A 72,089-nucleotide genomic window follows, 5' to 3' on the forward strand; every position below is an offset into this window, starting at 1 on the left:
ACAAACTTGAATTTATAACAAAAGTATCGTCACGAAGTGTAAACTTAATATTCTCTAAAGACAAAATTTTATTTTGTATATGTTAAAACTTCTTTTGAATAAAACTCGCAGTCTCTTTGCAAAACAAAACATTAGATGACGGGTTGTATCTGGACTATTTGGATTGCAATTTTTCCATATTATCTTTTTTCCACTTCGAATCTCGAACAGTACAAACACTATACTATACACAGTGAAATCATCCACACCTCTCTTCATAGTTGTTTCATTCTGAAACTCAGATTGATCACTCTGACCATCACCTCCCACTTTGCAAATAACATATATGTTATCACGTTCCTCCTGTGCTAAAACTTTAATAGAATTATCTTCATCCTCCAAAAGATATTCAAACACTCTAGAAACTGAATGTTTGATCATATTGAAGACATTATCATATTGACTACATTTTCCTTCAGTTTCTTAACATTCCACCTGCTCTAGATATGTCAATTTTTTGTATTCTTTTAACTTGGTTAAACCTGGAGAAACAAGATGATGGTTTTGTGTAACAATTTTCTCAAATTCAGCCCATATTCTGTCTGTTAGTCTCAAACTGCAAAAAGTATGCAATGATAAATTTGGATCATATAAAGTAGACCTGGGTGCAGTAGAGGGATTAGATGCAAAACTTTTTACAGCATATTGAAGTTCTTCTAGTTCTTTTCCCTAAAGATTATCAGTTCTTTTACGTTTCATCCTACATGTGAGTTCTAAAAAAGATTTTCTAGGTTTTAGTGCACAGGGTACAGTAAATATACCTGCTTCAGGTGTTCCCATTGTTACAGTGTTTTTCTTAAAACAAGTATAAAATGCATGTACATATATATATATATATATATATATATATATATATATATATATATATATATATATATATATATATATATATATATATATATATATATATATATATATATATATATATATATATATATATATATATAAATATATATAAATTAGTAAAAAACACTTATCTAACTTTTTTCATCAATTTAAGTTTCACCATTGCTGGATCATCAGGAAGAGTTACTAAATCTCAAAAAAAATTCAATTTATAGAAAAAAATATTTTTCAGGAAGTTATAAATTATTATTAAAAAATGTTTAATTACTATATTTTTTTGGTTAACGGGAAGTTCAGAAAGTAATTACTAAATAAATTTCTTTGGAATGGGGATAGTTTAATTTGATTATTTGTTTTTATAATTTTTTAAGAGGTATTTATTTTCGTGCCTACATTTAGAAATTAATTCAGATTTTTAATTTAATAAATTTTCCTGATTTAAATGAGTAATTATTTCAAATTTTTCTTGCAAACAAAGCATGGATTTTTCGGAAATGTTATTAAAGGCAGGGGCAGATTTAAGAACAGACCATTGTAAATTAAAATTTTTATTTTTTTCTTTTAAATCCAAAAATATATTTTGACAGCATAGTCTCTTTTGAATATTCTTTGTGTTTAAACGATTGTTTGTGGTTGGCATAACGTTTTTTCCATTCCCCCATCGGTTAAGCCAATATATTGTTTATCAGGGTTATTTTGTGAGGAAACAATGCACTTGAAAATTGCATTTTTCGAAAGGCATTTTCCATTTAGAGGGCAATCTATTTTTTGTTTACAATTGCAATGTTTTTTTCTTTTATATGTTCATTTTTATTAATTAACGCGTAGTTGTGGCCTTTTATAATTCTTCCTAAATTTTTTGTACAACTATAACTTACTTTCTGTTAAAAATCTTATGTAATTTATTAGAGAGAGGAAATGTTTGTCTACTAATTTTAGAAAAATTTTAACTATATTTGATGAAACATTTTTGCTGTACCCTGGTTGAACCAAATTATGTTTCTATTTCTATTACGCTTTTTTGCAATTTTCTTTTCAAATTTTAGCTCGAAATTTTGAAAGCCACTTTTTTTAAGGGCATCTTCATAAACGCGTTGAGAAGAGTTAAAAATATTTTAATTAGAAGAGTTTTGGTTTAGACTATTGTTAATTGAAATTGGAATTTGTTTTAGAATTTGAGGAGGATGATTCGAGTTCACAGTTATATACAATAATTCGTCATTAGGCTTTTTGTAGGGCTTATAGGAACTTCCTGAGAGGTTAAATGTAACCATAAGCGAGATCTCGTCTCGTTCTCGTTTCTTGTGAGAAATGGGACTTCTCGTGAGAAACGAGAAATAGAAAATTCTCGCGAGAAGTAGAACGAGACTTAAATATTATATTATTTTCCAAATTAAAAATTATTATAATTTACAAAATGCTTAATAATTTGTTTTTTTAGTTAATTAATATTTTGACACCGTGATTTTAATTAGATTTTTAATTAGATCTTTTAATTAGATTTTTTTTTAAATCTAATTAAAAAATTTTAATTAGATTTTAAATATTTTTAATTAGATTTTAAATACAAAAACTTTTTGTATAAAATGGTGCACTTTCGACTTAATTATATTAGTTTACCAGTGGAATTCAACTTGACACATTGTTCATATTGAAAAGAAATATTCTTGCCTCATTTCTACGATCAAAAATGTCACCAAGAAAAAACAAAATCTGGAGATATTTTCAAAAAACAAGTGACGGTGCTGAATGCAAGGCGTGCAAAAAGTCTTTGAAAACAAAAGATGGAAACACAAGCGGACTTCATCGTCACCTCGAAAAAAAACAGTGCAAAAGTAATTCAGCAATGCTGGATTACTTTTGCACTGATCTGGCATCCCTTTCAGCAGTCGAAGTTAGAGGTTTTAAGAAATTGTTTGACATTGCAAACCCTAAACTGAGCCTTCATCACAGAACAACATATTCAAGAAAGCTTGCAATTCGGTCAAGAGAAGTTCAAACTGGAATGAATAGCATAATAACGGAGATTACGCCAAATCTAAAAAGTGCTGCATTTACTTCTGACCTTTGGACTTCTAGAGCTCAGGACAGCTACATCTCTTGGACTTTTCATGCTATTGACGAAATCGGAGACTACATCACTGGACACCCCATGTCCAACAGTTCCCAGGCAGACACACAGGTATCTTAATTGAAGGAAAGCTGGATTCTTTCTTAGAAGAACTAAATTTGCCTGCTGATTTGCCAATGTACTGCGTGAACGACCAGGCAAGAAACATGAAACTTGCAGTCAAATTGCCAAAGTACCTTGAACAATACTTGTGCAACAATCATATTTTGCAATGTGCAGTTCGATACTCATTTGGAATGACTGCTGAAATAGATGATGCGTTGCAAACATGCAAAGATTTGGCTTCTTTAATTCACCAGTCAACAGTTGCAGCTGAGTTGCTTGAATCAGAATCAGACGCTCAAGGAATCAATTTTAGACAGTTACGCCAATCTGTTGACACAAGATGGAATAGTGAACTGGATTGCATGGCTTCTGTCCTACATCTAAAGAGGACAGAAGCCATGCAATCCAGTTCATCTACATCTGCAATTATCAGCTTATGTGCAAATGAAGATATTTTTTCTTCAAAGACCATCAGTGCATCACAGTGGAAATCAATCGAGGGAGCAGTAGAAATTTTGGCACCACTTAAAGAAGCGACAGAAACGTGGTCGGCTGAGTCTATTCCAACAATTAACACTGTCGCCGATTCTCTTCATTTAATCTATGACAAAATTGATCAATTTATTGAGACGGATGGAAAAAATGGCTACGGTGTCTTGTATGCAAAAAACTTGAAAAGCTGCATTGAGATAAGATTTCCTCTTTGTCACACTGGAAACTTATTGAGTGCTGCAGCAAACTACTTAAATCCTGCTTTAAAGGGACTTCACTTGAAGCTCTTCAAAAAATTTCAAACAACAAAAGAATGGTTAGCCTCACAGGTTAAGGATAATGTTGAGTGCCAACTTGTTGCCAGAGTCCTTTCAGGAGATTTGTCCCCTAATTTAAAACTGAAGCGCAAGTTAAACGTCAGACTTGAAACACAAGAGCCAACATCTGAACTGAATCCTATTTTGAACGAAATGTGCCAGTATGAATATCTCCCTGATGCCAAAAAAGACTTTCCGATTCTTGATTGGTGGAAATTGCATTCAAATACAACTCTCTTCATTAGCTAGACAAATTTTAGCTATTCCAGCAAGTTCAACTAAATCAGAGAGAGTTTTTAGCTCTGGTGGAAATGTCGTCCGATCATCCAGACACAACTTACACCCAGAAAAAGTAGAACAAATCATCTTAATCAGAGAAAACATTGTCTTGTTGGAAAAGTTTGGCAAAAAAATTCTGAATTAATATTTGAAAAAGTTATTTACATTTGACAAATGTCATTTGTTTCTATTTGTCAAAACCATGTTTACATTTTTTTTTTTACTTGGATTTTGATAAATTTTTTTTCAAAAATTGTTAAGTTTCTCGTCTCGTTCTCGGTCTCACGAGAAGTACTAACTTCTCGTCTCGGTTTGATAAAACCTAGTCTCGCTCATGGTTAGTTAAATGTGACATCAAGAAAATTCACTATTTTTAAATTTATGTTTATTTTAATTTGGAAGCCAATGTTTTTAAAAACTTTAATAATATCTTTTCTAATTTTATCGAGTTGTGGCCCTAATTTTTTATGCATTATTATTAAACCGTCGTCGCGATAAAGACCTAATTGATTAATTTGGATTATTTTAGCTAGGGTGTTTAAAATATATGAACTTACAAATTCGCAAATTTCTGCTCCGTCGTAACTTCCCATTGTTACATCAAAGCATTCGTGCGTGGTTTTTTTCTTCCACGTTTCCTTATTAAAATAGAGTAAAGTTTTTCTGCAGTGCTTTATTATACGGATAGTGTCCTCAGTAATTTCTAAATGGGATTTTCCAAATTCTATTGCTTTATCTAAAATTTCTGCTGTAATTGAGGGGTAAAAATCAATAATATCAAATTGTATAAATGTGCATTCATTTTTATTGTTAAAATTAGAAAACCAATCTATAGCATCAGTGGTATTTTTCCACTGATGTAAACCTAATTTTTTCCGAATAGAGTTATTAATTTTGTCTAGTTTCATTATACTAACGTGCCCTAGTTCACTTTTTGAAGGAACTAGCAGCCTTCAAAGGATTTTATTTTGAAAATTTGGTTTGTGATCTTTTAGTGAAACAAACGCTTGCGCTGGTGCAACTGATTCAATTCTCGCCTCTAAATTAATTTTTTGGCAATGTTTTGAGCTTCTTTAGCATAATTATTAGAAATATTAGAAATATTTATATAATATATAAATATATATATTTTATATAAATATATAAATATATATATTTTATATAAATATATAAATATATATATATTTTATATAAATATATGTATATATATTTTATATAAATATATATATATTTTATATAAATATATATATATATACTTTATATAAATATATATATACATTTTATATAAATATATATATATTATATATATATATATATATATATATATATATATATATATATATATATATATATATATATATATATATATATATATATATATATATATATATATATATATATATATATATATATATATATATATATATATATATATATATATATATATATATATATATAATTATATTTAGATGAATAAAAACAACTGATTAGCGGGACTTAAAGTTTCATGCCCGAAGGCAATCATCAGCCGTTAATACAAACAAAAAACGTAAACAAACCGTTACAAAAACGTAAAAAATTACTGTAGAATGACATCTGACGTTATAAACAAATCTACGTAAAAAACAAATCAAAAAATAAAAAACAAAAAGCCGTTATAGTTTACTAGTCCCCTGTGTCAAATAAAGATAATAGGAATTTTTTTGAATGTCGACACTGAGATACGATTTCGTTTTTTTTATTCAGTAGGTTTTTTCCATTATGCGATAAAATTACATATTTTTCGTAGAGACAAAGGTGGCATATTTTTGTTGCTAGATTGTAAGGTTTACAACGTTTGACAATTTTCCATTCTATAATGGGCTTTATGTTTTGGTCTTTTAAGCTCCATATTTCCTTAGATAGTTCTGTGTCATTTCTATATTTAACTGATGCAAATGATTTGAGATGGTTTGCGTATCTTAGTTTAAAAGGTGTATTACTAATGCCAAAATATACTTTTTTATTACGATCATGATGACTGGAACTTACGGTTGCTTGATAGACAATATTACTAGATAAACATTGATTGTTCAAAGGACAAAATGCTTTATCTACGCAGTTACATTGGTTGGTTTTTAATTGATTTTTGTTGTGTAAAATTTTGAAATTATGCGAATTTATGATAGATTTTAGGTTAGGCATGCAACTGTAGCTAATCTTAATAGAATTTCGGTTGAATATTTTATGTAGCTTGTGGCCGGCTGGAAAATGTAAGTCAATAAGGGCTAGAAAACGGTTTCCTATTTTTGTTTTGACGTTTAAGCTGAACGGAGGGTTATACCAAATAATATTACGTTTACGTTGCTTTTTTTGTTGATTTTGACTTGAGATTAATTGTGGTTGGTAGGTAAGGTTCGATTTGTATCCCGATTTTTTTAAAGCCTCCTCATACGGTGGAATAGCCTTTTTGAAGAATTTTTCATTAATTGACATGGAAGATAATCTTTGTTCAATATTGCGAGGGATTGCTTTTATTATGCTTGGAGGGTGGTTGGAATTGGAGTGGATGTACCTTATTTGATTATCAGGTTTAAAATATGGTTGAAACGTATCGTTACTTAGATTTAACGTAACATCGAGGTAGTTAACAATTTTTAAATTAGATTGAATGGTGATTTGAAGATCGTTTCTTTTAAAAATGAGTGTTATATGCTTTTTGATTTTTTCCATTTGCTGACCGTTTTTGTTCTTGAATACAGCAAGACCGTCGTCACGATATAGGCCGAAATCTTCTTTCTTATAATGTAGTGAAATTTGATACAGTATGAAAATACCTATTAATTCGCAAACTTCAGCACCATCAAATGCCCCCATTGTTACATCGAACAACCCACCTCTTTTTTTAATCCATGCTTCATCGTTGTTGAAGATAAGAGATTTTCTTGCATGCTTTATTAATGCTTTGTCTTCGCTTTTGATGACGATATGATGGTCAGCAAAATTCATAGCATTGTTGAGGGTGCTTTCCTTTATGGAAGGGTAAAAATCGTTAACATCAAAAACTAGGAATTTGTATAAGTGCTTATTGGTGATTTTTTTAAACCAGTCTAAAACATTTTGCGTACTTTGCCATTGATTCAAAAAAAGTTTATTTTTAAGTTCACAATTAATTTTTGTTAAAATTACCTTAGAAATTCGTCCTACCTCATTTTTTGAAGGGTTCAAAAGGCGCACAGATGGATTGTTTACGAAGTTTTCCTTGTGATCTTTCAAAGTGAAAAAACAGTTAGAGGATCCGTTTATTTCTATTTTTTTATATACCTCGTGGTTGGTTAAAATTTGTTTTCCTTCTTTGTTTATATGGTCTTTTAATTTTGGATTTGCTTTTTTGTAGGTAGTGGTAATGGCATTTGTTAACAGATTATTGTAATCTTCTTTAGACAGTTTATACATATTTGATGTTTTGTCAGCATGTGTTATGGTTTTGTGAGATTTACGTATAGTTTTGATATCTTCTTTCATACCATTTTGAAAAGTGTTGCGTATGTCTTGAAACTTTATTGATTTAATAAGATTGATTAAGTCTTTTTCAAAGAATGACATTTCTTTTATTTGCGGTGGACATATAGGAGATCTAATTCCGTAGTTTGTATAATTGATATTGTCTTTAGTTCTTGGATCGTTATTAATAAAAAAGAACGCTTTCCATCTCATTTTCTTTAAGAATAATTCCGTTTTGTTTAATAATTTTAATTTAAAGTCTCTTTCTGACGGTATTGAAATGTTTTTTATTGAGTAATCAAAGTTTATTTTATCCATCGCGTTGACGACTTGAGTAAAGTGCTCAACTTTACGGAGCAAATATTTGTATAGATATCGATATATATTCGAGGTTAAGTATTTTGATGTAATAATACGAAGTCTCTTGTACGTGTTACAGTGCTCAATATTACTGAATAATAGAGCTATATATAATTTTTGATGTTAACGATTTTTTTAACTAGTTTTTAACTAGTTTTTGATGTTAACGATTTTTACCCTTCCATAAAGGAAAGCACCCTCAACAATGCTATGAATTTTGCTGACCATCATATCGTCATCAAAAGCGAAGACAAAGCATTAATAAAGCATGCAAGAAAATCTCTTATCTTCAACAACGATGAAGCATGGATTAAAAAAAGAGGTGGGTTGTTCGATGTAACAATGGGGGCATTTGATGGTGCTGAAGTTTGCGAATTAATAGGTATTTTCATACTGTATCAAATTTCACTACATTATAAGAAAGAAGATTTCGGCCTATATCGTGACGACGGTCTTGCTGTATTCAAGAACAAAAACGGTCAGCAAATGGAAAAAATCAAAAAGCATATAACACTCATTTTTAAAAGAAACGATCTTCAAATCACCATTCAATCTAATTTAAAAATTGTTAACTACCTCGATGTTACGTTAAATCTAAGTAACGATACGTTTCAACCATATTTTAAACCTGATAATCAAATAAGGTACATCCACTCCAATTCCAACCACCCTCCAAGCATAATAAAAGCAATCCCTCGCAATATTGAACAAAGATTATCTTCCATGTCAATTAATGAAAAATTCTTCAAAAAGGCTATTCCACCGTATGAGGAGGCTTTAAAAAAATCGGGATACAAATCGAACCTTACCTACCAACCACAATTAATCTCAAGTCAAAATCAACAAAAAAAGCAACGTAAACGTAATATTATTTGGTATAACCCTCCGTTCAGCTTAAACGTCAAAACAAAAATAGGAAACCGTTTTCTAGCCCTTATTGACTTACATTTTCCAGCCGGCCACAAGCTACATAAAATATTCAACCGAAATTCTATTAAGATTAGCTACAGTTGCATGCCTAACCTAAAATCTATCATAAATTCGCATAATTTCAAAATTTTACACAACAAAAATCAATTAAAAACCAACCAATGTAACTGCGTAGATAAAGCATTTTGTCCTTTGAACAATCAATGTTTATCTAGTAATATTGTCTATCAAGCAACCGTAAGTTCCAGTCATCATGATCGTAATAAAAAAGTATATTTTGGCATTAGTAATACACCTTTTAAACTAAGATACGCAAACCATCTCAAATCATTTGCATCAGTTAAATATAGAAATGACACAGAACTATCTAAGGAAATATGGAGCTTAAAAGACCAAAACATAAAGCCCATTATAGAATGGAAAATTGTCAAACGTTGTAAACCTTACAATCTAGCAACAAAAATATGCCACCTTTGTCTCTACGAAAAATATGTAATTTTATCGCATAATGGAAAAAACCTACTGAATAAAAAAAACGAAATCGTATCTCAGTGTCGACATTCAAAAAAATTCCTATTATCTTTATTTGACACAGGGGACTAGTAAACTATAACGGCTTTTTGTTTTTTATTTTTTGATTTGTTTTTTACGTAGATTTGTTTATAACGTCAGATGTCATTCTACAGTAATTTTTTACGTTTTTGTAACGGTTTGTTTACGTTTTTTGTTTGTATTAACGGCTGATGATTGCCTTCGGGCATGAAACTTTAAGTCCCGCTAATCAGTTGTTTTTATTCATCTAAATATAATTATATATAGCTCTATTATTCAGTAATATTGAGCACTGTAACACGTACAAGAGACTTCGTATTATTACATCAAAATACTTAACCTCGAATATATATCGATATCTATACAAATATTTGCTCCGTAAAGTTGAGCACTTTACTCAAGTCGTCAACGCGATGGATAAAATAAACTTTGATTACTCAATAAAAAACATTTCAATACCGTCAGAAAGAGACTTTAAATTAAAATTATTAAACAAAACGGAATTATTCTTAAAGAAAATGAGATGGAAAGCGTTCTTTTTTATTAATAACGATCCAAGAACTAAAGACAATATCAATTATACAAACTACGGAATTAGATCTCCTATATGTCCACCGCAAATAAAAGAAATGTCATTCTTTGAAAAAGACTTAATCAATCTTATTAAATCAATAAAGTTTCAAGACATACGCAACACTTTTCAAAATGGTATGAAAGAAGATATCAAAACTATACGTAAATCTCACAAAACCATAACACATGCTGACAAAACATCAAATATGTATAAACTGTCTAAAGAAGATTACAATAATCTGTTAACAAATGCCATTACCACTACCTACAAAAAAGCAAATCCAAAATTAAAAGACCATATAAACAAAGAAGGAAAACAAATTTTAACCAACCACGAGGTATATAAAAAAATAGAAATAAACGGATCCTCTAACTGTTTTTTCACTTTGAAAGATCACAAGGAAAACTTCGTAAACAATCCATCTGTGCGCCTTTTGAACCCTTCAAAAAATGAGGTAGGACGAATTTCTAAGGTAATTTTAACAAAAATTAATTGTGAACTTAAAAATAAACTTTTTTTGAATCAATGGCAAAGTACGCAAAATGTTTTAGACTGGTTTAAAAAAATCACCAATAAGCACTTATACAAATTCCTAGTTTTTGATGTTAACGATTTTTACCCTTCCATAAAGGAAAGCACCCTCAACAATGCTATGAATTTTGCTGACCATCATATCGTCATCAAAAGCGAAGACAAAGCATTAATAAAGCATGCAAGAAAATCTCTTATCTTCAACAACGATGAAGCATGGATTAAAAAAAGAGGTGGGTTGTTCGATGTAACAATGGGGGCATTTGATGGTGCTGAAGTTTGCGAATTAATAGGTATTTTCATACTGTATCAAATTTCACTACATTATAAGAAAGAAGATTTCGGCCTATATCGTGACGACGGTCTTACTGTATTCAAGAACAAAAACGGTCAGCAAATGGAAAAAATCAAAAAGCATATAACACTCATTTTTAAAAGAAACGATCTTCAAATCACCATTCAATCTAATTTAAAAATTGTTAACTACCTCGATGTTACGTTAAATCTAAGTAACGATACGTTTCAACCATATTTTAAACCTGATAATCAAATAAGGTACATCCACTCCAATTCCAACCACCCTCCAAGCATAATAAAAGCAATCCCTCGCAATATTGAACAAAGATTATCTTCCATGTCAATTAATGAAAAATTCTTCAAAAAGGCTATTCCACCGTATGAGGAGGCTTTAAAAAAATCGGGATACAAATCGAACCTTACCTACCAACCACAATTAATCTCAAGTCAAAATCAACAAAAAAAGCAACGTAAACGTAATATTATTTGGTATAACCCTCCGTTCAGCTTAAACGTCAAAACAAAAATAGGAAACCGTTTTCTAGCCCTTATTGACTTACATTTTCCAGCCGGCCACAAGCTACATAAAATATTCAACCGAAATTCTATTAAGATTAGCTACAGTTGCATGCCTAACCTAAAATCTATCATAAATTCGCATAATTTCAAAATTTTACACAACAAAAATCAATTAAAAACCAACCAATGTAACTGCGTAGATAAAGCATTTTGTCCTTTGAACAATCAATGTTTATCTAGTAATATTGTCTATCAAGCAACCGTAAGTTCCAGTCATCATGATCGTAATAAAAAAGTATATTTTGGCATTAGTAATACACCTTTTAAACTAAGATACGCAAACCATCTCAAATCATTTGCATCAGTTAAATATAGAAATGACACAGAACTATCTAAGGAAATATGGAGCTTAAAAGACCAAAACATAAAGCCCATTATAGAATGGAAAATTGTCAAACGTTGTAAACCTTACAATCTAGCAACAAAAATATGCCACCTTTGTCTCTACGAAAAATATGTAATTTTATCGCATAATGGAAAAAACCTACTGAATAAAAAAAACGAAATCGTATCTCAGTGTCGACATTCAAAAAAATTCCTATTATCTTTATTTGACACAGGGGACTAGTAAACTATAACGGCTTTTTGTTTTTTATTTTTTGATTTGTTTTTTACGTAGATTTGTTTATAACGTCAGATGTCATTCTACAGTAATTTTTTACGTTTTTGTAACGGTTTGTTTACGTTTTTTGTTTGTATTAACGGCTGATGATTGCCTTCGGGCATGAAACTTTAAGTCCCGCTAATCAGTTGTTTTTATTCATCTAAATATAATTATATATATATATATATATATATATATATATATATATATATATATATATATATATATATATATATATATATATATATATATATATATATATATATATATATGTATATATATATATATATATATATATATATATATATATATATATATATATATATATATATATATATATATATATATAAACTAATTTAAAACATCAGATAATACGAATTCTCTCAATACTAAATAATTTATTTGAAATTTTCGCCGGAATATAGGCACCGGCATCATCAGCATATAATTTAAGTCGATAGCTAAATCAAAAAATTAATTTTTATTTTTATAAAAATGCAAGAAACATAAGTTAATTCCGAAATCTTTACGTATCAATTGTCCTGTAAATTCAACGAAAGCAAGAAGTATTTTTTTTCGTTTTAGATTTGAGCTTTTAGTTTGTAGAAAAAATGATTCTGAAAGACGATACTTTAATCTTATTAATATTACTAAAAACCTCGAGAGAGATCTTAAAAATAAAATTGAAGACAAAGGCTTTAATCAGGTGATATTTATCACTGATTAAAGTCTTTGTCTTTTTAAAAAAGCTTTATTCTATTTAAAAAGCTCGTGAAAATATGTTTATAAAATCTAAAGAACGGCTAATTAAAAAGTTTAAAATACTTCAAAGTGAACTCAGTTACAACAAAAGTAATAATAAATCAACAGAATACACTAAAAACGTGATTTTAAATCTTTGTGATACCAAGATACCTGAAAATCAAATCGATCTTCTGAATCTTGGTCCACACTTTGTCCCTTCCTTGAGATCTATACCTTACATGGACATTATTACAACAACTGAATCGTCTGCCTTAAAACTCGAATATAATAAAGAAGTTGAAAAAGCGCAAGCCTTAAGGAAAAATGTACTGAGAGAACTTAAAATGGGCAAAAAAATTAATTATAGTCTAACGAGAGATCAAAGAAAAGCATTTAAAGAAATTAATCAAGACATGAAAATTGATATTTATCCATTTGATAAAGGAATAGGATTCGTGAGAATATAACATGATAAAGCAATTGAAAAAATTAGAGAATAAATTGGCCCAACAAAAATTTTTAGTATTGATCCCAAGTTATACAATTAAAATAAAGTCTTTCGAAACCTTTCGAAGCTTAACAAAAAGCAACATTTTTATAAAGATGAACATGAAAGCATATATCCGAGTGATCCTGTTCCACTACGTTTGTATGGGTTAATTAAAGCTCATAAACAAGACAAATCTTATCCGATGAGAGTCGTTGTATTAACTATTGGCACACCTTGTTATGGAATTTCGAATTACTTGGTTAGAAGAATTCAACCGGTCTTAAATAAAAATTCTATTAGGTTAAAAAATTCAAAAGACTTTATTAACAAAACTAAGTCAAGATTAATTGACAAAGATGAAATACAATTTCTTAACCATGGATACCAATAATATCTCCCAGACTTAGAAGAATATTCAGAAAAGCTGTTTATAGAACTGTTTTTAAGTCAAATGCTAACCTAAAAACGCTATTAACGTCTAGAAATAAATCAAAATTACCATGCAACAACCAACCTGGAACCTATCTAATTAAGTGCAAATGTTCCAAAGTGTATGTCGGTGAATCAAAACTTCAAATAAGAACAAGGGTTCAACAACACCAATAATTTTTGACTGAAGGCAAGTTAAACTAGTCTGCATTAGCTTTGCATAAAGTAAAGTGCGATGAGGATATTGAATGGGATAGGGCAGAAACAATTAAAGTTGAGGATAAAAAATTTGAAAGAAAAGTCCGTGAAGCCTTGGAAATACAAAAACATCAATGTTCTCCAATGTACGGTGGTATGAATTTGGTAAATGGACAATATGTTAAAACAAATTTTTACACTTTGGATTTTTTTCATATTTAAGTAAAAGAAGCCATTATAAAGGTGACGTCAAAACTAAAAAAAAAAAAAAAAATTTTGTTGTTGTTATTTAACGGTCACAATTTATTTTATATGCTTATGATGCCGGTGCCTATAATCCGGCGAAAATTTCAAATAAATTATTTAGTATTGAGAGAATTCTTATTATCTGATTTTTTAAATTAGTTTTTATATATACACTCTCGTACAAGATGTCAACATTTAAATCATATATATATATATATATATATATATATATATATATATATATATATATATATATATATATATATATATATATATATATATATTTATATATATATATATTTATATATATATATATATTTATATATATATATATATATAAAATATATATATATATATATATATATATATATATAAATATATATATATATATATATATATATATTTATATATATAAGCAACAAAATAAAAATATCATTAATGAAATGACACCTTTTATTTTTAAAAAGTGTCACTTTATTAATTTAGTACTATTTATATACGGGTGACACCAAACCTGATTTTGTAAAACTATAATAAAATTTTTAATTTTTCAATTTGATACTAAATAGATGGTAAAAATTAATGAATAATTAGATAAAAAAAAAGTAAAAAAAAAAACAAACTTTAATTTCATTCTATTTTGAGCATAACTTATACGCTCTTGAAGAATACTTTTAAAATACTTACTGGTATAATTAGTGAAACTGAAAAATAAGATTTTATTAAGACATTTTGTTTTAATTTATGTTATTATTTATTATTATTGTTATTATTATTGTTATTACTATTGCTGCTGTTTTGTTATTGTTACTTTTCTTCCTATTATTATTGTGATTCTTATGTTCGTTATTATAAACATTATTTCCATTAACATAACCATTACTATTTTATTCATTGTGATTAGGTGTTTACATAATGTTAATAATTTTACTTTTTGTAAACAACCTTGAAATGTGACATCAACTATTTCAGAAATACATTGACTGATTGATATTTAAGAATGACGTTTTGGACTTTGCACTAATTTTCACGGAGATCAGAGCAAAGAAACATGATGTAATAGTAACCATAAAAATCAGTGCAAAGTTCGAATATTTAAATTTTAAAAGGTTATGGTATTAGATTGCTAATACAAACGCAAAAAATAAAATACTTTTTTCAAGTTTAGTAGTCACAACTGTTACTATAAAGACAAAAAAGATCTTAATAGTAACAATTATTGTATGCGAACGTACAAAGAATTTTGTACGTGTCATTTTTTAACCTCATTTTATTATTTTCTCAATTTTTTTTTCCATTACTCATTAAAATTATTAACGAGGCATTACGCATTATCTTTCTTACGTATTATTTTTCTATTTTTGCTACACAATGAACTAGTTAAATTTGCACCACTTATTCTAATACATTATATACATTTACTGGGTTTAAGCAAATCTGCTAAAATAGGAGCAGTTCAAAAAAGTTTTACTGTAACTATAGCAACATCAGTGACGATTTGATTTTCTCGCCAAACACACGCGAATTATAAATTATTGGGTTAACGAATTTTGTTAATATATCTCCCTCATATTTTGCGTTTTGTACGGTTTTGGCAAACTGTTTTATGGGCTGATGGACTTATTAGCTTTCATGGAACACTTTGTAAAAAAAATTTGATTAACCATATTTCAAAACATGATCGTGTCCACAATATTTTTTGGTTTTGTCTTATCGGTTAGTTTTTTTTATCAAATTTGTTAATATAAGCTGTATAATTTTCCTAAATCTAAATGTCTTTTTCAATGTTGTTCGGTTTTGCCTAAACAAGTTTAAAGTTTTTAAATCCAATTTCAAATCGAATTAAGATTTTTAGACTGAAATTTAGTTATGCTGTGAATATTATTAAAAATTCAAAATCCCTATTAGTTGTAAATAGAAAAAAAAGTTTATATTTGTTAGCATGCTTGTTGTTATGATAAATTTGCTTTGTAAAAAATACTTAAATTAAATTTTTTACTTTGAAGATGTTTTGATCCTTTTTAAAATAGCGCTCTACTTAACTTTTTCTTTTAATTTGAATAAAAACAAGTTGCAAATTTTAACTATTTTATGTATACACCTTTTTTTTTGTCATATATTTTGTTTTATTTAGTGCCACATATATTTTGTTTTATTTTGTGCCACATAAATTTTGTGCCAAGTAGCTGGCTCAAAATAAAACAATTTAAAACACTAATAAATATGTTTTATAAATTAAAAATTAGTTATTTTAGGATAAATTTAAATTTATCAATTGTTTGCGAAAATAATTAAATTAACAATAAATTTCGCTAAAGTATAATTGGAGGGTTTCATTTTTGATGAGAAAATGTTTAAGCTAAAATAATAAGTTGCTCATGTCAGATGTGTACTTATTTTAAACAAATTATGACTTATATAGATTTTAAAATTTGTAAAAGGTTGTATAAAAATGAAGTCTTTTTAGTTAGAGGTGTCTAGATCATATCCCACTCATAAGTATGTGATAACTTGAGTAATTTGCCAAACAATAAGTTATCTATTCATAAGTGAGTATACATAGTAAGTGACCAGGGTTGAAATTTAATGAAGGCTGAGGCTGGGTTTGCTAAAAAATAGCAGGGACTTTGTGACTGTGACTGGATAAACAATGATGCATTCTAAAAAAATTTTTCTACTTTGAAATTCATTATATATATATATATATATATATATATATATATATATATATATATATATATATATATATATATATATATATATATATATATATATATATATATTGCTGCCTAATTGCTGACTTAAAATTGTTTAAGGTCTGTAAAAAATTGCCCTACCTTGTTTCTATGTTTTATAATAAATTATTTTATGATAACCCCTTTGTGTCAAATTTTTTTGCTGACCTGATGCCGACTTAAACAGTTTAAGGTCGGCAATTTATTGCAGACCTCATTTTTCTTAATTCCGAGGTTTGCATGTATATATGCATATACATGCTTATACAGGCCAGAAGGGCGTGTGATTTTAAGTCTTTATATGACCACATAAGTAATATTTTGTTTTAACAATTTAACCATGGTTTTTAACAAATGTGCTGAAAGAATTAGTTTTTAATTATGTTGAAAATAGATAATTTCAATACTAATGTTATTGTATTAGCAAAATGCTTTTAAATGAAGTAGCCAATGATTGTAATTAATTTAATTTATATAATCATTGAAAGTTGTATAAATATTTTTTTTAAATATTTAATTATATATTTATTTTATAAGTAAAATAAAAATTAATTAATATATATAAAAATTAATTATTGTATTTTTTTATAAGTAAAATAAAAAAATAATTAAATTTTATAAGTGACGACTTTAAACAGCGATGGTCTCTTTAATAAACTTTATATAGGAATCATTAAAGTTATTTAACTCGTAAAGTAGCAAGATCTTGTTGAGAAGAAAAAAAAACTTTTTTGAAAGCTGTTTAAGTTAAATAACTTTGTTTAAACAAATCAGTAAAGATGTTTTAAATAACATCTTTACTGATGTTTTTATATTATTAAAATGCATTTAAATGAAGTAAAAAATCACTGCTAATGGTTTTTATTATTTTAAAATATCAATGAATAATATATATATATATTTTTAAATAACACGATGTTTTTTATTCTTGACATGTTTCGTAAAATTTTATTTACATTTTCAAAAGATTATTTTTCAATAATAAAAAACTCTGAAATATATATTAAAAAATAGAAGTCTTTACAGAGAAATATTAACCGACAAAAAATTATACATAATAAACCAATATATTTATTACAAAATAACTTGGTAAATAACCAATTAAAATAACCAACTGTCAAAAAAAAATATATATATATATATAAATAAACTGACAGTAAAATTAAATAGATAAGTTTATAGTATAATGTAAAGCTTGTTTATTAAGTGAGGGACTTTCCCATTTAATGTGGAGGGCTTCTTTTATCTTTAATTTGTGTTTGTTTGGGGCATTATCCAAAATCTCAAAAGAATCACAGTTAGTCAAATTTTTGCAATTAAGAGATAAATTTAAGTGTTTAAATATATGAAATTGTTTATCACTTTTAAGGTGCTCATGCCAAGTGTCTGGCAACTAGAATAAATGAGCACCTTAAAAGTGATAAACAATCTCATATATTTAAACACTTGAATTTATCTCTTAATTGCAAAAATTTGGCTAACTGTGATTCTTTTGAGATTTACAACGTTCAACAAATATATATATATATATATATATATATATATATATATATATATATATATATATATATATATATATATATATATATATATATATATATATATAATATTTATATAATATATATATTTTATATAGATAATATTTATATAAGTATGTAATTTTTATTATAAATGTCTTCAAATAAAAAAAAGTTGTATCAACTTTTTAAATAAATATATAAGCAAGTTATAAGCAAGTTGTTACTTAATTTAAAAAGGTTTTCAAATAATATTATATTATAAAACCATTAGTAAAGATAAACGATTCAAATTTGTTTATTCCAAACATAATTTAGATAATTCTATTGTTATAGTTTTTTATTATGTATTTTAGTTAAGTTTTAGTTTTTTTTTTTTTTTTTTTTTTGCAATTATTTATTTGCTTCTTTTACGATAAGTTTTCTTTCAAGTTTCTTTATAGTTTAGTTTAGATAATTTTTTCAGCGCGTTTTTAAAATGTATACTGATTTTCAAAACATGTTATATATATATATATATATATATATATGTATGTATGTATGTATGTATATATATGGGTAAATATACATGTGTGGTCAGTATTGTGTGTGATCTTATGCCATTATATGACCGCATAAATAATATTTTATTTTGACGGTTTACCACATTTATTAACATTTAAAAAATGTGCTGAATTAAAAAGATTTTGAATTATATGTTAAAAATTAATGACATTTAAACTCTAATCTTTACTAATGTTTTTTTATTAGCGAAACATTTTAAAATAAAGTAGCAAGCTAATAATAATGGCTTATGGTTTAAGTATCGATAAAGTTGTATCTAATTTTTTAATTTTTTATTCTATATGAATAATTAAGTACATTAAATTGTATAATTTAATGTGCTTAACTACTGTTTAATGCACTTAGCTACAATTGTTAGTTATTCTCCTAGGTAGTTTACTTAACAATAATTGATGTCAAGTTTAATTTTTTAACTTGTTTTTGTTTTGATTTTATATCGCCAATATCAGGTATTATAAAGTTACTTTTTTTTTTCCTTGACAATATTCGATTTTATTTCACTAAAGTTAGCATATATTTTATTAAGTATATTTAAAACATTGTATGTTATATTTTATATAAAGACAGCTGTATACCTATGTAGTAGCTATGTTGCAAGCCACAGGCTATGTAATAGCTATATAGCAAGTTACATAGTAGCATGCTGTATAATAGCTATGTAGTGGATGGGTAGCCTGTGTGCTTTATACTACCTATGCATCGGCTTATTTAATAGTTATGTAGCAGGTCATATAGTAGCTATATATTGGGGTATGTAGTAGAATAAAAAATAATTAAAACGTTCACTAAATCTTGCAATTGTATTAGGCTATGTTCGGGTTGTGTAGTATCTACATGGGGCGAATTAAGTGATCACGAATTGTGATATCTGAAAATGCATTTGGTCTTAAAATTTTTAGTTTTTTTTTAAAATTGTAAGCACTGTTTTTATCACAAAATTTAATAGTTACTATTTAATAATAAATATTTGTGCATCGATTTTGAATTTATAATAAATAATATTATAAAACCATGTTATTATTGTTATTATTATTAACAATAAGCATGATTAAAATTGCAATATCTTAGTTTAGACAAATGGTCAGAAAAATTTGAATAAGACAGTGAAATATAATATTGAAAACGAAACAACCACAAACAATTCCAGTCTAATGGAATTTAATTATTTTTAGTTTGAAAAAATTGCAACTACTTATTTAAAATCATTATTTAACATTTTCTTATAAATCAAAAATAATCATTAATTAAATGTTTGTAATTCTCTCGCACAAATATTTATATAAAATTAAAAACAGAAGTGTTTAAAAATATACAAAAACTAATTTAAAAAACTAAATACTTATTTATTTAATTTAAATTGCTTGTATTACTTATTTTAAAATAAAGCTAAAAAACTTTAATAACATGAATTAATTTATATATCAGGGATGAGGAGTCCTTTTGGGACTTTATATCTCTACCTTTTCCAGCTTTTTATCTCTACCTTTTCCAGGTCTGTAGTGTCCAGAAGCTCTAAACATGTTTGTTAACTTATTATCTGCTATAATAAAAAAATTCATGAGATTTTATGACTTGAAACTTAGTGTTTTTAAGCCCTGAGTACTTGCCGCCATTATACCTAAGGACTCCGGGCTCAAAAAACAATTTTCCTCTAACCTAAAAGTCTTAATTTTTTCCTATTTTAATTTTTAGAGGTCCTGGATACCAAAAACTAGGATAAAGTAATCTTTTTGTAACTTTTAAATCCGGAGTTCTTTTTGGGACTTCGCATCCCTGATATATATTATTTATTAGTATTTTATGTAATTTTTGATTGTTATTATTCTTGCAGTTGTAGATTTATTTATTTGTTTGTTTTTTTCATAGATTTTTTTAATCATCTATAAAAATAAATAAATTAGTGTTTTTGTTTTGTCAAATTCTTTTTATTTTTTTTTCCTTTTAAGATCGCCTGATTTACTTAAATAAAGTTTTTTTTAGTTATGTCTTGCATTTTTCAGCGCATTTTTTAATTGTTCATTTTAAATTTGCGAAACATTTTAACAGCTGTGGTCAAATTGTCAAAACAAAATATTATTTGCAAAGTCATATAATGGCATGCATTTATACCTTCCTTACCAAGCCTGTATATATCTAAACTTCAAAAAAATTTTAAATAGGAAAAAAAAAGAATGGTTTAAAAAAAAATTTATTCAATTTTTGAGTTAATGCAACCCCTGACATTTATAATAATTTTATTATAAATTTCAAGATATTATTATGTGGAATAATTTTAACAAAATAGTCCCTTTTATGATAAATATATATTAGATTCAGATTTATATAAATTTTTTTTAAATTAATTTTAATAAGTCTTCAAGCTAAAAGTTTTGTATGGTTACTTGTAGGTTTCATCTGGTTTCATAATTCGACAAAATGGTTATTGTTCAATGTATGGCTCTATGCCTAAACCAAATGAACCCTACAATCATGTTTATAATGGGCCTGCAAAAAATGTAACAACAGAAATGTATAGTATTCTTAAAAATGTTTGCCCATATCTAGCTGTTGAAACCATAGAAAAAACTCAAACATGTTGTGGACTACAACAGTTAATAAATCTCCGTGATCAATTAGAAACAGCAGCTACTTTATTTTCAAGATGTCCATCTTGTATTAAGAATTTTTACAATATGTGGTGTGATTTTACATGCTCTCCAAACCAATCCATGTTTCTGGAATATAGTTATAATGAAAAAGAGCCAGCTATAACTCCTAACTCCGTATTTTATGTAACACAAGCATTTTCAAATGGACTTTATAATTCTTGCAAAGATGTAATATTTTCAGGTAACAATGGTCACGTTTTAGACTTTATGTGTGGTACAACAGCTGACAAATGTAGTCCAACTAAGTTTTTAAGTTTTATTGGCACTCCTCCTAATGCCCCTTTTAATATCGTTTTTAATATTGATGAACCTGCACAAAATATTACTAGTGACAATATGACAATGATACAGTGCAATGAAGCATTTTTTGATATTGGAACAGGAAAAAATAGTTCAGCATGTTCTTGCCAAGACTGTCAAAAAAGTTGTCCAGTTCCTCCAACACCACCTGCTCCAACTAAACCTACATTAATTCTTGGTTTTAAAGTATTTCCATTTATTGTTGGTGTATCTCTTTTTGCTTGGATCTTATTGTTTTCAGTTTATAATGTCGTTTTGGTTCTTAGAACCTCTAAAAAAGAACTAGAGGTTTCTGCAAGAGCAAATTCTTTATCTGAAGTTATGACCGATAATTTTTATGCTAAATCTCTTCATACCATGGATCATCAAAATCAAAGTAAATCTCATAAAAGTTGTTTAATTAATCTTGGTGTTCATGTAGAAAAGTTTTTACAATATTACTTTAAAGTTTGGGGAACGTGGTGTGCTAACTATCCCTGTACAGTTATATTAGTTAGTTTACTTGCACTATTAGTATGCTCTGCTGGTTTATTTATGTTCAAAGTTGTTACTAATCCTGTTGATTTGTGGTCAGCTGCAGATAGTGTTGCCAGAGTTGAAAAGGATTATTTTGATTCAAATTTCTCTCCATTTTATCGCACTGAACAAATAATCATCAGCAGTTTAAGATACAGAGATGTTGATAGTTATACTGTATACCAACAACAAGAACCTACTAATTTTAGTGGAGTTATGTACAAAGACATACTAAATGCAGTAAGTACTTATAAATATTTCATTTGCATTTTTACTTTAACTTTTTAGTATTTTTAAATTGTTCATTTTTACATTTGAAGTTTGACATAAGGTTTAGATTTTGTGTATAAAAATGGTTGCGTGATAAAAGCATGAAACTCAAATACAAACAGTTATTGTAAATAATAATTATACAAGTGCGTATGAATAAAAATAATACAAGTGCGTGTTAATAAATCATACAAGCGAGTCCAAACCAAGCATTTGTAGTCAGTCATAGTTAATTAAATTTTTAAGGTTCTTAATTTTCTAACATTGTGATTGGTTAGAGCATTTTCAACTCTTTTAATCAGTTCAATTTAGTATGGCATCAAAACTGGAAAATAACATTCTAAAATTGGTATTTTATACCCAGTGAAAACTCTAACAAGGAAACAAGGGTTGTGAGTTTTAAAGTATTTTCAAATTATTATTTAGAATAACAACTAAATTTTGGTTATGATTTGTATCATGACACAAACAATATAACTTGATAATATCTGCATAATGTTTTGAAGAATAATTAAGATGTTTATATTTGCTTGTTAATTAGTTAATAATTTAATAATGATAATGAACATGTATAATGCTTGTTTTAACACGCTACTCTTTGTAAAAAAGATGTGAAAAGTGGTAATCCAATTTAGAAGGTTACCTCATATTAAACAATGCAAGTTTAACTAAAAAGTTGATACTCAACAAAAATAAGTTTCAAATTCAACAGAAAAATATTGTTTATAAAGACAATATCTTGAATATTGTTATCATTAGTAGGTTCTAAATCGAATTGGTACTCACTGAAATTGTTGATCAACTATAAAAATAGACTATAGCACTTTTTGTTTGATTAGTCAGCAATAGCAAATTGAGATAAATAGTGGCACAATTTATATATTATTGAATTTATAAGTCAAGATAAGCAATATTGAGTAAGATGGTAGCTAGTAATTAATGGGAGATTATAGGAACCAAAATTTAATCTTACTTGTGTCAATACTAGTATCTGTTTGAGTACTTTTAACTTGTTCTGAATTAATGTTGTTTTAAATTTTTATGTTTTTTTAATCATTATGAACCTCAAGCTGTAAACTATGAACAAAATTTTTCTTTTTGTTGCAAGGTAATATTGCAAAAAAATAAATAGCATTACTATTACTTAGTCCTCTAACTATGTATTCTCAGATTACTGTTTGCATTAGGCTCGTTCTGGTCTAAATCTACAGTTACAATTAAGCACAAAACACACAATCAGCAAAATCAACCAACCCATAAGTGAACAATTTACAGAGTGGGGACCTCTTATTCAGCTCTGATTTCAAACACTTGGAAATACAGACAACAAAATAATGATATAATAATTTTTTGCCCAACTTTGATAATGCACCATAATACAAACACAAATTAATTATTAATATGGATCGTATCAGGGATGCGGACTTCCTAAAGTACTTGGGCTTTATATCTCTATTTTTTCCTGGTCTCTGAAACTCCAAACGTGTTGGTTGACTTATGATCTGGTATAAGAGAAAGATTCATGAGATTTAATGACTTGGAACTTACTGTTCTTTAGCCCAGAGTCCTGGAATCCTTGCTGCCAATATACCTAAGGACTCTTGGTTCAAAAATTGAATGTTCCTTTAACCTAAAAGTGTTAATTTTTTTCCCATAAGTAGTCCATAAGCTTTTTTATATTTTAAGAGCTCCTGGGTACCAAAAACGAGGAAGAAGTAATCTTTTTGTGACTTTTAAATCCAGAGTCCTTTTTAGGAATCTGTATCTCTAGATAGTATGTTATAGTTAGATAAATCTACACATAACATGTAGTCGATTTTTCCAAAGTTTGCTGAGCTCTCATGAAATGCTTATTTAAAAAAAGATATTTAATGCATAGAACATTCCTGACATCTGGCTGAATAAGTCCTGCACTAATTTTAATTGTTTAATTATGAATACTTAAGCTATTTTGATGGATGGAACATGTGCTAATTGCATACAAACTTTAAAATAATTTAGAAAATTGTATAATCTAATACAAATTATCGTTTTAAATACAAATACTGTAAATATATTGCAGCATTGTAGAAAAAATTTTCACCAACATGTCAATTATTTGAACGAATTGGAAATAAAATGTTTCAACACAATAATTGACATTATAGACTTAATCTGTTTATAGCAGAACTTTTACATGTTCTGCTTCAGGAGGTTTCTGCCTTGAAGTCATTCATTTAATCTCATTCAATCTCATTCAAACATAGATATTATTTATAAATGTCCTTAACTATCGGTCAATAAATGTAAATAGATGTTTATATAAATTTAGTTGTCTAATTTTTGTTAATACCTTTAAATTTTTGTTAATAATTTACTGAATTGTTTTTGATAGACTCTTTGGCTGCAATTAGACTTAATGAATTTGACTGGTGAAACAAAAAGTGGAGAGAAAGTTCGTTTAAATGACATTTGTTTGCAACCATTATTTCCTGATAACTCTGCATGTACAGTTTTCAGTGTCATGCAATATTTTCAATTAAATCAAGAAAATTTTGATGTGTGTTGGACTGACATGGACGAACCTTGCGGACCAGAAGCTATGGGAAGTAGAGAAGCAGATTGGCATGATCAGATCTTGGGTTGTACTAGGTAGTCATGTTGTTGTTGTTGGGTAAATCCATATGAAATCATCAAAAAAAAAACATTTTCGACACCCTTATGTCTCAGAATTTGTTCATTTTTACCTCACTTGCAGTCCATATTAAAAAAATAATAATTACAAAAATTTTAGTTAAAAATACACATGAGTTCCAGAGATATTGACAGTTGAAATAATGCTGACTCATCATTTTAGTGATTATCTGAAATGACTACAAAGCAACTTTGACATAGTATCTTCATAATGGCTTGGGGAAATTTCTTAAAATTTGGTACCCCAATTGATTTTTATTCAAGGAATCCCAAAATAGCACACTCAAGACTTGATTGTCTCAGGAGATGCCTCGTTTATCCAATCTTGTTCAAAATTATTGGCTTGTAAATTAATGGTTTTTGGAGGTGAAATAAAGAATGTGGCCCAAAATCCTGAGTAAAAAGTTTAGTTGTATATCATTATTTCATTTTAAGTCTACTGAAAAAAATTAAATTCATCAATTGTCTCTCTAATACTTGATCAAAATTTGCATTTAAAAATAGTATCTTTTAAAAAAAATTTAAATTTTGTAAGAAAAGCAATTGAAATGTTTTTTAAAACATATAAATAAAACACCAAATAGCAGGCCTTGTTACGAGATTTCACTGCGTAACGAAAACGCATAACGCATTTCAAAGTAACTTAACTCAGCAAATATATTTTGTATTGTGAGAAGTTATATTGCGTCACTTCCATCTTTTCAAGTACCGCATTGTAAATTAAAGTTATTTTACTAACGCATTAAAAATCATACAAACAGTTTGTTTTTTCTCACTATAACAAAAGTTACAAGTAAAATCTAGGTTTCTATTTGAAAAATCATTTTTATTATTTTTTTAAATATGAACTTAACTTAATTATGAAAAAAATATTTTTCTCATAAAACGTAACATTATTATTTGTTTATTTTCTTATAATTTTACAGTTGGTTTTTGGTTATTTTATTAACTATAAATAAATTTTTTCTTATTTATTTTTGTTAACTCTTTTTAATGTTTTTAAAAAAATTTTTAAAGTTTTTTTAATTATTTATCAGATAACATATTCGTGATCATAATTTTCATAAATTAAACGAATGTCATTAAAACTTTATGTTATTGAATTAATAATAAACCAAATATCTTACTAATAAAATATTTACATCAAAATAAATTGTGTATTTTTTAAACTATTATGTCAAAAAATAATTTTTATATTTAAAAGGAATTTATATATTGAATTTCTTAAGATAAAACTTAAAACACTTAATTTTTTTTAACTAATTTTTAACAACGACAAAAAAATTATTAAACAAACTGTTTCTTTAACAAAAAAATCTACTAGTGTACAATTGCGGTTAAATGCTTTTACTTACGACTTTATTTCTTCTGAATAAACGTCACGTAAACAAATCAAAAGATAATTCATTAATTATTCATCAAATATTCTAAAAGATAAAAGTTTTTGCGTAACGCAAAACTGCTGAACGCGTAGGCAAATCGCCTTTTTGCAGGCAAAATGCGAGCTGCGTAACGCTTCTTAACAAGGTCTGAAATAGTGTTATCTAGTGACTATTTTAGGACATTTATATTCATATGCCAAGGGAGGGCCAAGGGGACTCTGACTAACCCCCTCCCCCTCCCTCCCCCATCTCCCTAATTTTTTTTTTTCATAAATTGAATTAATAATTATTAAAATATAATCTAAAAACATATATTTTTTTTTTTTTAGTTTAAGTTTGAGAAACTTTATAAACTCTAATTTATTTTCATTATTTCAAATCGATATGACTTACCTCTTATTTCAAAGTAGGCACTCAAAACTGAGATCTTTTTACAATTTTAAAAATCTTAAATTTTAAAATCAAAGATACTGAAATGTTTTTAAACATTTTTATTTATATCAATATCTTTATGATTTTATTTAGCAGTTTAAGACTAATATAATCATTGACATTATGAGGTAGACAGTGGGAATTATTTAAACTTCCCCTCCTTTTCAGCCTTACATCCAAGGATTTGAAAAAAAGAAAGACAAATTCTAAAAGATTGCTCGAGCATCTTTTTTTCCTGGCATCATTCTTGAAAATTCATCGCTTTGATAAAAGTTAATCACTAAATTAACTGTTTCTGGTGAAAGTGGGTTTCCAGTTTTTTTTTCGGGCAATGATAGAATTCCATGCTCATTTTTATATTTTCTTGCAATTCGAACAAGATACTCAGACACTTCAAAGTAGCTTGATATTTTTGTACGTGTCCATAATTTTGGTGTCATAATTTTTTTTTATTACATACATAAAAATGTCTAGATCATGGTCATTGTTAATGTTGTTTTTTGAAATTGGGCTTTTTATTTCTGTTGTTAAAGAAGTTTCTTTAATATTATATGCTAATGAGACCATTTTTGCAACTTTGTCAATAGTGTTCTTAAACTTTTGTTTTGCTGCAGGCAATTTGCTGTGTTTTGAAAGACTTTTTACTTTGACTGGTGAAATTCCAAGCAATTCTAAAGTAGTATCTAATTCTAAAGCAATTCTAAAGTAGTACTTAATTTTTTTCTCACTTTTTGATTCCCATTCTTCTTGTGAATTTAAATCTTTATCTGTTTCTACTGCTTTTTTGTAACATTTACTGCAGAATTCTTAACATGGGGTTACATTAACATTATTTTCTTGCAAAAATTTTGCTAAGTCCTGGGAAGTCTTTATATTACCTAAGAAACAAATTTAGTTTTAAGTTTTTTAAATAACTAAAAATAAAAAAAATTTTATAAATAATAAATTCTATCTCTTAATTTTCATATCAATTCTGTTGTAATTAATGTTAGGTTACCTTTTTTAGCAATTTTTTTACTTTCCTTGTGTGTTCCAAAAGGATTGCAATACTTAGTACTATTTCCCATATTATATAATACTGCTCATGATAACAACATATAATTCTTATTTGAACAATATTTTTCCCTTAAGTTTGCTAGCCATATTATTTCTTCTTGTTTTTCACAAGGTAGATCTTTGAATTGAACTAAACATTGTTTTTTAGAAAATCCAGTTTTGTGGCAATGAATGTTAAAACTTTTTCCAATGTCACATTTCTCCATATTGAATATGTTTATTATTTATACTATTACCTGCCAAAAAAATATAAAAACAATAAAGTTCGCATTCTTTAAGAAAATACAAACAAGTAAAGTATAATCTTTAAAAAGAACAAAACAAAACTTATGTCTGTTTTTGATATAATAGGATGTAAGGTTTCACCAATTTGAAATAATGAAAATAAATTGTTTCTCAAACTTAAACTAAAAAAATATGTTGTTAATTTTTATTTTAATAATTTTTTATTATTAATTCATTTTATGTAAAAAATAAAAATAAAAAAAATCCTACCTCATTATGTCAATGACTATATTAGTCTTAAACTACTAAATAATATCATTACGATATTGATATAAATAAAAATACCATACCATATTGATATAAATAAAAATGTTGGCCCTTATAAATAGCCAACATTTTTATTTATATCAATATGGTATTGTATTTTTGGTCCTGATTAATGTCCTAAAATAGTCACTAAATAACACTATTTGGTGTTTTATTTAAACAATTGTTTTAAAAAACATTTCAATTGCTTTCCTTACACCTAAAATGAAATAATGAAATACAATCAAACTTTTTACTCGGGATTTTGGGCCACATTCTTTATTTCACCTCCAAAAATCATTAGTTAACAAGCCAATAATTTTGAACAAGATTGGATAAACAAGGCATTTCCTGAGACAATCAAGTCAAATTTTAAGAAATTTCCCCAAGCCATTATGAAGATGCTATATGTCAAAGTTGCTTTGTAGTCGCTTCAGATAATCACTAAAATGATGAGTCAGCATTATTTCAACTGTTGATATCTCTGGAACCCATGTGTGTTTTTTAACTAAAATTTTCGTAATTATTATTTTTTTAATATGGACTGCAAGTGAGGTAAAAATGAACAAATTCTGAGACGTAAGGGTGTCATGGTCTGGATGATTTCATATGGAATGACTCTGTTTTTTAATTGTTTTTATTTTTATTCTCCAATATTTTTATAACATTTTCTAAATAAATTTGATTTGTTTTAGGATCTTTTTGCATGTCTGTAACTGGTTTCTTTGTTACCAGCATTCATGTTTATATCTCTTTGTTAAACTTAGCCAATAGTTATTGATTATTTATATTGTGATTAATTAATTGTTGAATTAAAAAAATAAAAATTGTGAATGGTTATTAAACCATTGTTCAGAGTTAACGTTATGAACTGTTAAGAAAATTATTTAAAAGCAAAAATATTTTTAAAATCACAGCGTGGAAAATAACGGCCAGTCAGTTGTCAACGATCACCTGAAATGACTAAAATTACTATTTTGACCTCCCAAAATCAATTCTTGCCCGTCGTGTTTGACCAGTTAAAAAAAATCTGAGTTTTAAAAAACAAGGTTTTACAAATAATCATGATGTAATTTGGAAAATGCATATACTAAAATTTCATAATATGATTTAAATTCTAAATAAGCGTTTAAAATAGTTTTATTGTTTATGACATGCTTTTTTTATTATTACAAAAAAATTAATTTTTTGATTTTTGATTTTCTTTGTTTTTTGATTTTACATTTTTTTGCAATTCCTAAATTTAACAAGCCTTTTTATTATTAACATCTGGCATAGTTATGAAAGTTGAGTTGATTGATTTTCTTGTGTGCAAAACTTTTTATGAGTTAATGGCATAATTTTTTTTATGTAAAAAAAAAATCAAAATATTAAAATAACTTTTTTAATTCTTTTTGAAATAGTTATTATTAATAATCAAATTATTTTTAAAAAATGTTATAAAATTTAAAAGTTCCAAAAAATTCTATTAAACTTCTTACAAAATGTTACGAAATGGAAACGTTTTTTTTTATCAATATTTTCTAATCTATTGAAACTAATTTCAACAACATGTTAAAGCATATTTTTTTTTTTTTTTTTTTTTTTTTTTTTTTATAAATAACTATTTTAAAATGTTTTAGATTAAAGCTTAGTTTGATTCGTTACCTTTATGAAGCTCATTTCAACTTTCATATTCGTTAAGGAATTAAAATTAATAAGGGAAGTGTTGAGTTCACCTATAGCTTATATGATTTATACTTCATATTTTTTAAGGAATTAAAATTAGTGAGGGAAGTGTTGAGCTCAACTATGGCTTATATGATTTATTTGTTATATTATTAAGTATTTTCAAAAATGCCACTGTGTATACACTGGATGCAATATTAAAAAATAAATCGTAATAATATTTGTTTGCTTTTATTTTTTGTAGTAATCCTTCGTCGTTGAGTAATAATGAAAAATTAAAATTACCATGTATGAGTCAGTTTGGAGCACCTGTTCCACCAAAACTTGTATTTGGTGGATTTCATGGTGACCGTTATACTGAGTCAAAAGCATTGATTATCACGTTTGTGGTGAAAAATCATCTTAATGATAAAGAAAATGAAAAGGCTGAGGCATGGGAAAAAGTATTTTTAGAGCATGTCAGGGAATGGAAAGAGAATGTAGCACCCAAGCTTGGTGTATCAGTGGCATATTCCAGTGAGCGTTCAGTTCAAGATGAAATTGCTCGTACAAGTGAATCTGATGTAGTAACTATATTGGTCAGTTATGTGCTTATGTTCCTCTATATTGCTGTTGGTTTGGGTCAGTTTAAGTCAATGAAAAGAGTTCTGGTAAGTTATTAAATACTCTATAATTATTCAGATTTTAAAAATATTTAAAATTTAATTAAATCTTCTGTCATCACAATTGCAGTGTAAGTAGTAATATTAAGTATTAGTTATAATTACAAAAGCTATTTTTATTTTGGGAAATATAGGGAAATAATTCTTTTTAATGTCAACTTGGAACTTTTTTTTTTTTTTGCTTTGCTTTGCTTTATCCAATTTTGTTGCTGAAAGTGTACGTATATATATATATATATATATATATATATATATATATATATATATATATATATATATATATATATATATATATATATATATATATATATATATATTGCTATTCATTAGTATAGGAATATCAATATATCATTTAAAAAATATTTTTATAAAACTGTGACAAAAATATTGTTCAGACCACAAGAAGTGTTTAGTGAATAATTTAATTAGTAGAAGCTAAAATGGTTAGAATGTTAAAGAGAGAACAGTTTCAAATTGTTCTGCCTTTTTATTGAGAGAGATAATAATTTCAGACTCATTGAGATCCGGAAATTTAGACTTGATTTCTTTAATGGCACTATTAAAAAGTTTTTTTAATTCTCTACAAAGGAACTTTTGAAAATACCAAATTTAGTCATCTGAGAATTAGATTATTATTATTATTATCATTAAACATTTTTTTGCATCAAAAAGATGAAAAGAAAAGCATTACCTTTTCTTTTCATCTTTTTGCATCACAGATAAGTGAAATGGTTGCAATGTTATATAGCAGCTGTGTATGCGGTATTGGTGTAGAGTTTAAGCAGTCACTTTGTAAGCAAGAGTTTTTGAATTTGGAATCCCAACCATGTCACTAGTAGCACCATGCTCAACTTGTTTCTCTGTGCAGCAGCCTTGTTTGTCAAGGTTTGTGATTCAATGTTAAAGAGTTAAGAGAGGTTTGTAACCTCAATTAAAAATAAGGCAGACTCCTTGACTAAAGTGGTCTCTTTGGTCTTGGTGAGCTGGGAGGTAAATAGCATAAGTTTAAATATATTTAAAAGGGAAACCTTATAAATAAAAGTGTAAAATTCCATATTTATCAAATATAACATTGTTGTGATTTTAATGTGCGTCAATAATTTATCAATAATTAGCAAAACTAATTATTGACAATAGTTATGCGTTGCATATTTTTATCATTATAACATTTTGTATAACGGTCATTAATTGTGGACAAGAGTCACAAGTTATATTTTTTAATGCTATATATAGCGAAAAATATTTTTGTTAAAACGTTGAGGTTGTTTATAAGTAATAAAAACATTTAAAAACAAAATGGCTTTTAAATGCATTAAACAACAAAAATCACTAAGGAATCCTAATTAGTTTTATAGTAGTTGTAAGAATCACAATGATAATGTAAATTTGATGTAGAAGATGTTAGTTCATAGCATTTTTGGAACCACTTATAGGATAATGAGGAGAAATTGAGCGCAAACGTTAATTTATGTTTAACTTGACTCGAACTCTGCACAATATGTCATCTTAAAAAGCTGTGCAGTTGCCTCATTCCTATTAACTAACCTGAAGTTATATATATTAGGGTGTTCCAAAAAGCAACATTTTTGAAATATATATGCTGACACCCTCTTAATGTGTTCTATATGATAAAAAAACATTGGTTTTAAATAATTTTTAAATTGAAAATATTTTTAGGGGTCCCCCAAGACCTTTAAACATATAACAAGTTCCTAAAATTAGCAATATATATATATATATATATATATATATATATATATATATATATATATATATATATATATATATATATATATATGTATATATATATATATGCAGTTAGGTACAAAGAAAAAGCCACACTAACATTTTATCTTGATTTTAAGTATATAATGTATAATAAAGCAAAATTAAAAAAATTGGGTTTGGTAGTAAGAAATCTAGGACAGATAAGTTATGTTTATTTTTACACTAATATATACAGGGTGTCTGCCAGAGCATGGGAAATCAGGGAAAAGTCAGGGAATTTGGATGTCTTCAAAAAAATCAGGGGAAAATCAGGGAAATTACACTCTAAGAAAAAATCTGTCATATACAACGAACTGCATCAGTCGCTATTGCACGTTATGTTAACAGATTAAAATTTTAACGGATTGAAGTTAGTCGATATTAGTCTGTTGAAATTACAGATTTATTCCGTTCGTGCAACAAACAATTTGTTAAAATAAAGGAATTATTACGCTGGGCAGCTTTTGCTGTTTTGGTAAAATAAAGAGTTTGCTACGTCATCGTATTGAATAATTTATTATTCCCTTTATTAAAATTAGAAATGAATTAAGCCAGATAAAACTGAGATTTTATTACAAAACTGAGATTTTATTACAAAATAGTCCTTATTTTTAGTATATACAGTTTTGACCAAAAGTTTGGAACACCCTTGCATTTTTGAAGGAAACGACCCATTTTGTGTAATAACATAGCGACATGTATTTTATATAACTACCATAACAATACGAAATTAATCTACAGTCATTAAAAATCCACAGTTATGATTTTGTATATTGTCCTCGACTCTTCAGAACAGCTTCTATACGCCTGGGCATCGAGGTCACCAAATTCTCACAATACTGCTGACTCACTTCTGTCACCCATACACGCTTTATAACCTCTATTATATCCTTTTCTGACGTCGCTCAGCAACCTTTTGTTTAATTAAGCTCCACATATTTTCAATGGGATTGAGGTCTGGGCTTGATCCTGAAGCCAACTACTCACTGCCCTTGTTTGATGGCAGGGAGCACTATCATGCTGAAATGTGGTGCAATTGAGTTATTTTATTAGTTCTACATTTCAATGAATATACTAAATTTTATTTAATAATAATAAGCACGTTAAAAGTATTAATATTAGAATTTAAATTTGATACCTCATGCCTGAATACCACGTGTCTAAAGTAGCAAGTTCTATACAAATATAAACAAGCAATGTATAAACTTATTTGTAACTAACATAAAAAAATTGCAAGAAAAAAAAAAAAGTTTTGCAACTAATTTAAACTTACTGTGTGATGTAGCATGACACGTATTTAAAATAGCAAATTATAAAAGCATATACAAACTTAAATAGGGGAGAGTGGTGTACCTTGGAGGCACGTTAATTGTGCTGCCATCTTAAGTGATGAATTCAAACTAAAATTTTAGCTGAATGTATTGGCCTCTAAAGGCTCATAATAAGTTGTTTTACCACAGCTTAACGCATTTGTTGTTGCAATAAAAATAAAAGTATGTTTCTGGTACCAAAAAGTAATATTTTTAGAGCGCATTCTTTTTTTTCTACATCTGTAGGTATAAACTTTGTTTTAAAACTGATTATCAAAAATTATAAAACATGCTTTCAGCTGCATTTATGCATGCTTGAAACTGCTTAACTCCTAACCTATAGACATATGGTAGCGGTTTTGTAAAAACTGTGGTAGCGATGTACCTTGGTGGTACCATCAAGGTACAAACTTGCATGATTTTGTAAACACTATTATAAGTAATATTTGTTATGAAAGTATTTTTTTAATGTAAAATATTGTTATAGTTTATTATGATATTTTTTTTGTTTATTAAGTATTTCTTTAGTATAATATGATGTGTGTATTTCTTTGTTAAGTTGTAATTATTTTTTTCAAATTGTTATTTTCAAATCAGTTGTAAAATGTTTCAAATTGAAACATTTTACAACTGATGAAACTTACAGTGTGATATTGCATGCCACGTGTCTAAAATTGCAGATTATAAAATCATATAAACTAGCTCTATGTAAACATAGCTGCAACTAACCTAATTAATAATACCCACATTTGATAAGTCTTTTGATGGCATCAAAAGAAATTTTCAATTTTACAACTACAACATTTTTAATTTTACAACTGATTTAAATTTATATTGTAAGTTACTACATGTCACGTAAAATAGAAAATTACACAAGAATATATACAAGTCATATAGTCATGATTATAGAAATAATTGTTCAACTAACCCTTTAGTTTATCATATTAAAAAATTAAAAATATATTTAATGCCTAATATAGAAAATTTAAAATAAGTTTAACAACCTTCGAAATTTCAAATAGCAGAGTGTAATTTAAACTGTGTTTATCCATTTGCTTTCTCTGCTAAAAATTAGGAAAAAAAATCAAATGGATAAACACAATTTAAATTATGCTTTTTTTAAATAGCTTCACATTTAGTCGAAATGTGAAGCTATTTTAAAAATGGCAAATTAAACTTACTGCAACAAACCTTTATCTACAACTTAAATGTGGTTTAAGAAAAACAACTTTTAAAACTTTATCATTTATAAATAAAGAACTATAATATATTGACAAATCTAAATCAAACAAACAAGACTTTAAAATATAATCTACAAAGAAAGCACTTCATAATTTCTTATAGAAACCCTTTTTAATAAAAAGTTCAGTTGTTTTTCAACAGATTTGAATATTTAATCCGTTGAATTAACCAAATTTCGAAGAATCCGTTATTAGTTTATTTTACTCCGTTAATTTTGTAATTTTTGGTTGTGAATTACTTTGTTAATTTAATGGAAAAAAGCAATCCGTTGCTTTTTCTAACAAATTTTTTTTAGAGTGTAGGTTAAATTAAAAAAAAAAAAAACGGGAAAATCAGGGTTTTTATTACTTATTTTATTTTAGAACCTCTTTAATTATGAATTGTTTTTTTTAACACTCCGTTTAACTCTAAGAAAAGCCTTATTTTTTTATTTTTTTTGAGCTTGATTAGTTGCTAGCTTTTAGTAACTAACTAGTAGCTAACTATTTAATGTTATTAGTCAGTTGTTTTCATTTTCTTTAGACTAGAACAAGTTTAAGTAAATTAAATAATGAACTCAACATATTTTGATGATCAGTGCTTACAAATACCAGAATATAAAGCTTGGTTAATGAGTGGGGATACAAATACCTCAGCAAAATGTAGAATTTGTCCACATCCAAGAAATATAATTGAACTGTCTAATATGGGCCAGAGAGCGTTAAAAAGTCATTCAACAGAAAGAAGCATTGTGAATGTTTGTCTCTTCACTTGAAAAAGATATGTATACCATTTACCAACGTGTCAAAAAATAAACATGTTGTAACTACCACTTTTTTAAAAAACATAGTTCAAGTTTTCACTCTTCAGTCGTATGTTGTGTCAGATTCAGTTATTGATGCAGAGATCAGATAGACACTTAAAATGTTTTGTCATCATTTTCTTTTCAATCCAGTGGTGGACTTTTGATTTTGTTTAAATCAATGTTTCCTGACAGTGCTATAGCTGAAAAGTTCTCTCTTCAAAAAGACAAATGCTCATATTATGTAAATTTTGAAATAGCTCCTCATTTTCAATCAGTTCTTATTAGAGATATAGCTAAGTCAGACTTTTATGCTGTTTCTTTGAAAAGCATGAAAGTCTTAACTCAGTTGTGCAAATAGGGCAGATGGATCTTGTTTTTAATTATTGGGATAGTGTTTTAAACCGTGTTTTTAGATTCAGCTTTTATTGGACATAGTTGAAGTAGAGCTCTTCCACATATTTTTTTGTTGGGTTTGACATCTTTCAATAAAACCAAACTTATTCAAGTATATAGGGATATATAGCCTAAATGCAAATTGGGCCTTCTACTCTGAGTTACAAAACTATCATGTCGAAAATGACATTAACAAACTAATTTCAACTGGATCTTGTGGTCTTCTTTCAATTCATCTATAATTCAAAACTGGGGGAAAATTATGCAATCCTTTTTAACCATATATCAATATACTAAACCTATAGTGCCATTTTTATATGACAACCTTTATTGACTATTAAAAGACATAATGTCAAAGTTCATTATAGCTGATATTTTAGATCAATGTAAAACTGCAAATAGCCTCTGCAAATTGGATTTTACTAAAGAAAAAAACTATTTAAAAACGCCAGATATTGAATGTGGTGCCAGCAATGTCATAAAGAATAAAAAAACGAATGATGAAATCACTCCAAAAGACAACATACTAACAACACTTTGATAAATGTAATAATGATGCTTTTTTTTGAACTGTACATAATTTTTTCATGTACTATTTCCCCAATCCATTTTAAGTCTGGAAAAGCTCATAATAACTGAAATAAAAATCAGGAAAAAGAAGTTGACGATCAGGGAAAAGATATCCACCATCAGGGAAAATCCACAAGGAAATCCACCTTAAGATTTTGGCAGACACCCTGATATATGTATATGAAATCTGAAAAAAAAGGAATAATACAGACACATTTAGTATTTAGAAAACAACAAACAGATATAGAAATGGGATGATTTATTGAAGTTAATAACCAAGGAGAGTCTTAAAGAGGCATTGGAAAAGGTTTTAAACAACAAAACTCTGCCAATAGTAGTTTGGTGTAGAAATATAAACGCACTGGTACTGCTTAAAGGTCTATAGAATCTGGGAGAAAGTCTAAAATTTCAAAAGAGGAAGATCGCTGCATTTTTAATGCCGTCAAAAATATTGTAAAATTACATGTTCTGATATAAAACTAGATTTGAACCTTACTAATATCTCAAAATGGACAGAATCTTGTCAAATAAAAGCAGAAAGTTAATTTTTTTGATGGAAAACAAATAAAAAAAGCCAATGTTAGTGAAATCGATTGCAAAAAAAGATTAAAGTGGTGCATTGAGCACAAAAGTTAGACATGTGTACAACAGGGTTAAGTTATTTAGAGCAATGAGTCTCCTTTTGTGTTATTTTGTAATGGTCAATCTCACTGCTGGTAATTAATTAGGGAAAAGTTTAAACCCCAATAATGCAAGACAACAATTGAACATGACAAATAGAATAATGTCATTGGGGTTCTTTTAATAAACGCAAAGTTGAAAAGCTTTACCAGGTGGAGGGTACCATGGGCCTGCATTTGTTTCACAAGATCTTAGTTAATCAACTTGGACCAAGTATAGAAAAACTTTTCCCTAATGGTGACTACATCTTTCTACAAGATAACAATCCCAAACATACAGTATGATTGAATAAAAGATATCTAGAATCTAAATTGATACCAGTTATGTATTAGACAGCACAGTCTCCTGATTTAAATCCATTAGAAAATCCTAGGTCTATATTGAATAGAAAATGGAAAGAAAAACAAACGAAGATGAATTGTTTCAAATTATTCTTGTTAGTTGGAATGCTTGGACAAATGACTTATTAAAAAGACTTGTAAATAGTATGCCTTCTAGATGCGCAGAAATCATAAGAAACAAAGGATGACCAATTAAGTACTACTACAAACTTGAAAAATACTTTCCAAATCCTAATTTATTTTTATTACATGTAATATACAATAATATTATATATATTTCTATAAAAATTGTCCTGAATTACTTTTGTTATTTGAATTTTAGACATTTTTTGTTGGTTTTTTTTTATCAAAAAATTGAGTGTGGCTTTTTTTTTTCGTACTGTGTGTATGTGTGTGTGTGTGTCTATATATATATATATATATATATATATATATATATATATATATATATATATATATATATATATATATATATATATATATATATATACATATATATATATATATATATATATATATATATATATATATATATATATATATATATATATATATATATATATATATATATATATATATATATATATATATATATATATAAATGAAAAAATGATTGAATGAATGACCCAGCCCAAATCCTCTGTGGTTGTAGTGGCACTTCCTTGCATGTTCTACCTAGATAGTCAGTTGTTCTACTGTGCTGTTGCAGCTAATATTTTTGTATGACATCATCATTATGTGTCTAATGCTGTATTCATAAATATTTATATAGAGAGAGGAATTAAGAGAGAGAGATTAATGCTGATGATTATAAACAAGAGATTTTTAAATTTATAATTCTTTACTTTGTAGGTAGATTCCAAAATTACCGTAGGAATCACTGGTGTAGTCATAGTCCTTTTATCTGTCACTGCTTCACTTGGTGTTTTTTCATATGCTGGTGTTTCAGCTACTTTGATTATAATTGAAGTCATTCCTTTTCTTGTCTTAGCTGTTGGTGTAGATAATATTTTCATACTAGTTCAAGCTCTTCAATGGGATGATAGGCTTCCTAATGAAACTGTAGGAGAACAGGTGGGTAGAGTTCTTGGGATGGTTGGACCAAGTATGCTACTATCTTCATTATCAGAATCAGTTGCTTTTGGTTTTGGTAAGTTATATATATATATATATATATATATATATATATATATATATATATATATATATATATATATATATATATATATATATATATATATATATATATAAATTTAATTATTAATATCATAGTGAATTACACTGCATCAGGCTTGGTATGGAATGGCATGCGATCGCACGCTGTGACTGACCACGCTTATTTATATTTTTTCTTTACAATTTGACCACGTTGGTTTTGATATTTTAGAAATTAAATGATATATAAAAAATTGTTACATTATAAATAATTTTTTATCATTGATCTTTTCTAAAGTTTTTATTTTACGTTAAGGTTTTAAATAATAAAAAAAAAGTAATTACAGTGATTGTTTAAAATAAACATTTTGTGTAAATAATTGTGTAAAAATCTAAATTTTTTTTGTGTTTTTTTTTATGATAAAGTTAAATATAATAATTTCTTTAAAACTATTTTTCCATGTCTTTCCAGAAATCTTTTAAAAGATAATTTTTTTAAAATACTTTAAATTATGAATAAGTTAAATTAAATCTTCCGTTGCAACGGAATGATTTAATTGCTTTATTTATTTATTTATTTTTTTGTTTCTATTTTTACAAAGAATTATTTAAAACTTTTTTTTTTTAAATTGACTAACTAATCAGAGCATGAAATAATTAAAAATTACTTTTTTATATAGACTATGATAATTTTTTTTTAATTTTAAATTTTTTTTCAACTTTTTGGAAAAAATAAATGTTTATACAATTTAAGAATAATATATAACAGTTTTTAGTAATTTAAATGAATTTTGTTCATTCATTAACAATCATTAAAAGTAATTTTTTAAAGCGTAAAAGATAAATTTTTAATTAACTTATTCTAAATGCAATTAAAAAAGTAAGAAAAAGTAATTTTGGCTTCAAGTTTTTTTAATTTTTCTTTAGTGCTTATATATTTTCTTTTTCTTAAGAAATTGTTTTCTTTTTTTTTTTTCTTTTTCTTTTTTCAGTTTTCTTCATAGTTTAAGTTTAGCGAGCGTTTCTTTTTTCAGGGCATTTCTAAAATAAAAATTATCTAAACAGTTGTGGTCAAGTTGATCAATAAAATCATTTGCATAGTCAGAATTAGTGCTTGATTGCACTCCATTCCTGTCCAAGCCTGCTGCATATGGCAAACCCTGCTGTGTATAAATTTTAAGCGTATTTATGACATTCATAAGTTTAAAGTTTCAATGTTTACAGAATATACAAGTATTGCAGATTACAACACATACAGTGTTTATAACCTTTGATGTACACTGTTAGTTTCTACAAACCTGAATTGTTTAATTAAACATTGCACTAATGCTAAATAGAGTAACAGCAAACAAAAAGAAAATTTTCAAAATTATTATAAAGTTATTATAAAGTTATATTAATAATACATTTATAAAATGTTTAATTAAAATAGTTTATATATTAATTATAACATAACTTATACTCAAACACTGACATGCTCTAAAGGTAAGATATATACTCGATAACACCATAGTCATAGTATTTAACTAGTCTGGAAATGCGGTCCGTTTTCTTAAAACACTTAAGTCTCTTTCTATTTTAGTGCTCAGCCTACTTTAGAGTGCATCAAGTTGTAAACATTGTATTTCGCTCTAGTTAAGTAGCATATATTCTGGGATAGATGTTGAATAGGTAGGAGCAAATCGAGTTTGTTTTGGTTATTCAGTTTCAAGAAATTTTCTTTGATTGTATATATATTTCGTATTCCCAATAAAAATGATGAATATAGCATAAAATAAAGACATAAACAGTTAATAAATGTAGTTACATGACAGAGTTTGTAATGGTTTGAAAATATGTTATAGATGCAAACATTTTATCGACTGTATAACTAGATGGATGCCTATGGGTATAAATGCTTAGTATCATATATTCAGAGTATATTTATTTAAAATGTTAGCCAATAGAGCTTAATTAACTCTATAATTTATATAAAGTTTACCTAGCTGGATTAGTTGATAATTTATATACCATTTTTTACATTATGTTGGTATTTTTTTTGGATAAAAGAAAAATTAAGGTGCAATTTTATCATTTTGTATAATTTTAAAGCACTTCTTCTTAAATTGCAATTTTAAAAAAGTTAGAAATTTTTAACTTTTTTAAAATTGCATAATTTATTTAAAAAAATCTAGTATATCAAAGCTACTTAAACTAAAATTCAGAAGCTTGATTATAATTTTTTGTTTCTATTATGCTGTATTGCAACAAGAGATGCAAAAAAGCGTGTTTTTTTGCTATCGTGTTTTTTTCACCAAAAAAAACGTGTTTTTTGGGGGGTTTTTTGGCTTTTATGGGTCCTTTTAGTGTTTTTGTTTACTTTTAACTTTTTTTAAATGTTTTCATCTTATCTAAAATGTTTCTATTAAGTTTTGTTTGAGTATTTTAGATTCTATATTAGATTATAATAAAATTTATTATAAAATCTATTTTTATTAAAGCGTGAACAGAGTTCACAAAAAAGAGTTAAATTAATGATTTTTTATTGCTAAAATGGTTAACAAACTATTTATTCTTTTCAAAATTTGAATTTAAAAATTGATAAGAAATTATTTTATTTTAAGTTTTTTTTATCTAAAACTCATCTACAGAAGAATCTTGGCTAGAAAACTGATTCTTGGTCAAGTGACTCAAATTCTTGTTCAGGTGACTCTTCAACTGATACATTTATTGATTCGTGAGATTTATCTGAAATATTTATTGGTTCTTTAGGCAAAATTGTTTGTTGTGTTGCACACATATCCATTGCTTCAAGTTTTAAATTTTGCGATACAAACACTATTTTTGCTGCTCTTTCATTTGTTAATCTGTTTCTTTTGGCACTGTAAATATTCGTATAACTGCTAAAACTTCTTTCGCAAGCAGCACTTGTAGCAGGATGCTGAAGAATTTTTGCTGCTACTTTTGATAATTCAGTAGATAAACATAATCACTTCCACCAGTTTGGACCAAACGTTTGGTCAATAGTTGTCCATGTAAAACTTTTTGAAAAAACTCCACCTTTACATTGGTAATTTGCTAAATGAGCCATCAAAATATCTATTTTGGTATTAGATGAGTTTACAGCAATTGAATATATTACTTCACGTGCATCAATCTGTTAAAAAAATTTAGATATTACATTAATGGTTTTACTTTTAAGTTTAATAAAAATAAACAAAAGTTACTAATAATTTAACCTTTTGCTCCCCATTTAAATATCTTCCTTGATATTTGGGGTCAAGTAGATTAGCAGCCATATGAATTTTTATTAAGAAAAATTTTTTTCTTTTAGCAGTTTTTACTTTCAGTAGTTCTTTCATTTCTACTTCCTCGTTTTTCGTTAAAAGACTGCTTTCAATGTTTTGATTAATATTATTTTCTAAATTATAAAAGATTTCAACTACAGACGACAACATTGGGCTGTCAGCTTCTGTTATCTTGATTGCATCATCTATTAGTGCTAGCGGCTTTAAAAATCCTTGAACCTTATCCCAAAAATATCTAATAACAAGCTATTTTTTGTTGTAGAATTCAATACACATCACTTCAGAGATGGCCAAAGATTTTAAAGATTGTTTATTTTTCTGTATACTCACAAGACACGCCACAGTGGAACCCCATCTATTAATAAATAGATTTTAATCACATATCCTAGTTTAATAATCTAAAATTAGAAATAAAATAGATTACTATATAAAACTATGTTTTAATTAATTGTATAAAAATAACAATTACCTGGTAGTTTTAATGAAATGTTTGCATCAACTGTTGATTTTTGAATTTCTTTAAATATTGCATCTATTATGTGTGAATTTATGTAAATTTTACCTGAAGGCAGTGATTTTCATAAAATAGGCAATGTCAACACAAAGTTGATAACTGCTTCATTTCTGCAAAATGTAAATAGTTTTCAAGTTATAATTTTTAAATTATTTGTATAAATAATACATTAGTATTTTTGTTTAAATTTATTAAACTAATACTCACATAATATTACTCCATCTGTCACACATAAGCCCTACAGAATCTGCTATTGCAATTAACTCTTTAACATTGCTTGATATTCTATTGAGTTCTTTATCCAAAAGTATGTTTGACACTTCATACCTTGATGGGAGCTGATAAGCTGGGCGTAAGTTATTTAAAAAGGTTTTCCAGTATTTATTATCAATTAAGCTCATGCATGACCCACTTGTGTAAATAGCTCTAGATAGAAGTGTATCAATTGATTCTTATGACATTATTAATCTTAGATAAACAATTAAAAACAAATATACTATACAAAAAAAAAAATGTTGATACCTTTTCACATTGTTTCATGCTATCAAACATTGAACAGGATTTACCACCTTTAGAAACTGGTTCTGAATGTTTTAAAGGGTCTAAAATAAGGTTTTTAAATTTGCATGTTGCTTTTCTTTGTGTTGTTTGTCATGATTTTTTTTGACATGACTGTGTGATCATTTAAAAATTTGTATTTGACTTTAACTGGACATTTTCTACATTTTTTAATATGCATGGTCATTCATGTTCCACTTTTCAACATAACATCATTTCAAAAAGAACATTAAACTCTTTCTGTTTTGCTCACCTGGCTTACTGGCTTGATGAAATGCTCACAAGTGTTTTTTTTCTACCCCCAGTGTGGCCACAGACTACTCTATTATTACTACTCATTACTTTGTTCTAATCAAACAACTAAATGATGTGACTATTTTGATTAGAAATCTGCTTAATTAATGCTTACTTATAATGGCTGTATTCTAAAATAATTTCATAATTCAGTTATATTATTAAAAAAATCTAATGATAATAATTGTATTACTAAAAATTTACTTTACTAAAAATTATGATAAACTGGTACATTGAGATTTTCAAAACAACAATATATCATCATTAATAATCTTATGTTTCAAAACAGTTACCTAAAGGTATAAAATTAAAAAATAAAAATACTACAATACAATTAGACAATATTATTTATAACATGATTGAAAACACTATTTCCACTTTCTGAAATCAAATGTTGACAAACTTAATTTATTTGCAATTGCAGAAATAAAATTAAAAAACAAAAAGCATAAAATAAGATAGCAAAATTAAAAAAAACAAACTCAAACTATGCAAAACTTATACAATACATACAAGTTTTGCAATGCGGTGTTATTTTATTTATAAATTAAAAAACATCATTTATTAATTAAAAAAGTTCTCATTCATTCTACAAATTACAAAAATTAGTTTTCATTCTATTAAAAAATTTGTTTTTAATGTTATGGAAAAATTGTTTTGAACTCAAACATATCTACATAAAAAAAAAAAATACAAATCTCCTTTACTTATGATGTCTTTGTATTTTATTAGAAAAATGTTTCTTTAAATAATTTTTTCAGTTTTATTTTAGCTTATTATAAGTTAGTCATTAAAGAACAATTATTAAACTAATTTGATGAACATTTGAAGAACTTGTAAAACAAGACAGATAAATGGTATGTTAAATAGGAGAAAAAATTAAATATCACCTAAAAAGACACTTTTTGAGGTGATATTTATTCAAATGTTAAAGGTGTTAAAGTAGTCAGTTAAAAAAAATACAAAAAAAAAAAATTGTGGGGATCTCCTATTTAAGAACTCTAAAGGCAATATTAATAAAATCATATGTTAAATAAAAGAATGAAAACTCTCCTTTAATAAATAACACTTAAATCAATTTTTTTTAATTTCAGTGTTCATAATTAGAAAAAAAGTAGTTTAAATAAAAAACCAAAAAATGAAGCAGTTGGTTTTTTTGGCCAAAAAAACAAGTACCAAAAAAAAGACTCACATCTCTAATTGCAACTATACTTGATGAAAAAAAATCTGCTTTCAAATATAGCATCATGTAAGTACATCATCAAACCAGTTTTAATTAAAAAAAAAGCAGTGTCTTAAAAAAAAATTTCAGAATTCTATTTTAAATCTTGACTATAAGTTTGAGAAATGATTTAGTTGAATGCAGAAAAAAAATCTCTCCTTTTGTGAAGTTATTTCGAGAGAAACAACAAAAAATTTAAGGTTATCTTTAACTAAAATAAGATTTCCCATGAATTGTTTCTAGTTTCAAAGTCTGCTGCAGTGTATGAGTGTATACTTAATTAATCTAGCTGTTGCTAAAGTTGTTGCTTGTAACTTCGGATGAAGTTTCAGCAAATTGCAAGTTGTTAAAAAGGCATTTTAAATGATTTATTTATACCTGATCACATTAAAATTAGACAACTTGTTACTCTCTTATTCAAATATTATCCAACTTAAAACATACAGATAAAAAAGATTTATGTAAAAGGATGGTATGTTTATACCGTGGACCAAATAAAGTTGACAACATATTTATTAAGAAATGTTAAACTTGCTCTCTAAGTAATAAATTTTTGGCTGTATTAAAAATTTTATTATATTATCGGATAGCTTATTTGAAAATCACTTAGTGTTTCCAAGATTAACCCATCTTTTACTGACTTGCTTCAATAACACAATAAAAAAATATTTCTAATAGCTGGAAATGTAGCTACACAGGAAATATAAATTATTGTAAGATATTAATATAGTATCAAGTCATGCCAAAAAACAACAACCTAAAAGCAAGTAAAAATTGTTTGTATTATTTACAAAATAATGTTATTAGAGTTGTTCACAACTAAATATATATATTTTTCTAAAATATGTGTAAAATATTAGTGGTGTCATTAGTTTATTTATTTTCAAACTTAATGGACAATTATTATTTTATTATTCAATCTTGTATTGCTATTTTATTATAAAGTTACTACACCATAAAACTGTTAAATATACATTAAGTATTTATTTTACAACTTCAGGAGTTAATTATATACCAATAATATATTTTTTAAATATGTGGCTATGAAAATAGTCATTTTAGTAGGTTCAAGTCATCTCACTTCTTTTTTAATGTTTATGTTTCAAAATAGAGGGTGTTTTTTAATTGATGTTCTTTAAATATCAATTTAGTTTGGCTTTTTTAAATCTTGGAAGTTTTCACCTTATCTTTTGCAATATAAAATCTAAGAACTTGTATATAAAGTGTTAGATGATCATGCACATTTAACAGCAAGCAAATACGATAAACACTAATTGTAGAATAAGAGGTACGAAAAACAATCCCACTAAGTCATAATAGAATATTTTGTTTAGTAATGTAGTGGGACACATGCTTAAACTTCTATGGTTTTAGTCCCCCCCCCCCTCCTCCTCCTCCTCCTCCTTAAATGCTGTATCAAGTTAGCCCATACTTGCTTAAAGAAAAATTTGCTTTATTTTTAGTATCAATTTGTTCTTTTAATGATTTTGTTTAATGAAGTAAAGAGCCCATGGATTGTAGTTTACAAAATAAAAATAATTGCCGATAGACAATTGAATAAGATACCTTAAAACTTATGGATTTTGAAAACTAATAAATTACTTTGTCATCAAAAAAACACAAGTTTTGACCCCCTGCAGGCCTAATGATTTCAAATGATATATTTTTTTTTCAAAACATAGCTCTAGTAGTAACTGTTTCACCATATGAAAATGTTTGTCACGACTTTTATGATGACAATTCCTGTTTAATGTTTTTGTTTTTGTTTGTTTTTTAAATAGATCAGATGGAAATCAATTTAAAGTTTTCAATCATTTTTAAAGTATTTAAAAATAAATTTTTTAAAAAAGTAGTAAACTATATTTGAAAAGTTAAAAAGTATTTTTCTTTAATTTTCAAAAAATACTTCTATTTTTTTATTGGTTTATTTATTTGATTTTGGCAACTATATAACTTCATGTATAAAGTAGTTTTTCTAAACCAATTTGTAATAATTGTAATAATTTTTCTTTAAATTATTAAATTAATCAGTTATTGAAATGTTATAATTAAAAATAAGTTTAAATATTTTTTATTCAGGTGGTCTTTCCAAAATGCCTGCTGTTCATACATTCTCTATTTTTGCTGCTCTTGCTGTGGTGTTTAATTTTTTGCTCCAAATTACAATGCTTGTAGCTGTTGTTGCTCTTGATGCCAAACGACAAGCTAATAATAAGTATGATGTTATATGCTGTACTGGTATTGATAAATCAGCCCATACTGGAAATGAATGCATGCCTGGTGGCATTCTTTATTATTTTATGAACAAAATCTACTCTTGGGTTCTCATGCTTTATCCTGTTCGTGTTATTGTGGTATGTTTATTCTGTCTTATTTTATTAGTGTTTCAAAAAAGTTTGAAATATTTATAGAATTATTAATTTATTTATTTTTTTGCAAATTTTTCTAGATCCTAGTTTTCTCCATTAACCTTGCTTTGGCTATTTGTTATATTCCATATGTTGACATTGGTCTGGATCAAAGTCAAGCTTTTCCAAAAGATTCTTATCTTATTGACTATTTTAGCAATATGTCTGTTTACTTAAAAACAGGAGCTCCTGTATATTTTGTTGTAAAAGAAGGCTTTAACTACTCAGACCTAAATCAGCAAAATAAAATATGTGGTGTTAGTGGTTGCAATCAAAATTCAGTTGTTGAAACTATTTTCGTCAACTCTTTGATGAGTAACTATAGTACAATTGCCCTTCCAGCCTCATCTTGGATCGATGATTACTTTGCTTGGCTTGATCCTGCTGGACCTTGTTGTCGCATTCTTAATTACACTGTAAGTGAGAAAATTGTTAACAGCAGTATTATAGAGATGAAGAATTTTAGTGGCAGTGGACAATTTTGCTCTTCTAGTGCACCTGATTCGTGGAATTGTTATACATGTTTAAATAAAAGTCAAGCTGGACTACGCCCTGAACCAACTCAATTTGATCAATATTTGGAGTGGTATCTAAAAGATAACCCAACACAAAAATGTTCGAAAGGTGGTCATGCTGCATATGGAAGTGCAGTGAAATTAAATTCACCAGAACATAAAATTAGAGTAAATTCCTCATATTTTATGACTTACCACACTGTTGCATCAACATCTCAAGAGTTTACTAGTTGTTTAAAATATGCAAGAGAAATGGCAAGTAATATTTCAAAACAGATTGGGCATGAGGTCTATGCATACAGCGTTTTTTATGTTTTTTATGAACAATACCTTACAGCCATTGAGAATACTTGGAAAGATTTGTTAATTGTCCTTTCTGCCATTGTTGTTGTGACTTTTGTCATGATGGGATTTAACCTAGGTCTTGCCTTATGTATTGGGTTAACTGTTGCCATGATTATCCTAAACTTACTAGGTATTATGTACGTGTGGAACATTTCTTTAAATGCAGTATCTTTAGTAAATCTTATTATGTGTACTGGAATATCTGTTGAGTTTTGTTCTCATATTGCTAGAGCATTTAGCACAAGTCCTTATTCAACTAGAGTAAAACGAGCAGAAGATGCTCTTGGAAGAGTCGGAAGCTCTGTAAGTTTTAAGTTAGCACTTTTTTTTTTTTTTTAAATCTTGTTATAGCTTCTGATCAATTTTTTTTATTTTAACATATTTTATTAACTGTTTTTTCAAATAGGTTTTGAGTGGCATTACAGTAACAAAGTCTATTGGTGTTTTTGTTTTGTTGTTTGCCAAGTCACAAATGTTTGAGGTAAATTTAAAAGTTAAATTTTTTTATTATTTTTTTAACAGTGTTATTTTAAAACTTATCAGATAATCTTTAATACTTAATACTAAATGAAATGTTCAAGCTTATTTAAATTAAGAATTAACCTGAATATAGCATTAGGTATTTAAAATAAAAAGAAATATCCTTAATATTTTATGTTATTTATGTAACATAAAAGTAGTTAAATTTTATAGTTCAACTCTCATTCTTAATCTAGAAAATAGAAATAAAGTTTTACGATAGTTACAATAGAAAATACAATATCAGAATCTTGTTGCTAAAAATCTGTGACTTTTTATTAATGCGACTCACTACCCATAAAGTCAAGTTAGTCATTATTACATAATACAAAAAATGATAAATGATGGAAATGAATGGAAGAACAAATCAAAATCATCAAATATGTTTTATTATGTGATATTTATTATAATTCTTCATCATTTTTACCTTTTTTTGTATTATGTATAATATAAAGTCACAGTTTTTTAACAACAACTTTATGATATTGTATTTTATAAAAAGTTATCTTAATGGTTACGTTAAAATATAGCAAATACGGTTCTTTAAAATTCAATTAATTTTTGAATTAAATTTTGTTTTGTGTAGTATCAAATTTTTGATATGTAGACTATTTTTATACATTATAAAAACTACTTTGATTTGTTTTTACTGCTTTTTAGACGACTTTCTGGAGACTTAATTCCCTTTAGTTATACGACAAACATAATTGTGTTTTATAAGAAAACAGATTCTATCGTATCTTAAGGCTCCGTTATTATTATTATTTTTTATTTTTAGATATATTACTTCCGTATGTATATGGGAGTGATTTTGACTGGTGCAATACATGGGCTTGTTTTTTTACCAGTCTTACTTAGTTTTATTGGTCCAGCAAGCAGAAGTACCGAAGAAGATATATATCGAGCAGCAATGCAACGAACTAGAGCTAAACTTCAAACTAAAGATCCATTAGTGAAAGTTTTTAATTAATTATAAAAAATTGTTTTAAGTTATTGTCAAAAAAAATTATTTAAAAAGAGTGATTTTATAAAATTATAAATATAATAAAGAATGAAATAGTCGCTTCAGTAATTGACATTTTTGAAAATCTTAATGGGAAAAGCCTTGGTTTGGTTATTTTGGTTTTCTTTATCAACCTCTTTCCGTTTCTTTTTTGTACTAAATATTTTTTTTATTTGTAAAAAATTTCAATTTTATAGAATGCGTTTATATAAATATATATTTGTGTATGTATGCATATCAGGTGCGTAGCTTAAGAAAACTTACCTAAAAATCTCGCTATGTGTGAAAAAAGAAAATCGTATTTAAGTTATATTTTTAAAAAGCTTTAGTTTTACTTAAAATTTAACAACAAAAACTAGCATTTTTAGAACAACATTTTTAAAAATGAATTTCTTAATGTTATACACAGCATTGATGCTTAACACATAATTTTGTACTTGAAAGTTTTTGAAAGTACTTGAAAACTCCTTTTCTTCAAAAATCTAAACTACGTCACCGACGTATGTAATACGTATTGTCTAAATGTGTATTGTGTTGCCTATATGTATGTATGTATATATGCGCAGTTGAGTGTATATGTAATTTTTCTTTTTTCACAAATAACGATGTTATGATCTTATTTTCATAATTATAAATATAGTAGTGCACACGTTACAGTGCTTTTACATATTTGTTGTGTTCTTAGAATGTGGCGAAATATATTTATGTATATATTGTGAAATAGTTTCATCGTAAACGAAATGAAACATACTTTTTATAATATGTTAAGTATAATTGTCAGTTTATTTTTATTTGATTTTGTTATGCATTGGATTGTATATAATTATTATGCTCGGTATTTGTCGGATGCCAAAAATTTGGTGGTCTTTATTAACTTTTGATATATTGATCAATAGTAATATTTTAAAGGAAACCTCTTTATAACCTTATCAAGCTGCAGCTTGATAGCTTAGTTCAAACGAAATATTAAAATCTGGACTGTTGTGCGATACGAGTTCAAATCCGTCCACCGCCACTTGCTAAAATGTTGCTTAATAACGGAAGCTACTTTGAATTAGTTTCAATGGCTATTTGTTGTTGCTCTTATGCTAAGCCTGCAATTCGAAAACAACATTCTATAGCAAAATATAGCATGAAATTTAAATAATTAGGTATGTTGTTAGGTAGTCTTTAATTAATTAGGTATCTTTAGTTATTTAAACACCTAAAGAGAATATTGCACCTAAAGAGATATTTAAAAAAATTTGAAATTTTTTTAATTTTGCCTTTTTAAGTGCGGGATTTTTAGGGGTAAAAAAACCGGGTTTTGACTAAACTTTTTCATTAAGGTAAAGTGACACAGACGCATCTTTAAAAAAAATTTTTTTTAGCTTTGACAAACTAAATTTGGTATGCAATATTTCTATGTATTTACCAATGATAATGCTGCCATAAACTGATAAAAAATTTAATTAGATATCTAATACTATGGGTAGATAATTGTGTTTTTGGGGTTCAACTGTCAATGTTACCTCAATATGAAGTAACATTAACAGCAGCATGTTTTATGCTGTAAATGTTAAAATTACATCATGAGGGGTAACATTATCATTGGAATATTTACAAACAAAATAGAGAAAACATTTTAAATATATATTAGCACCAACCTACATTTTCGTTTTAAAAATAAGCAGCATTAAAAGTTGTAAAATTGCAATGAAAATGTAAAGTTATATAATTTTTTGAAAGATATCAATTAGCTTCAGTTCTGATAGTGTCTATTTAAAAATATAAAAAATCTTAATTTATGGTTAAAAAATTTTTCTTTAAAAATTGTCAAACTATTAAGCTCTACATCACATTAAACTGTCACCGCGAAAGAAGTTGTTTGTCTCTGGAAGACGCATGGGCTAGTTTTCTAGTCATAAATCAGTTATAAATCCATGCATAGGTGTTTAATCCATCATGGTTTTCTGGGGTATGACTGGGCTGGCTTGGTGTAGTTAAGAGATAAATCTTTTACGCTGGTTACTAACAACACAAGACTCTACTGAACGACATAAACAGCACGGACTTACACATTACACCTATACACCCTTATGCACATATAGCCTTTTTACATCTTTTGCATGCTTTTTGTTCTTTTATATGATAAACTATCTTTGTTTGAACTCATTCTTATTTAGGTAATATTTTCTTTTAATATATAGTATGTGGTTGGAATGTTAAATGCCGATTTGTATGTTATGTATATGTGGTTATCATGTGTGATTGTTTTTTCATTTTAGAACTCATATAAATATATATAAGAGCGTATCTTTTTGACTAGCGGCTTTCGACATGTTTTGTTGATGGGACGTCTTTTTGTTTTTTGTTATGGTCTCAAAATTACGTTTAATTCGGACCGTAGAGAAAGCTTTACTTTTTCGGAAACTTCGATTTAGATATGGTCTCAAAGATACCTTTAATTCGGACCGTAGCGAAGACTTTACTTCTTAAACAATATTTTTCCCGCCTCTTACATCGTTTTTATATGACAACTAATATCATTGCTTTATCACCCAAAATAATTTTTTAACCACTCATTTGGCTTGAATTTATCTGGTCTTATTTTAGTATTTAGTTGATCTTATTACAATATTTTTCGGTGTATAATTCATCCGCTGATTTTCATGTTGTTGCTGTTATCAAGGAGCTTCTGTGCTATATTATCGTACGTTCATTACTCGGCTTCAATTTAATTTTAACAGACACAATTTTCGTCTTTTATTATTATTCAGAGAATTTCTTATAACCTTCACTACATGTTTAAATCATTACATTTTTGCAGGCGATATATATATATGTTTTTTTCTACTTTCTAATATACTTGATTTTTAGTTATGATTTTAAGTTGCGCGGGTTGTTTCATTTTCTTACACTTTAGATTGGTTAACAAAATTCGAATGAAATATCTATGACAACGTTAGAGTTTTTTGAATACTCTATTATGTTTCAATAAAAAAATATTAGTGCTTTACAAATTTGGGTATGGTTGGGTTTTGGCTATTTGTAGTGAATCCTTTTTTACTGCAGTATGGAATAGGCGTAAGTCGCGGGGTAAAGCATAAATGGCGATGATGTTTTTCTGACGGGATAAACTAGTTATAAGTGCTGATCCTCATCGAAACGCCAGTAATAATAGACGCGACTCTGAGGAGATGTTTATTACTTAATCACTACACAAATTATGTTTACACATTGGCATTAATGTTTTTTTTCCATTCTGAGGCCTTTCATTGTTGTATGCATACTTTTTATTTTTTAATGTATTTTTTGTTTTATTTATTTTTTGTTTGGTGATATATTTTTTTGTTTATCTTAGTTCATATTAGTATTTATATAACAATTTATTTTTTTGATTATTATTATTGTTAGTACTGTTTAGGTGCATTGTCTGTCTTATTTTAAATATTCCTCTATTAATCTTTATTTTTGTCTTGACAACTGTCAAAATATGCTTTGTTTGAAAAATAATTCTCCTTTATTCTAATGTATTTCATTTCTTCCCTCAGGCGTTCACTGCTCGTGTGTGACCATTCGGCGAATTTTATATATATCAGAATTATATATATGCCAAAGTTTATAAATAAAATGTAATTAGAAATGTTTCTTTTATGACTCAAAAAACAATGCTAAAAAGATGCGTGCAAAGAATAGATCCAATTTTCTTAAATTTGCATTTCAAAATATTTAGCATTTGTGGTGATTTATTTAGCGTTTTGAGGTACCGATTCAAAAAAATATACGTCATTGAAAAAAATATACTTCATTAATTTCTTCTAAGAATTGAAAATGAAGTGTAACATTGACAAATTTAAAAAAAACATATAATGAACAAAAAATATAAAAACAATATCTATATAAACTATAATCCAAAATTATTCTTTTTTCGCTGATGGTATGATTCATCATGATTGTAAAATCTAGTGGTATCAATATCTCCCTTTATACACATGTTTCTATTTGATTTGCATCAATGAAAATATTACTTTTTATAGGTTTTTCAGCTAACTCATTAAGATGATCAAACGTCAATTCTTTTCTGTACTTATGGGCATAATTAATAAATACAGTTTCCTGCCTCTTTTTTGAGATGTACTATTAGTATTTTGAAACGAATGTACTATTGATATTTTACAACGCTTCCAAAAAGACTTCCTAAGCTTGAGGATTTGGTGATAGCTTAGTGATCTGACATCCGCAGAGGTTCGTACAGGCTTGCTTTCTTACTCCCAAAACATTCAACATTGTCTATGTCAAATTTGAATTGTTTAATCATTGGAGGCATCTAAATAAGTTATTGAAATTACAATACCTAAAAACTAAACACTATAAGTTTAGTTTTCTTAATGCAATAACCATAAAAAACAAAGATTTATTTCCTTTTAACTTGAACAGTTTATGAGAAAATAGTTTTATTTCTCAATCATGTCTTACCTATTCTTGTTTTTTATATAAAAGACTAGCGGCTCTTCCTCATCTTTGGTAAAAATTGAACAATATTTCTTTTCACTTCCAACTTCAATGACACCAAGACCTTTGTTAACTGTTCTTAGATTTTTAACTATTGGATTTTATCCTGAATTAGTTGCGGTCCAATCATACTTATGGCTGATTCGACACCACGCCACTGCTTCCTTTAACTGCTCATTTTTAATCTATGACATCTTTTTGAACATTGCATCTTGATTTTTTATTTGGTCTAACTCTGGGATTAAAAGACTTTCTTATTTCTTATTTCTTCACAACTCCAAAGAAACATCAAAACACACTTTCGTACTCATGCTCTACCCTTAGTAAACACACTTTAATTTTCAAAGTAAGCAAAGAAAAACTGACTCAAGTGTGTTTTGAAGGAGGTTTGATAGTGTGTTTTGAAGGAGGTTTGATAACTATACAGAAGTAAACTGTAAGCAAAGTATTCATTTAATAACGTCGAGAAGAAATTAAATAAATATATCTTTTAATTTTTTTTTAATTAAGCTTCAATCACCTAACATTCTGAGGTTCTTTAACTTAGCATTTTGTAGTCGGATATAAGAAGTAAAAAGGTATGTAAACCAAACATTTAAAAATATACTCAACAGGCAAAATAATGCATTTTTATGCAGAAATTTATGATTTTTTAACCAAAATTGGAAGCAATACAATCTATTATTTAAGCACACATTCAGAGGTCCCTATTGAAAAAAATATCTCCTGAATATTTTTCTAAAAACATATGAAAATAGTAACTCTAAAAAATTTAACCTTTTTGGCATTTTAACAGGAGTATTTTTTCAACTCCATGCCGATGTCCATGGAAAACATATGTTAAGCTTACTCATAACAAATCAACATGGGAATAGAAATCCAACATACAATTTGTGAGCGCTTTAATAATAATGTTTGCAAAAAAGCCGAGAAGGTAAAAAATGGTAAAAATTCAACACATGCTTTGTACAAATTTAAAATTTTATTTAAACAATGGTAGTTATTAATAATAATTTTAAAAATAAATATTAAATATAATATTTTATTTGTATTAATTCAAAAATGAAAGATGGCGTACCTCCATGCCGATGTTCATGTAAGTTCCTTTACGTTAATTAGTTGTTGTAGTTTTTTTTTTTTATTTGTTGGCAAATATTTTGTTTACTTCTTTTAGAGACTTTTGCTATGGTTTGTTTTTAAATGCTTCATTAATGGATTTGTATAGATTTTTCCTTGGGCATAATAATACTTAAAATTTTCTGTATTACCAAGTTCCAATAAAAGAGAAAGTTTGCGAGTTTGTAATTTAAGCGAACTGTGTTGTGATAAGAATATGAATTTTAACCTTTTTTTTTTGTCACATAGCGCTGTATACATCCCCTTCTCCTTCCTATTTATTTTGTAACTTTGTAACGATTTATTTTTATAATCAAGGAACTAAAAATTTCCTTAAAAATAAGTTCTACTTCAATAGATGCATAAACTATCTAAATTAAAAAAGAAACTGCTCTTGCTGCAACAACAAAAAATATATATATATATTTTTTTTTTCCTCAGTTTTTCAGAAACGTTTTAAATACATTTCTGTTAAACTATGATGAATTAAAAAAAATTATCAATCATTTAATTTTATAATTTTTTTTATTTACAAGTTTTTTTTATTATATACAGTTTGTATAATCGATCTAACGTGCGTTACGAACCACGCGCGTATGGTAATCAAAATAACCAAACAACCAAACGTTTATAGGCTACACATATAAATACTATAGTTAAAAAATGACTTTGATAATGTTTGAAGCTAAGTAGAAAAAAACTCTTTAATTTTAGTTACTTTTTCTTCTCGATACCGAAAAATGAGATTTGGAACTAGCACGAACACTACTAAACGATTTACCACGAAGTTGATGAACGAATTTTTTTGTTACAACTGTTAAGAGTGTAGACAGCCAAGCGTTTCTGTATTCGGCGTTTGCCGCACTTAAAAGAAAACTTTGTTTACCATTTGTAATTCTTATTCCATATTGATACTTTCCTTTCAGGTTTTCTTCTGAAAATATTCCTGTGTCTGAATAAATATCAATGCGATTGTCGGAGCCATCCTCAAAAATTAAATCACCTCGCTTCTTTGTAATAAACAATGTTTCTTTTCGTAGAGTAAAATATTTGCGCTTTACAGTAAATCCACTCGGTCGCCAAAAGCTTTTAATATGCATGTAAAGATAGCCTTCGCATGATATTATGTTGATACCTTCGTGTTCATTCGTTACTTCCACAATCTGTGGACAATCATCGTGATTTATACTCATTTTTTTAAATGTTGATAAGCTTTGATTTTTTAGTAAAGTACGCGTTATACGGAAACATTAAAACACTGGTATTTTTTTTTATTACAAATTAGTGCAACAAATTTAATATCGTTGTGGTGATGCCTCGTTTAAAATAACGATTTCCTTAAATAGAAGTCATTGCGGTAATCGTAAGGATGTCTTGCAAATCGTTATATTGGTTACCTTGGATACTAATAGTTTTAGCTGAGTAAAATTATTTTTAAAAAATATTGGTTTAACTCTGCTGATATCTATCATGCTAGTGATATCACCAGCGATTTTAATTCCCAACAGTATTTGTTTAAGAACATGATTATAGATTTTCATTGAAAGAATACTGCAAATTAAAAAGAGCGATGATGTTTACATAATTTTTATTATGCGCGATACTACAGTATTCATTTACGCGATACAATATTATTCATATACTCGAAACAACAGTATTCATATACTCGATACTACAGTATTTATATACTTGATACAACAGTATTCTTATAAGCGATATTCACATACACGATATTACAGTATTTATATACGCGATATTACATTAATCATAAAAGCGATATTACACTAATCATAACACGATAATTTATCAGTGTATGAAAAAGCTTGTAAAATTGAAGGGTTTAGTGCTAAAAGTACTTAAGTCACAAAGTAAATGTTTTGAGAAAATCTACTTTGATCAGCCATTTTAAATCCTTGTTTTGAAGTGTTATATTTCTGATCAAACTAAATTTTCTCAAAACATCAATTTTGTGACTTAAGTACTTTTAGCACTAAGCCCTTCAATTGAAAAAGTATAAATTTAAGATGTTTATTATCGTAATAATAAAAAATGATAAATAATCAAGATTTTATCAACATTCGTTTCATGCATTTAAATATAATTTAGTTTACTTTAATATTTGTTATAATTGTAAATGAGTTTATATTTTATATATATTTATAATTTAGTTTCTTATGTTGATTTTTTATACATTTACATTTTTTGTATTTTTATTATAGTATTGTATAAATGAATATTCTTTAGTTAAATTTATAATTTAATTTGTTTGTTATTCAGATAAAGATAAGCGAGTTAACAGTCCGAGATAATCAAGCAATTAGATTGTTAGTTATTGTCTTGAAAAATCTTTGAAAAGTGAAAGTGAATTGTGTTTGTGTTTACTTTTTCATAAAACATTTTGCAACATGAGAATTGATGCCAAATTGAAACATTATACTTGTGAGTTAATTAATTAACAAAAAAATGTACGTGTTACTTTTATGATAAATCTGAATGATTATAAATTTATCACAAAGTGTTTCGGATATATGAAGCTGTCCCATATACGCTACTAAAAATGTATTATAGTTGTTTTGAAATCTGGTTTTAATGACAACTCGGTATACAATACCGAGTTGTCATTAAAACCAGATTTCAATAACTACAATAGGATATCCTATCATTTTCTGTAAATTTTGTAGCTGAACAAATTTAAACTGTGTTTTATGTCTTTTAGTAATGTGAATACAATATTAATTTTGTTTTATGAAGAATATTAGAAAATTTTCTATTTGAATATTCTAACTTTAAAAAAGGCGACACATTAAAGCGCTGTTTAAGACCCCAATTTAGCAAGTGAATCAATGGGCATTAGTCTATACATCTTTTAAATATTTTTCCAGCTGCATCGCTTAACATAAACGTCTTTTCCAGTTCACATTAGCGTAGTTTTACTGCAGAAAAAAAATTGAAAAAAGAAAATTAATAAATTTTATTGTTGTAGTATTGTATTACCATTGAATAATACATTTTATCTAAACTAAGTATTTTAACAAAAGTATAACTGGCAATAAATGACATAAATAGAAAGCAAAAAAGAAATTGAAAATACAATAGAGAAAAAATTTTAAACGTAAAAAAAATATTTTCTAGATTATATTGGGAAACATTGCGATTCAAATACGTTTATGAAACGTAGCGATTCAAAAAGATTTTACGTTCAATAGTAAGTGTAACAGACGAATTTTATTGTAGAAAAAAAGTAACAAGTTTTAAGACAATATGTCAAAGACTTACAAAAAATAGTATAGAATTTGCTCAAGAAAAAATGGTATAGAATTTACTTAAGATACATTGGTAAGGTGGTTGGGATGCAAATAGACTACTTTCTGAAATTCGACACTGCAACATTTTTTAGTTTATTAATATTGTTAAATACGTTGAGAGAAATAGTTTTCATAAAAAATATTTTTTATTTTTTTAACAAAAAATCCATAATGGCGGAAAATGTGTTAATTTTGACCCTTATAAATTATGTTTTTGAAACATGATATCTTATTAAAACAAAAGAAAAATAGAAAATCTTTTTGTACATATGTATATTATTATATTATACTCCGGATGACCCTTAATATTTGCATAAATTATTTTACCCTAAGAATAATTAAAGTTTTTGTAAAAGTACTACTTTTTATCAACAGATATTAAAACAAATTTGCACCTAAACTAAATTTTTTATGTGATATTAAGAGTTTTATGTAAAATGCAATGGTCATCCGGAGTATTTGATTATATCAAACACAAATTCAAAGTTTCAAGTCAAGTGCTCAATTCTAACTTGAGTTATTATGTTTTGAGTTATAGCAAGTATGCAAAAAATTGAAAGCAGAGAAAAATGCAAAACAAAAATAAAATGTTTAATAAGTAAGTCCTCAGTAAGAACCAGTTTAATATGAATCTACTGATTTTTCCACCCATTTTATCAAAAAATCTATTTTTTCTAGCATGCAATCCTTTTCTACGCTTTTTCTCTGCATTCGTGAACTTTTTATCTATTCGCTTAATGCATGAATTATCTAACTTTGTTGCCACAGCCTTTGAAATTTGCTTTTTTAAACCAAAGTGTTCTAAAAGTGTCTAAAAGTGTCTAAAAGTGTCCAAAAAGTTCTAAAAGTTCTAAAACTTTTTTAAACCAAAGTGTTATAACCTTCAGTATTTTTTTTCCCACCCATCATTAAAATGAATAATAGTTGAATGTACGCCCATATCTATAGTTTCCCTGCCAACAAATACAGTTTTTGGTAAATTTTTAAAAATAATACAAGGTATAAATTTTTTAACAATACTGCTACAACTTATCAGCTTATTTATCTGAGTTATGTTTTTGATTTCAAAATATGATATTTAGAGAGCTAAAGACATAGTAAATGTTCAGAGTAAAATAAGGCATATATGATAAGAGAAAAATAAAGAATAAACTTCGGTTCATGATAACTAAAGACGTTGTCAAGGACTCTGATGCTACCTAAGAGTGTTTTAAGGTGTAAATATGGAACAATAAATATTTTTTATTGCTTCCAATGTTAGCTGAATAAAAATAGACATATCAAAGAGTCAAATTCCACTATAAAAAAAACGATTCACGAAGCTTTTTTTTTTTATCATTCTTTGCATCCCTACCACCCTAATAAAAAATATTTAAAATCAATGTAGAATGCTGCAAAAAATAATAGAAAGAAAGTATAAAGATGATAAATCAAGAGAAACAAAAGAAAAAAAAACAAGAGAAAAAGAAAATTAAAAAATCAAATACAATAAATCAAAAAACAAAATCCTAAAGTTGACAGTGCAAAAGAAGAAAAAAACTTGGAAACAAACTGAAAAAAAAAATCCCCCTGAAGACTGAACAAGTAAAAGTAAGAATCTTAATTATCGATAGACCACACTGTACTAGTTATCGATAGACCGTACTAGTTATCGATAGACCGTACTAGTTAGTGATTAAACGTATACGGTTTCGCTTACGGCTCTAAAAATATTTGCGAATAAACTTTAACCGTACTAAAAATGAAGAAATAAGATTTTTTATATAAGTTTAAAAGTTCAATAAAAATAATCAGTTAAATTCCAGTTGGAATTTTACTGACTAAAATCAAATTAGAAAATGCTATGGATAGCGTTTTCCAAAATAAATTTCGTTTTCCTCATATATAAGGAAAACAAAACAATTTTCAAATTAATTGAATTTTTTTTATAAAAGAAAGTACGCTTATTATTACTATCATTATTTTTATTTTAAATTATAACGCCACCGTGGATGATGATTAGTGAGTTTAAGGGTGGAACGTAAGAAGCCAACTTGAGTAAAGTTCGACTTGAACTTTACATTGTAAACAATAGCGGCAGAGTATGGGTTTTCCCCTCAAAAAATACTCTGCCGCTATTGGTTACAATATAAAGTTCAAGTCGAACTTGAATCAAGTTCGCTTCTTGCATTCCACCCTAAGAATATAAGCGATATCTCGAGGCAGTGGTAGGAATACAAAAGAATTTCTCGTAAATTTAATTAGCCTTAGGGAAACTTCCTTTGTAACGCATCACGTTTAAAACGTACGCTAGAAATCTTAATTCTTACCACTGCTTAAAAACGTATGTACATGAATAATTAGTTTAAAACTCATACTTTTGTTTTGAATGATTTGCTTTAATATTTTTCTCTAACTCCGAATGTCATCTTAAAATTTAAAGTAAACTTTGATGCAGATTTTCTAGTAAGACTGTTTTGATCGTTTATAGAGCAGATTTATTTGGAATTATTCTTGGAATTGTTTTAAAATTGTTTTTGGAAATACTTTTAACTTAAAATTAAGTCATGAAAATTAATGATATGAAACGCGCGCATGTTAAAAGTTTTTCATGCTTAATGTTTTATAAATTTGCCTTGGAGCAAACTTGCTTGCGCTTGGACTAACACCGCCTGGTAATAGCGCATGTATGCTTAAACCAACTATTATATTACAGTCGCAATATCAAAATTGCGGCAATAAATGGATAATCGAATTTCTTTCTTTCACATCTTCATATGTGTGCAATTTTTTTTGTGAATATTGGTTTAATCTTTTTCACTTACGTTTTTTTTCGTAGGAAGTGGAGCCGAATCATCACCGGTGAAGGCCATCAGTGTCAAGCAGCCTTTCGCTGAGAAAGATTAACTATTCGTTGACTTTACTTTTCTTATAGCATTTAAATTTTTTTTTTTTTTTTTTTGCTCGTTGTATTTAAACTAATCCCTTGAAATTAGTTTTGAAGTTAGGAGATTTTTGTGCTATATCTACCTAGAAACTTTTGAAGTTTTCTTTAGAAATGCAAGTAAACCTGAGTTTATTATTTTTGTTTTTAAATGTTTTGAAGAGTATGATTTTTTGTGTTACTTAGCGTCTTGACGAATATTCGGTATTCGGCAAAATTACTTTTCATAACATCTCAAGTAATTATACTTTTATAACATACAGTTTTTTGTGGCATAGTTTTTTCTTATTATTTATGTTAGAATTCATGAATCAAATGATCAGTTAATCAATGAATCAATAATCTCTTAATTCATTGCATTGTGTCAACAGGAAATTATAATATTGCAATTTTCAGCATTAGTGATGCAAAAGTATCTTGATGTTCAGTTAATTCAAAACGTCAATAATTAAACGGTCTAATTTTATATTCTAAATACATCATCTAAAAATAAGCGAAAATAGTTTACCTTCAGAGTCAAAGATTTAAAGGAAAACTAATCCACAAATAAATTAAGAAAACCTTTAACAATCTTAAGACCTAATGAATGAGAGATTGTGCCAACAATTAATATCAGATTCAAAAAAAAAAAAAAAAATGATATGCATCTGATAAAAGACCCAGGGTTTCTAAGATACCATGCACCAAATTTTGAATGGGTTAGTGAAAAATACTATTAAGATATGCTAGATCCTAAAATGTTTGAAATTGAACCGAAAAACATTTTAAATTAAAAACCAAATTTAATCCAGTTTTGATTTTTGCAACTTAATAGTCGAAATTTTGCTTTTGGTTTAAAAATTTGGTCAGTTTCAATTTCGCTTAAAACTGATTTTGGTTGTTCACTACCACACGTATCAAAGGTGTGTCACTGAGAAAGTAACTGAAGTCTATTTTGGAATCTGTTTTACATCTTATATTATATTAACTCTATCTAATTATTAATTTAGTATGTTTCTTGGAACGCGAAATCGGCTGTCACATCAGATTATATATTCGTAGGAGCAAAGTTGATTATAACTTTTTAATGAAAATTGATTTTAAAATTTGATTTTTTTTTAATTTGGAGCTTAAAATTTGTTTTTAAATGCTTCATTTCAGTTTTATATTTGTTGTTGATGGTTGAACATAACTGTTTTGTTTTGAACTTAGTTTTAAATAACACTCACAATGTTTGCTGAAAAATAATACCAGTACAGTTTTAATAAAAAAATTTTTCCCGGATTATTTTATTCTCTTAAAATTCCAAATGAAGCTAAAAATCATGGTAAACGCAGGAAATTTGTATGTTTTTTGTATTTGCAAAAAGACAACAGAAAGATGACGGATTTTTAGTTTGAACGTTTAAAAAAAGATTTTGGTTATTAAATTGATTTCAATAACCCTCGAGTGCCAACTTGAGTTTATAAAAAGGACCTTATAGCTCTTAGAAGAAAAAAATCAGGTGAAGATGCTCATCTACAAATCTTTCTCTACAAATCTTCCTCTACAAAACTTCCTCTACAAACCTTCCCTCTACCAGTAAGCACTACACAAATGGTACATTTAAAAAAAACAATCAGCAGTTGAGAAATGATGTTTAACATGCTTTTCCATCATTAGTAGAGATCTTCCTCATAGTTGCACCCATCATTAGAAGTCTTTCTCATAAGCAACTAACTAAATCAATCATTAAAAAAATACTTTAAATGTTTGTTTTTTTATATGTATTTCCTCATCTTTATAATAAATTATTTACAATATTTTGTAAATAATTTTACAAATTATTTGTAAAGCAGGAACGGGCAGGCAGAAGACAAAAGTGTTATCATCCTGCGCGTTGTATCATTTACATAGGGGGCCGTGGCGCAGTGGTTAGAGCATTTGCTTTAGAAGCAGGAGATTCAGTTTCGAAACGAACTCTGAATGTACATTCGCGTTACGTTAAGGAAGGAGGCGTGAACCCCCTAGTTAAATGCACTTCCGCGGTGCTTTGTGACAAGACCGTTGGGTCTTCTAGGGGCACCTAAATAACAAAATAAAATAAAAAAATAAAAAATATTAAACAAGTTATAAGTCGTAAACTCCATGAAGTAGTTTATGTCTGAACTTTTTTTTTAACTATTTTTTGAATCTTATGGCCAAACTCTTTCTTCCATTCCAGTTAAACAGTTTAACACATTGTTAAACATTCAAATTACTTCAGCTTCTGTCACTAAAGTCATATCTCAATTAAACTTGTTTTCCTGTTTGCCGGAAATGACATATGTGATTCCAGTTCTTTCCAACTATCTTCCAATAGTCTTCTACCTGTTATTAGCCTTTTCTTTAAGTATTTCATCAACAAATTTCTAACATCCCAATAACTTACTGTAAGACAATAAGTATGGTTTACGATCCTCTCACACTACGGCTAACTTGCTAACTGCTTTGACTGAAAAATTTTATTGTGGATTAGATATAGGCAGCGAAGCTAGTGCTGTTGCTCTTGACGTATCTAAAGCTTTTGATAAAGTTTCGTATGCGGGTTTTCCCCATAAGCTTGATTTATATGGTGTATCTAGGTAGGTTTTTGAGATTTTCAAATCTTTTCTTTCCAGCCTTTTTATCATAGTTATCCTTGAGGGTCAACACTCTTCTTCGTTTCTAGTAACTTCTGAGGTACCAAAGTTCTATTTTTGGTCCTGCTTTGTTTCTTATCTACGTTATTGATCTTCCTATCAATCTTACATCTAAAGCGGCTCTTTTTGCTGCTTAAATTTATACTTCTGTCTTGTCAAAAAAAATTTTTTTTTTTGATTGCTTAGAACAGGCAGCCGATCTTGAATCTGATCTCACTTCTGTAACAGAATGGGGTTTGCAGTGACTCGTGAATTTTAACTCCAACAAAAGTTAGTTAGGTACTGCTTAAAACAATCGCAATACTATCAACATTCCTATATTGATGAATGGCAACCTTCTTACTGAGCCCTTCTTTTTATGTCTTTTTGGATTATTGTTCGCTACTGACAGATGCTAAGTTAGCCTCTGCTAAGGTTGCTTCTTTTTATCGTGCTCGCATTATCTTACTTCTGATTCCATCTGACTCTATCTCAACAAATCTTTTATTCTCCCCTGTATGGAATACTCTTTTCATATTTGGGCTGGTTCTTCTGATGCGCTTTTTCTTCTAGACAAGGTCCAAAAAACGGGTTGTAAATGTAGTTAGACCTCCTCTATCTACTCTATCTAGCTTGAGCCTCACTCCCAATTTATTAATTTGTATACGTTGATGTACTATCTATCACCTGTAAACTTGCTTGAAATATAACCCGTGAAGTTGGAAATCAACATTAGGCTCTTGACTCTTTCTTATTTTCATCAAAGATCTCCATAAAGCCTCAAGTTTAACAACAATTATGTCTGCGTATGACACAAAATTATTTTTAATCTCATCTGTAATATTAAATTACTACTTCAGAATATGAACAATGTAAATGTAGCAGTAAAAAATATAAAACACTGAAAATAAAGATGAAAAAATATGTTACCTCTTTTATTGATAACATTGTTTTAAAATAGTAACAACCACTAACTTTCTTGGTATTGATGAAAATACGACCATGGAAATGTCAAAAACTTGTGTAGTAAAATATTAAAAAGCACGTGCCAAGTAAATAAATTTTCTCTAAATAAAAATTCAAAATGGTTTTTGAACTATCTTTTTACTTATAAAGTAACCTACTACCAATCTTGTGGATAGACTCGATCCATGATGCATCTTATGATCTAAAAATTCACACATGGGTTCATAATGTGTATATCTAGGATTCCATTTTACAACATATTCCTTCTGATGATTAATGTCGTAGATATATATGTATTTCATAAAAAAAAAAACAGTGATTTTTATGTCTATTTTGCTTAAAACTACTATTTATCTGTAATTTAGACATAGTTGTAAGCTGGAATTTAAGATCCAAATGAAGTTTATCTTTATAAGTTATACATTAATAGTTAAGGAAACCGTCATTTAGTCTATCCAGCTGATTATTTCTAGTTTTTGTACTAGTTTTTTAAATAAATTGAATTTCAATATCTATATAACTTTTAAAGAGCAGATTTTATAAAAAAACGCAAGATATGTATTTACACTTTAATAAAAATTGAAAAAAAAAAAAATACATAAACTTATATTTATAACCCTAATTCAATGCTAAAGATGGTAATTTTTTGCAACTTTTTAAAAAAATTAAAAAATTACAGACGTTTTGAACCAAATTTCGTATTTCTTCAAAAAAAGCTTTGGGAATTTTTAAGGCAAAAAAAATCGCAGTGGAAGCTCATAAAAACGTTTTTACGTTCCAAAATTAGTCAGGATTGCTTGAAACCTCGAAAAATAATGTTGTAAACTACTTTTCCCTCCATTTCATTACATAAATAATGTTTTAGTTTCATATGTATTGCACTTTATTGTAACAAAATATTTTTTTTATATATACTCCGAGCTTCGTTGAACCTTGACACATGATATTTTATCATAATAAAAAAGATCTTGTTTGTATACAGTTTTAGGTGCTGTTTTGACCTTAATATAATATAAATGTATATAGAAAGTGCCTCGCGTTTCCATGCGTAGGGCCTCGTACATCTAAACAGCGTTTCTGACTATATTATTCATTCATTGTGCATTGCATGAGGTAGTACTAATAAAAATAAACTTGAACCTCTTTATCGTCAATAGAAACATGTTGCACGTTTTATTAGTTTCTACGAGTCTCTGCGGCTATTTATTTCCTTATAAGAAAATTTCCATAATTGTAAATTTTTATTATGTTTTTGCATTTTATATTTTATAATTTCAAAGCATGTACTTGCTAATAATGCCTGGAAAATGGCTGGTTTACAAAAATGTACATTTATTAAGACATAATCTATTTTTGAAGATAACTATCATTTTTTGATTTTTTTCAAAGTGGGCATATGCATTGCGCGTTGTTTTGTTGTTTTTAGATAATTTTTAAATTATAATTTATAAATAGCAAAATAATTTACAGAAAAAATGCCTAAGAGCAAATCCAGGAAAATTCGTTTGGAAAATAGTCTGAAATACGGAGGTCTTCCATCAGAAATGCCTTCAGTTGATCTTCCAACATTTCATCAAGTAATTTAGTTTTTTTGTTTTACTGAAAACAATAACCAAAATATTTCAAAACAGAATATACAAGGTTGAGAATTGTCTTAGTACTTTGTGGAATAAAGTAAACTCACCTCTTCCTCTTCTTCAGAGAAATTCAATCTTAAGAAAATTAAATCTTTTTGAAAGAGTAAAATCTATAAACCGAGGACATTGTAAATCTAAAAGTAAGGAGTATCAAGATTTGATTTTAGATAAACTCTTTGATATTTCATCATGTACTTGCGAATTAGCAACTGTTTTATGTAATGACAGAGATGTTAGGTGTAGCATCATCAATTGCCAAGTTGAGCACATCTTGTGTCTTAGTAAAACTAGAAAGGTATTTGATTACATTTTTTTATATATTATTGTATATATTGGAATATTTGTTGTTTTAATCTGCAATTATTGTACTATAAATTTTTTATTATACTTTGATTTCACTTTAATCAAACTGAGTAGTTGATTATTTTCAAAAATTATATTTAAGGTCCCTTCTGAAGACAGGGCATATATTCGTGACCAGAGAAACAAGATTGGTCCTAAAGGGATTTATCAGTTAGGAAAGGCTGATTTAAAATCTGGTACATTTACTCCGGAATATACTCCGGATAATTCATTGATTGATTCTGGTCACATATCTGAAGTTTCAGCATCCGATCCAGATGTTTTGGTAACATATATATGTATATCTGTATATATATTTGTATACATATTTATGTATATATTTGTGTATATATATTTGTGTGTGTATATATACATATACATATATATATATATATATATATATATATATATATATATATATATATATATATATATATATATATATATGTAAATTATGTTAGTGTATTTTACAAATAGAGTGCTCAATGTTCTTAAAGAACAGAGCAATAATTAATTAGTAAAAAACACTTATATATATATATATATATATATATATATATATATATATATATATATATATATGTAATAATAATCTACATATATATATATGTATATATAAATAATAATCTACATATATATATATATATATATATATATATATATATGTATATATATATATACATATATATATATATACATATATATATATATATATATATATATATATATATATATATATATATATATGCATATATATATATATATATATATATATATATATATATATATATATATATATATATATATATATATATATATATATATATATGCATATATATATATATATATATATATATATATATATATATATATATATATATATATATATATATATATATATATATATATATATATATATATATATATATATATGATATATATATATATAAAAACGCTTATCTAATTTTTTTCTTAAATGCGTTTTTAATAATTTATCACAAACAACACACTTTGGCATTGCTAAAACAGCTTTGTTTCAACAATTTCAACATTTTTTAAATGTTGGCTCTATAAAATGTGCTGCTTGAGATGTATTGTTTTTTTTTCATATTTTAAATACTTAGTATTTTTACAGGTAAATGATTCCGAGGAAGAATATAATCCAGTAAAAAGTTCTCAATATAATTTGATAAAACTTGATAGATTTGCTATGGAGGTAAATACTATTTCATTATAAAAGTTAGACAAATATAAATATATCTCTTTATTTATTAGTTTATATAAATGCTTGTTTACAAAACATTTAATATGATATTTGGCTAAATATAATACTTTGAGTTGTTTTATAGAGAGAAGAGGAAAATAATGTCAAAATATGGTGATCAACATGATAATAATTTAAGTAACTTTGTGTGTTTGGGTGTTGATGGTAAAGATGATAAAAATATTTTTCAGGTTAACGATGTCGCTGAAAATGGAGAAACTTGCTTGTCGAGAGTTACTGAAAAAGAACATCATTTAACTTTTACTAATGAAAATAGTTTTAAAAATGGTTCATATCTCTCATAAAAATCTCCCATCAAATGGTGCAGCTGGTTTGCAACAAAGTGTATAAGTGTACAAATTGTATATAATGTTCTGAAAGAGTATGATTTTATATAAGTTTAAATTCAGTACAAGCCCTACTTCTTGATAATACAAATGTTAATACAGGTTTCAAAACTGAAATTTTTGCATATTTAGAAAAGAAATTAGGAAGAAAAATACGTCTTATCGGATGTACTTTGCATCACAATGAACTTCCATTTCGAAAAGTATTCAAAATATTTATGGCATTTCGAAGTGTCTAAATAAATTTTCAGGATCTGTTGGAAAGCAAGTTTCTATAGATTTCCATCTTTACCTTCAAGTGAAGTTTACCAAATTGATACTCCAGTGGAGAAACTAAATCTCCCTATTGAAGTGATTAATGATTTAAGCTATGATCAAAGACTGTTATTTGAATATTGTCTTGAAATTTCTAAAGAATTTTTCAACCCCATATTTTTTGAAGAAAAGTTGGCCCATTAAACAACGCAAGATGAATGACTTTAGCAATTCGAATCATGGCTTTGTATACTCGTAATGAAGCACTAAGTCTAGATCATGTAAGACTTGTGAATTTTATTGTACACGTGTATACATACATTTGGTTTCTTATCAAAGGTCTTTTAAATTTATGGATTCTCCAAGTATATTCTTTAAAATGACAGAACAGATAAGGAAGCAAGATGAGGAAATACAAAATATTTGTTTTAAAAATCTAAAAAAATTCATATTGTCTAAAACTTTTTATATTGTATGTTTAAAGATGAAGATTCTAACATAAAGGACCAGGCATTACTAGTCATTAAAAAACTCAGGAAAAGTAAAGATAAAGAATTCCGTGTTACAAATATTGCTAATGTTGACATAAACTTTTAAGCAACTTCTTGGACAGAATTAATTGACTTTAAGAAAAGCAGTTCACTGCCATCGACAAAATCGATGCACTAATTGCAACTAAAGAAGTTCCGAACTTATCTGAACTTCCTTCTCACGCGCAGAGCGTAGAACACGCTGTCAAATTATTTACAGAGGCTAGTCACCAAGTATATGGCAAGAAAGCTCGTCATAAATATATTTTGACTAAACTAAATTCCAGGGAAATTCTACCATATTTTGAAACTAAAAGCGACTTTGTGGTTTTTTAATAAATAATTTTGTTATGCATTTGATGTTAATAAAACATTCATAAGAAGAATGTACTTGCTTTTACTTTTTTGATTGCGAGGAATTTAAAATTATGTTTAGGATTTAGGACCAATGCAGTAGTAGGGTAGCGGCAAAGTGTTCGACTCACATTTGCAAGATAATTATTTTAGAAATATTTTGCATATGCCCAAGCCTTTGGCAATTGAAATCTTGATAAACACTTATATTCATGAATTTAAGTGTTTATAGTGTTAAAAACAATAAAAACAATAATTTGAAAACATGTTTAGATTTTAATGATGGTTATCCATAACTATTTTTATTACCCGTTTATTCAGTTGATCACTCTAATAATCAGATTTTTTGAATAAAAAATTAAGCACTTCAGATGTAATAGAAATAACTTTTGAAGGTTTTTCCAAATAGTGTAATGGTTGCAGATCTTCAACCTTATCTAAATTCATGATTGGCTAAATATTTTAAACCAAATGGGTACACGTACCAATTAAGTTTAAAGTATTTAGTCAAAATTAAATTTTGCACTTTATTAATCCTTTATTCATATCTGGTAATTATTAATTACTCACATCTAGGATAATCTTGAGGTCAAAATTACTCAAGTTGTTTGTAAGCACTTTCAAGACCTATATAACTATAATTATCTAAATCCTTTAGTATATAGTTATATAAAGTTTTCAGCTGATTGTACTTTAAAAAACTAAAAATAACTTACATAAGTAAACTTTGTATATACAGTTTAGTTATATAAGTAATTTTAAGTTTGCTGTTTAAAACTTGATTGTATTTTATATTAATAGATGTGCGTTAAAATGAGGTATAAAAACTAGCTAAAAATAAATTTAATGTTTAAATGCGTATATTGCTTATATACCATTATATTAAATAAAATTTTTATAATTTATTTGACCATTTCATAATGAATAAATTTATTTGAAAAAGTTTTGACTGGTTTAATTTTTTGACTGGTTTAAACTTTTGACTGGTTTAATTTTTTTATTAATTGATTTCGTAAATTGCAGAAAAACGTGAAAATGAAGAAAGATTGCGTTTTTTTGCATTTTTTCAAAGTCGAATTAGCTTGCCATTTTTTACACTCAAGCCTGTAAAACGAATAAAGTGATTTCTGAGTAAGTGCTGCTTTTAAAACATCGAGTTAAATTTTCGAAACGAAATTTGTTTTAACCTGTTACTTAAATTAATTAAACAAAACTTTAATTAATAGAAATTATATATATCTTTTCATACTAGAGATGTGTTGGATCCAGTTTTTAAAAATGCCTGATTCCGGGAATCAATGAATTTCCGTTCCGTAACAGTACGTTCTTAAGTTTTCTATTCTGTCGCTTTAATGCCTTCAGTATTTGCTGTTGTCATCAACCTTTTTGCATGTTTTGAATAGTTTTTTTCCTTCCATAAACTGTCATCTTTTATTCAAAAATTCAATAAGATAAAAAACAAGGCTGAAAAGTTTTTAAAAATATATAAAATAAATTATTTATTATAAGACAGTCTTATGCAAATGACACAGTTGATTTACGCACTAAGCTCATTCCAACACAATTTGACCCTCCGTTAAGTCTAAAAAGTTAGTCAATTTGTAAACATTGCACCTATTTCTATAAATATATATTTAAAAATAAATACATAGGGTATTGAGGGGCAAAATGAGACACTTAACCTCTAATTTATCTAATACTAAGTCTAAGAAGTTTTGAAAAAAAACTTGATATTTTTCAAATCTTCTACCATCCTACTATAACCTTATAAAATATGAGTTGCAAAATTTCAGTGGTTCGGTCACCAGAGATCATTTATTGACAACACCTATCCTGTCTCATTTTGCCCCGTTATGTGGGGAAAAATGAGACAGATTTTTTTAAATAAGTAATTCAAATAAATAATGATA

The 72,089-nt window shown here is 27.0% G+C and overlaps 1 protein-coding gene across 1 annotated transcript; it reads left to right on the forward strand.

Annotated features, from left to right (window-relative positions):
- The first annotated feature begins 15,635 nt into the window (after positions 1-15,635).
- On the forward strand, positions 15,636-50,884 carry LOC100202645 (NPC intracellular cholesterol transporter 1). Its single transcript, XM_065796253.1, has 9 exons — positions 15,636-15,882; positions 21,370-22,686; positions 25,091-25,347; positions 30,703-31,108; positions 39,061-39,358; positions 47,318-47,592; positions 47,688-48,809; positions 48,913-48,987; positions 49,804-50,884. The coding sequence occupies exons 1-9, from the start codon at positions 15,844-15,846 to the stop codon at positions 49,993-49,995; spliced, it is 3,981 nt and encodes a 1,326-aa protein (XP_065652325.1). The 5' UTR covers positions 15,636-15,843; the 3' UTR covers positions 49,996-50,884.
- Positions 50,885-72,089: the final 21,205 nt, after the last annotated feature.

The sequence above is a fragment of the Hydra vulgaris genome, chromosome 04 (genome assembly GCF_038396675.1).
Source record: "Hydra vulgaris chromosome 04, alternate assembly HydraT2T_AEP".
In the NCBI taxonomy this organism is placed as follows: Eukaryota; Metazoa; Cnidaria; class Hydrozoa; order Anthoathecata; family Hydridae; genus Hydra; species Hydra vulgaris.

Bases quoted from the DNA above. Each gene is read 5' to 3' on its own strand.
- LOC100202645 (XM_065796253.1), top strand. From the start codon at position 15,844: ATGATCGTGTCCACAATATTTTTTGGTTTTGTCTTATCG. The intron at 31,109-39,060 runs GTAAGTTATTAA...TTTACTTTGTAG, and splicing joins AGTCAATGAAAAGAGTTCTG to GTAGATTCCAAAATTACCGT. The intron at 48,988-49,803 runs GTAAATTTAAAA...TTTTATTTTTAG, and splicing joins CCAAGTCACAAATGTTTGAG to ATATATTACTTCCGTATGTA.